This window comes from Cryptotermes secundus, unplaced genomic scaffold (assembly GCF_002891405.2).
Source record: "Cryptotermes secundus unplaced genomic scaffold, Csec_1.0 scaffold1715, whole genome shotgun sequence".
Taxonomy (NCBI): domain Eukaryota; kingdom Metazoa; phylum Arthropoda; class Insecta; order Blattodea; family Kalotermitidae; genus Cryptotermes; species Cryptotermes secundus.
In genome coordinates this window covers 50165-109062 of record NW_019731604.1, presented here as the reverse complement: position 1 = coordinate 109062, position 58898 = coordinate 50165, and the positions used below count along the sequence as shown (strand labels likewise).

General features: G+C 37.2%; 3 protein-coding genes across 10 annotated transcripts; 1 reads left to right on the top strand and 2 right to left on the bottom strand.

Moving 5' to 3' along the window:
* Positions 1 to 8659: 8659 nt before the first annotated feature.
* On the bottom strand, positions 8660 to 25770 carry LOC111867308. 3 transcript variants are annotated; one of them, XM_023857051.2, is made up of 6 exons: positions 25578 to 25770; positions 20487 to 20665; positions 17809 to 18099; positions 14949 to 15109; positions 13815 to 13972; positions 8660 to 9552 (listed from the first exon to the last, which is right to left on the bottom strand). In XM_023857051.2, the coding sequence occupies exons 1-6, from the start codon at positions 25600 to 25602 to the stop codon at positions 9113 to 9115; spliced, it is 1254 nt and encodes a 417-aa protein (XP_023712819.1). In that variant the 5' UTR covers positions 25603 to 25770; the 3' UTR covers positions 8660 to 9112. The 3 variants fall into 3 exon arrangements, with proteins under 3 accessions (XP_023712819.1, XP_023712817.1, XP_023712818.1); XM_023857049.2 differs by having other exon boundaries at positions 25566 to 25769; XM_023857050.2 differs by having other exon boundaries at positions 13827 to 13972; positions 25566 to 25768.
* A 150-nt stretch (positions 25771 to 25920) lies between these two features.
* Positions 25921 to 42084, top strand: LOC111867306 (diamine acetyltransferase 2). Of its 5 annotated transcripts, XM_023857043.2 has the most exons (7): positions 25921 to 26350; positions 28939 to 29209; positions 29709 to 29845; positions 32358 to 32409; positions 37857 to 37979; positions 39417 to 39604; positions 41333 to 42084. In XM_023857043.2, the coding sequence occupies exons 3-7, from the start codon at positions 29780 to 29782 to the stop codon at positions 41522 to 41524; spliced, it is 621 nt and encodes a 206-aa protein (XP_023712811.1). In that variant the 5' UTR covers positions 25921 to 26350; positions 28939 to 29209; positions 29709 to 29779; the 3' UTR covers positions 41525 to 42084. The 5 variants fall into 5 exon arrangements, with proteins under 5 accessions (XP_023712811.1, XP_023712812.1, XP_033608524.1 ...); XM_023857044.2 differs by lacking the exon at positions 28939 to 29209 and having other exon boundaries at positions 25921 to 26088; XM_033752633.1 differs by lacking the exons at positions 28939 to 29209; positions 32358 to 32409 and adding an exon at positions 32942 to 32993.
* Positions 42085 to 45129: 3045 nt separating this feature from the next.
* On the bottom strand, positions 45130 to 48708 carry LOC111867302. Of its 2 annotated transcripts, XM_023857032.2 has the most exons (3): positions 47481 to 48708; positions 46531 to 47383; positions 45130 to 45652 (listed from the first exon to the last, which is right to left on the bottom strand). In XM_023857032.2, the coding sequence occupies exon 1, from the start codon at positions 48691 to 48693 to the stop codon at positions 47482 to 47484; it is 1212 nt and encodes a 403-aa protein (XP_023712800.2). In that variant the 5' UTR covers positions 48694 to 48708; the 3' UTR covers positions 45130 to 45652; positions 46531 to 47383; position 47481. The 2 variants fall into 2 exon arrangements, with proteins under 2 accessions (XP_023712800.2, XP_033608526.1); XM_033752635.1 differs by having other exon boundaries at positions 46531 to 48708.
* Positions 48709 to 58898: the final 10190 nt, after the last annotated feature.

The following is a 58898-nucleotide window of genomic DNA, read 5'->3' as shown; positions in this document are numbered from 1 at the left end:
GCGTGCGTAGTTAAAAGGGCAAATTGTCACGTGTTGACTAGACACGAGGTATGAACTGATAACTGGAATTACTGAACGGTTAAAACTCATAACTACAAACAATTAAAACACTCTAATCTACACACTCTGCAGATCACAATAAAACAAAGTATTGTCACTCTATTATTCTACGACTGTCGGCATACAGCCAATTAATTCGTCTCGGCGCCAAGCCGATTGCGGTTGGCATAAGATTTTATCTTTTGCAAACTAAACATTTGCGTTCATAGTCATTATGCAACATCTTCTCTGACGAGGGGACGGGTTTAGGCTTCGCCTTTCTCACGTATGAGTTATAGCATAGGTTTGCATGGTAATGGGAATGCCTTTTCTTCCCAAAAAGTGGTCAGCCCGTTAAAAGTGATAATTTCGAATGAACCTCTCATGGAGCTTGAGATATGTCTCTGACAGAGCCACACACACATATATGTAAGTTCTGCTGCTGTTTACTAAGCTCAGCGCCGCCTTCAAATGTCACTGAGCTATATATGAACGCTAGTAGCAATTGTTGTCATTATGTTAAGAACAACTTTTAATGACCATTATTATTTTTTTTCTCACACAGCTTCTCTGAGCTCTCTCGTGATCTGTTGCACTACAGTGGCGATTTTAACATGTCGTTATTAGTCAGACTGAGTGCCTGTACTGACACCTGTTTTCTGAATTTCCTGTTGTGCAGATGCTGCTACAGGGAGTGCTGCACGATTCTTCCATCTGTCTGCGGTGCCTGTGATTGTTCGTATTGTATCTTGACGCAGTGCAGCTGCGCAGGACTGCTCTCGTGAGACGAACTTAGACAAGAACGTCCTCCCAGAGCCCATTATACTTCTCTCATTTCGCATGGCTGTAGCCTCAATATGACGCTGGATGAGGTTTCTCTCCTACTAGGGTGCAATTGCAGCAGCTCAGCATACATTCTGTACTTGTCCTTTCAGGATATTTCCTATGCATATGGCCACCACGACACCACAAACAGCGATGAGGTTGCAGTTGACCCAGAAATGGCCAAATTTTAGCATTTGTAGCACTGCGTAAGGCCAGTCTGAGCTCTGCATAACTCTACTTTGAAGATAACATGGTTAAGGCTATTCAGCTTGAATAACTCTTCAAAGTGTATGTTTCTTGTTAAGGTAACAAGGAACAGAGGGATGGGTTCTACATGGGTTTGTCCATTGGATGCTGTTCGAGTGGCTGTCATTTGCCCCATGTTGACGATGTTGAAGCCCAAGTCCTCAAGGCTGCTGTAAATGTCTTCCGCTGGTGTTGTCTGGAGAAAGGTGACGGATTATTGCCTTGATAGGCTTTTCGGAATTTGGTGAGAAGGTAAAATAGTGGAGATTATTTTTCTCCAGGTAGATTTTTATGGCTGAATAGTCCATAATTTCTTTTATTATGATACGGGTTCCATTTAATGTATTTCGGAACACGTACTCTCCTTTGATGCGTTCTTTTAAGTCGCTTTGGAGTCCAATGAGGTCTAATAGAAGTCATCACTATTTGTGGCGGCATGCCTGATTTTCTGGGAGCCTCCTGCTCTGGTAGTGTGTTCTCTGCTTCAGCAGTCTCCGTGTTCATGTCAGTAGTTCTGAGAGATGCGAAGAAGTTATGAGTTAACACTGCACTGGAGAAATCTTGGCAGCTGTGAGTGATGGGACTGGTTTAGTCGACTTCTACGCTGTCTGCGAGGAATTATTAGAGGCATGTCTCTTGCGTCTCATTACTTTCTTGTAGTCGTCCTGGGCTGTTGATTCCACTCGTCACTAGTCTTTGCTTGGTAGCGTCTTCTAACAGTGGAGACTGCTGGCTTAATTTTGGCCCCCATCAGGACCTATGTATTGGTTGCAGCAGAAACGTTTTTGCCGCTCCATTGCTTAGTAACAGCCTTTTCTTCTGGCTCCACTATTCCACCTTGCAGGCGTCGTGTTACAATATATTTATATAAACACACGAACTGGAGTGTTTGTTCTTATCTAGTCTCTGAGGTTTGCAGTATCTACCACCCATGTGTATGCAATCTCGAATTCCGCTTTTCTGTTTTTGAGCCTTGAAATTTAATAATGGGTTTCAGGCCCATATCTGGCCTAATGTTCCAGGTGGACACAGACCTAATTATGTAATGTTAAGACCATTTAATAGTCAATTTTCATAGTGTCATTTGCTAATCAAAACGTTGTTGGGACAGCAGAGAGCATTTAAAAAGGGGAGACCCCTCCTCTTTGTCACTGGCCCATCACAACATCCACTTGGTCCTACACGTATTTCCCTGCAGATGTTATGTCTATAGAGTTCTACACAATGAACTACTTTTTTTTTTTTTCAAATTGGAATGCACCCTCAATAATGTATATAAATTCTGTAGATGAAACTGTAACTCAACACAACATAAATTTCATACAGGCCACCACCAGAGATTATGAATTACACATTTTTATTTGGAAGAAGAAACTTTAGAGCATACTGAATTTTTCATACAACTCTAATGGCATACAGGTGCCTCATTTTACATGATAGTTTATAGATCTCAAAATAAATAAAAATGCTCATATGCTGTCACATTCTGAAAGCATCTTGTGTTGCATGGTGATTGCAGAGCTACATCTGACATCTCATAGGCCCTCCATTTTACCTACACAACTTACTGATCATGATTACCTTAATTTTCTTCAAACACACAGAAATGAGCTATTAGGAAATCTGTCCTTCAATACATGTCATCACACATGGTTTCAATATGATGGTGCTCCACAACATTACAGCCATGAAATGTGGCAACAGCTTGCACAAGAATTATCCTGGATGTTGGTCTTGGATATGAAGCTCTAGCCTGCGGGCCTGGACGCTTACCTGACTTGAATCCTCTTGGTTTTCTTTTCTTGGGATATTTGAAAACCAAGGCCTATGCCAGTAGTCAATACTTAACAGGAACTGTGGTGTCAAACTCAACAACTTAAATGAAATAAAGAATACATCGACTCTTTTAGCACTTGCAAGTTTCTTTTTCATACAGAGCTGAGTAGTTTGTTTGTCTGTAAATATGGATGCCATTTTGAGCGCTGCTTGTAAAAAAGAAAAGTTTATTTCTAAATCTTTTATGTCTTTTCTTCTTACATGTATTTGAAGGGGAGGCACAGTAGATCACTGTGGTCATGGTGCAAGGGCCAAGAAGGCCCACCCCTTATACATTCATTCATTCATTCATTCATTCATTAATTCTTCTTACATGTAACTTTAAAGTGTGACCATGGAAGTTGAAACTAGAATAGCTGTGAACTTTTTAAAAAAGGTCCTCAAAATACATAATAATATGTAATTTTTTTTACTAATTCTGATGTCCTGAAACCATCCTATAAAATATGGCATGTAATAATGAAACATCCATATAAATACTGTATTTTAATATGTCCAGCATTGTCAGTCATCTTGGGTATATGTAAAATACACTATATTTTTGAGGCTGTATTTTAGATATACATAAGATGATGGCCAATGTCCAACAGTATTAATATAATGAGCAGACCAGTGTACAATTTACAGAATCCTTATGTCATTGATACTATGACTATAAAGTGCATACATACAAGAATTCTTTAAAATACTGCAGTACTTTTTCTGTAGCAATATTAACTACCGCGCCTTATACACCTAATCAAGGATACAGGGATACATCAAAGAGACCCACCACAACATGATATTGTTGAATTTTTTAGTTATAGGTCTACAGTAAGTTAGAAATGATTGCCTGGTCATCCAGTCCACCATTTCAGTTTGTTTCTTTTGATTTAGACTACTGAACCTATAACCCTAATGCATGGTAGGTCAGATGTACATGAAAAGAGTTTGACATATTTCTTTGTAGCAAACACTAAGCTTTCTAACCTCTGGAGGCTGAAGAAATCTGAGTATAGGTACTGAAGCCACATGTATGGCATGCATCACATGCATCTATGGTGATATGGCACTACAGTAGTTATAATAATATATCTGAAGTTGGAGTGGTACTACCACAATGATCATAATCATAGCATGCCTTTGAGGTTATACAAAACTTTTCAGAGGTCACCTCTAACACAATATTTCTTTGTTACTGCATGGAATAAACTTTACCCTACAGATCATTTGATAAAGAATGATCCAAATGATATACTTCATATAAGAATATCTGTGCATGCTATATCATACAAACACATTAAAGCAGTCAACTAAAACAGATATTAATAGCCTGACTAGGCCAACAAGTCTTGTATGTTCTGTTTCCATCAGTTTTCTCAATCAATGCACTCCATAACTTATACTATGGTGGACAACTTGGAATTGTATGGTAGGCATCCACTGACACTATCTTTACATCTCAGTACTCTTAGAGGAATTATTTTTCTTTTATTTTTAGACCGTAAAACAAAATGGTGCATGTATACAACACCCTGACACTTGCCACTCCTCTCCCCACAACCACCTGAACAAGAATCCTAACTTATCTGACGACCACATTCTCTAGTGTACTTCATAATGCACAGCAGAAAAAATGCACTTCCAGAAATGTTACTGAAATATGAATTATTTTTATTATACAATTTATATAATAACTCAGATTTGTTAATAAACAGAAACGTCTAGAAATACTAGCACACAAAGTATCTGTTAATGCAACAAACAAAATATAATAAGAGAAACAACAGTTTATCCTTACATAAAATACTTCTGACAGCAGTATGAAAATATTCCTATGTACACATGCACAAAGCAACATACACATTAAGACTGACTGAAGATCAGAATGTATTTTGAATAAAGTATACTTTTCACACACTTTTCCTGTATATTTAATAAAACTATACACTAAACAAAATAAAAAATTAATGACAGAATTATGATATTGGAAATGGCGTGATCCATAATGTAACACACATAACTATCACTGACATTCTTCGAAGTTACTAAAAATGTGAATAATGAAATGCAAGCTAGTGGAAGTCTCCCGTAACAAACAGCATCAAAATCAGTAGAAGAATTTATGGGATACATGGAAAAATCAATTTATGGCCTTATGCACACTAGGTTTTAATATGAATTAAAACATAACTCTTTAATGAACCGTCACAACACAGCAAATAGTAAAATGTCAAAGTCAGCGTTCAGCTGTGGCTTTGCTACATGTTTCGGCCACTATCGGCCATCATCAGGCAAATACATATCAACAAAAATCTACCATTTAACTGCAACCATAAAATGGATATAACACTATTGATCGTACAATTTTTCAACATTCTATATAATAAAGAAACTCAGTTACATGACAACAAGCTCATTTACTTACAAAAAAACACTGCATCCAATACATTTACATAATGTGTTGTGCAATGCACTCTTATTAAATCAAAGGGAAGGAATCTGGAAGTTCTTACAGTGGTGACCATGAAGTGTATTATGTTCTGGTATGTGATGCCATGTACTCTGTTAAAACTTCACTGATGCTTTGGAGAAACATATTGCCTCCACCCTCACAACTGAAGAGCATGACATCCAAGCAAACAAACACTAAGCATAAACTGTTTGCTTCACCTACTCTTCAAACCTGAAAATGAAGGCATAAGTTCCTCCAAAATGTCAATAAACTTCTACCAGACTACATGGCATCACATTCGAGATGATAGTATGCTTCATAAATAAGAACAAAGGAGGGGTCAATTTTAGACTGCAGACCTTTACATCTTTTATTCTTCTTGTCTCTCTACAACAGTGTTACTGTAAACCTTTAGACAGTAGCTGATGGACTATGAAATGGCCTCCTGACTTCACATGCAGATCTCATGGACTTAAGTGACATAAATTTAATTGATCAGTTCAATGTCCTCTTTGCAACCAACAAGAAAATGTTGCTTCCCCCACCTAATCTGACAGGTTTGAACATTTCCAAGCAATCACAACATTAATGGCATGGTGAGAAATAAATAAATTTGAAAAGCAAGAATTCTGGAGTAGAAAGTACAAACAAAATATATCTATTGAATTTGATTTGTTTCATTTTGGTCCGTCACACTAACAGTTACAATTATAAAAGACAAGTCGGTCCAGTGTGACTATTTCAGTGATAGTTTATAATTCAGTTTATAATTGTAAAATATATCTACTATACAACATATCCTTAACTGCATTAAAGGTTCAATATTTTTAAACAATTTGGGAAATTTTTATTTTCATGTTTTCAATTTCTGATTAAATTTCCAAATTTCTTGATTTCTGCACAGAATTAACACATAATAGTGGCGTTTTGTTACCAGCCACATCCTGAAACCACACAGAATTCAATAAAATTCTGTACTGGGAGTCTACACCAACATCTGTCAGCACAATTTAATTTTGGTACAAACTGGTCAGTTACTGTTACTTTACATGACATTCAAATTCGATTTTTCAAAGAAAGAACTCTGGACAAAAAAGCTGAATAATCCATTGCCAACCATGGATTTAAAGCATATATTGCTGTTCATGTGTATCGTCTTGCCAAATGTGGTTTTTGGTTTCGTGCATCTGCAGTATTCAATTTCTGAGCAGAAAAATTCAGTGGTTTCTGCACCATGAGATCATTTGCTGGGTAAAATTTGGAAGGAGGCAGTAATTTATATCCATGGCTCACCTCATATTCCTTCTGAAATGCAATGCACTGTGCATAATTTTCAAAGTTCATAAGGTAAGGGTTAATCGTTATGCAACTTGGTAATATGAGCCAGCATCAAGTTCTGTAGATGCTGTTCCTTTACAGGGAACATCTTCAGGAAACTTCATAGGCCATTTAACGGAAGCGACCAGGACTCCTCACCAAAGGCATGTTGCTCTTGCATGACAACACATGTCCCCATACTGCCAACAAGACAAATGAGACGCTGCAAAATTTCAAGTGGGAAGTCCTTGAGCATCCTCCAGATAGCCCTGACCTTGCTCCAAGTGACTTCCACATGTTCGGCCCTCTTAAACTTCATCTTTCGGCTGAACATTTTCCTGACAATGAAGCTGTAGAAAGGGAAGTCCCTGCCTGGTTCTGACAGCAGCCCAAAGTATTTTATGCTGCTGGTTTCCAGGGGCTTGTGAAACGATTGGACAAGTGCCTCAATGTACAGGAAGATTATGTTGAGAAATAAAAGCATTTTTCAAATCAGTACACTTATTTTTTTAAGTTCTATATCCATTTGTAACTTACTTATTGACTTACCTAAGTATAGGGCTCCACTGTTATTAACCACACTAAAACAAATGGAAATACAGTAGAACTTGGTTATAACGTCATCAAAGGGACCTAAAAATAGTGTCGTTATAAACGAATGTCGTTGTAACCGAAATGGGCACTTCCACAGTAGCCTTATGTTAGTCACGTAAAAATCTACCAAAAACCGAGTTAAAATGTTGCATTTTTTTAGTGAAATACGTAGTTAAGTACAGACTAACGTAACATTAATGTGGAATTGCCCAAATGTGTAATATCAAAGACATATTACAGCGCTTTTCACTGACAATACACACCGCACTAATATTAAAGGTAGGCCTACTCACCAAATTACAGTAGATTACATCAATTGTTGTGCCTTACTGTACCTAGATACGAGTACAGTAATCAGTTATCTTCATCTGTTTCCTGTTACTTGCCCAATACACACTTTCTAAATTACGTTCAATGTACATATAAGAGAAATTCAGGAATGAAAATGACGTTACATACGAGGTTGATGCATTTGTGCATGTCGTAATAAGCAAGGTATAAAAACAGTTGCTTTATGAGGAATTAGTTCGTACCATTGAATATTTGACGCAATAGACAAGGTGTCGCAGAAACCGATGTTGCTATAACCAAGTTTTACTGATGTATAACGAGATTAAAATAAAGTTCAAAGTTATTTCATAATGGAGCACTACACTAAATATATCAGATTTGATTTCAATGTAGTCTAAACTCAAGACATTTTGTTCTATTTTCTAAATTGTGATCACTTCCTGAAACAACTCAAGCATTTTTCATTTGAACTGTCCTAGAGTGGTTGAAAATGAAGACTTTGGTGGCATGACCAATTATATTTTAATTAAACAGATATACTGGGTGTCCAGATGAAAGGGATCCAAAATAAAAAATTTATATCTCAGAAACTAATTGTCATACACATATCCACTTTATGTCATTGGAAAGGAAACTCTTTAAGTTTTTTTTTCATGCTTACGCACATGTGCCGCTGCATTTCTTTCACCATGTTAGGAATCATCTGGACAGGGAGATGGCTGGGAGATGGACCAAAAAAAAAATTGCAAGGAAAAGAAACTGATAGTTTCCCTTTGTAATGGTGTAACACATAAGTGTGTATAATAAATGCTTTCTCAGATATAATTATATTATTTTGGATACCTTTCATCCAGACACCCTGTATTTATATACAACATGTCATCAAATTTAGTAACTCTTTTAACATTAAATTTTATTAAAATGTGTTCAGCAGTTCTGCAGTCGTTTCACGTGTATAGGAAGTAAGATTGAGTGACTTTAACTGGCATTATGCAGGGTTACAAACAGGCCTCTAAAGAATGAAAGATTTTGTAAAAAACACATTTCTGTACCGAGCAGCATATAGTGAAGACCACAAACAGAGCAAGAACCTTTATTTGGTTTTGACATACAGTTCACTGAATAGTACATATCATGTTAATCTCTCTATGTCATTATAACTAAAGTGGCTAACACATTACATTCATATATGTTATCACTGCAATGAACACTGCCAATAAGCATTACTGCTTGCATCATGATAAACAATCATTTCAATGTAACCAGTATATTCTGTTTTTACAGTAAAATAAACAATTCTGTTCATCAAATCAAGTCCCAATGTTATGGCAACAATAACTGAAAATAAAACATGTAGCAAATAAAAAAACAATTATTCCATTCTGGTCTCTATATATATGTACTAAAATTTTGTTCAATTTTAAGATCCAGTACGATGAAACAATATGAGTATGCAAAATAATGAGTGCTCAGATTTACAATCAATTCTGTACAAAAATAGTAGTCCTGAAGATCAAAAGGTAAAACATTTCACAGCGCTAAACTAAAGCGCTCATTCAATGTGGTTGCAGTAAGAGAGGGGACTGGTTTAAATCCAGACAGACCAAAAGCAGTGTTAAATCCACTAGCATGATTTGTAATATCCATAGAATTTGGCGACAGTTGAAAAGTCTTCCCCTGTATAGCTGCAATCTCCTTTTGCAACTGCAGATTGAGAGCACTTCTTACATTAGTCATGGGCACATACTGTTCAACTGTCAGAGTCCTATTCTGTTTGGCACCCCTGATTACTGATCCTGCACGTTGGTTGCGGCCAACAGATGATGCTCTACTGTATCGACTGATAGTTGTTACAATAGAACCTTCAGGTGAGATATCAACAACACTTGAAGATCCATCTGCAGCTGCTATGCTCTGATGACCAAGATGGTTGTTGCTCTTTTTGTTGCTGCGTCTAGCAACTGAACCTCCTAAAAATAGAAAATCTGTTAGTAATCATATTCTTCAAGGGGTTGTAACATTTTAACAATTTTGTGAAGGATTTAACACAGAACCTAATGGAGAGAAATGAATAAGACTACAGAAATTTGCATGAGCAGCTCCATAAATAGTACACTTCACACATTACTAGTGCTTAACATTATTAGGGTTGTCATATCGAGGATAAGATGAAGAGGAATGTAGAATCAAAGACATTTATAGAGTGCTTAGAACATTTGATTGTAGAGCTGAAAGAAGAGACCACATCAGAGACCTAGGAAAAGATGAGAAGATAATATTAAAGTGGACCTTACAGGAATTCGGTGTGTTGATGTGGACTCAATTCATCTGGATCAGGATGAGGCCCAATAGTGGGGTCTTGTGGAAAGTTCAGGATCCAAAAGGCAAGTCATTTCTTGAGTCCGTGAAGATAAAGAGGATGGAGCATGAAGCTGACCACCTACATCCATTTGGTGCTAAGGTTAAGAATGGTGGAGCTATACCTCCATCTCCAAATATGTCTTCATGGCATGGTGTTCAATGAATTAAGCATGGGCATAAATTTACCTTTACCTTAATTAAAATAGGTATGACATCACTAGAAGATTTACTGAAACGGTACAACAGTAACATAAAACATGCCTAACATAATTTATGTTTACTTTCCTTACCTTTAATTCTTTAGTTAATCATAATTCTTGATGTAAGGTCTTTAATATTCTACGAGTATGTACCAGTGTCCTCTATTCCCATTCATCTATCTCTTTTCATGCACATGCCTTCATCGCTATGATATATGTGAGTCACTGACTGTCCTCTTTGAAGTAAAAAGACCCACAGGATGGAGGCAGGTGGCAGGACTGCATATCAAAGCTTCTCAACAAGCTTCCCTATGAATCAGTTCCACCCCTTCTTCCAGATTTGTCAACTGGAATTGCATTTCTTGTTGACATTGTTATTACTGTGCAATTTAGGCCACCGTTCTGTCTACTTTAAATCTACTGGATATAGCCCAAAGTATACTATGACACCAAGCATCTTACTAGCAACCTGTAAACAGTAATTGAAACATAACTTTCTTGGCCCAGCTATCAGCTGTCCTGACTTAGGTTCATGATTTTCCTGCCGTGACAAAAATGCAGGCATTACGCATTAACCATTCCCATCCACATCCACATCCTGCCAGATTTATTCATCATTAATGCTGAATATTAGCAATAATATAACTTACTTACTTACGGAGCTGAGCCCTTCTGGAGGAGCTGCCAATTCTGCAGCTACTCAAGAATTTCCCGGCATTTTATGGAACCCAAAGGTTCAGTACCTTGTTCACAAGAGCCCTCCACTGGTCCCTATCCTGAGCCAGATCAATCCCATCAATACCATCTCATTCTGTCCAATCAATACCATCCCATTCTGTCACTCTGAGATCCATTTTAATATTGTCCACCCACCTATGCCTTGGCCTTCCCAGTGGTCTTTTTCCTTCTGGCTTTCCCACCAATATCCTATACACATTTGTCTCCCCCATTCGTGTTACATGCTCTGCCCACCTCATCCTCCTTGACATGATCATTCTAATTATACTTGGAGGAGAGTACAAGTTATGAAGCTCCTCATTATGCAGTTTTCTCCAACCTCCTGTTACTTCATCTCTTTGGTCCAAATATTCTCCTCAAGACCCTGTTCTCAAACACCCTCAGTCTATGTTCCTCCCTTAATGTCAGAGACCAAGTTTCACACCCATACAGAACCACAGGCAAAATTATAATTTTGTATATTCTAATTTTTATGTTTCTGGACAGCAGATTAAAAGACAAAAGGTTCTTGACTGAATGGTAGCAAGCATTATCCGAGTTCAATTTCCTCTTAATTTCCTCCCAAATCAGGTTTTGATCTGTTATCGTTGTTCCCAAATATCTGAATTGTGCCACATTTTCAAAACATCTGTTTCCTATCTTTATATCATGATTTTGCCCTGCATTTTTGTGATGAGACAGCAATATATACTTAGTCTTCTCAGTGTTTACTTCTAGATCAACCTCTTTACTTGCGTAAATTAAAGTTTGTGTTTTTTTCTTTATAGTATCTACATTATCACCCAGAAGATTCACATCATTGGCATAGGCCAACAATAATATAACATATCGCACTTTAAATCAGTTCGCAAAATTCACCTACATCTTAGTCTTCCTAGTGGTCTCTTTCCTTCTAGCTTTCCCAGTAATATCCTATATGCATTCCTCTTCTGCCTCAGTCATGCTACATGCCCTGCCCACCTCATCCTCCTTGACTCTTTCATGTTCCTGATAAATTTTTGCCTTCATTATATTGATATACAAAGGTTGGATAAAAAGTAGTGGCAACACCTCTATAGTTCTGAAATGACTTTATTACCTGAGGTAAACACGCTTACATTCCTTTAATATAATCGCCCCCCATGTGTACCACCTTCTGCCGAATTTGTGGAAGGCGTCGTACACCATCAGTGCGTCCACTTCTGTTTATGTCCAGCAGTGACCGACCTACAGCATGAATAATCTCCTCTCTTGTGTTGTAACGTGACCCTCGCAGTGGTTCTTTCATTTTGGCAAAGAGATGAAAATCGCATGGACTCATATTGGGTGAGTATGGCGGACGATGCAGTATCTCCCATTGCCAGCAACGAAGGAGATCCTTGACAGTGTCAGCAGTATGAGCCCTTGCACTGTTACAAAGGATGATGGGGTTCATTGCCAACAAGTGTCATCGCTTTCTCCTGAGTGCTGGACGAAGATGATTACGCAGGAAATTGCAGTAGTAGGCAGTGTTTACTGTCTGTCGTTGAGGTACAGTGTGGTGCAGTATCACTCCATCAATGTCATATGCCACAATGAACATCGCCTTCACATTACTCTGTGTGGGGTGCACTTTCTTTGGACGAGGAGAGCCAGGATGCTTCCATTCATTTGATTGTCGCTTGAAGTGGGGTGCATATGAGTGAGCCCAAGTTTCGTCCAGAGTGACAATCCTTCCAATGAAGCCGTCACCTTCCCTCTGGTACTGGTACAACAAGTCCTGTGCAATTGCATAACGTTGCCATTCTTGCACCTTGGACACTGTATGGGGTACCCAACGCGCTGCAATTTTGCAGTATCCAAGAATATCGTGCAGAATGTGGAGCACAGTTTTGTGACATATGCCTACCTCAGCAGCTAACTCCTGCACAGCCCATTGATGATCGACATCCAGCAAAGAAGCAAGAAGCTGAATTGTGTGGTCATCAACATGGGGTCGTCCTGAATGAAGGTTGTCCTGAATGGCATCTCTCCCTTCACAGAACAATTTCACCCATCGTGCCACTGTGTGATATGGCAAAGCAGCATCACCACATAACAGTTTTGTGCACTAAGACCTGGTGCAACTTCAATTTTTATCCAGGAGCGTTGTTCTTGTTTCGTAAACATGTTGTTAGGCTTCTTGAACTGGGCTCCTGCACTTCAAGACGATGCACAATACAACTCAATGAAACACAACCAGAGCCACTCACTGCATTACTTCAACTGAACGTCTGCTATCAGCTAGAGATGGCGCTAGTGCTACCTGAAGCACATCTTTCATGTTACAGCAGTGTTGCCACTACTTTTAATCCAACCCTTGTATCAGCCTAAAACAAGCCGTTCTGGGAAGAACTAACCGCCTACTTTCCTTTTATATGGCACAGATTGCACAGAAAATGACGTGTCCAACAAGTCCTCTGTTGCCTGTGTATTCAATGCTGTGGTAACATTTTTACCAAGCCATTGCATAGCAATAATGGGGATTCACATACAGACACACAGACTGATGGGAGGGAGTATGAAGTACACCACTGAGGTGGGCTCAGGTGCCATGATATACATGCCATATTTCATGAATACTGGTTCAGGCATTCAAAAGTTGATAAGGTGGGGATACACAAGACAGCAAAGTGATCTCATAAGTCTATGCATATTTTTTTCAAAATAAGGAAAGCAAGCTAAAAAACAGGTTCTGTTACATATTCGAACAGACATTAGACATGCATCAGGCTATTGCCAAGGTCAAGAAAACACGGATTATTACATCCACTCCCCCATACGCCTTTGTGGCATACTACTTAATTAGTTGAGCGCAGGGGCAAATTTTGATTTATTAGACATGCAACTCTATGATATACAAAGCTGCTGTGGGACAGAGAAGCATTACTGGGATATTCAAAGTATACATAAAGATGGATAGACAATGTACTCACTTCCATATTTACCTTTGAAATTCCTGTTTCCACCAAACTTTTTGACTAAGTTGGAGCGCGGCGTGAAACCACGTTTTGTCGCCAGGTCATTGGGTATACAAACAGTCAGCATATCAGATGACCCAGCCACTGAGTTACTGTCCTCAAGCCAATTGGACCTGTAAGTAAAAACAAAACATCACACACATATGTGCTAGTATTAATTATGATTTACATGATCTGACACACAGTTAAATTACGATATCAGATAAAATAATGAAAACATAAATTTCATACACTGCTAATCAATCAAAATGCAATTAACCATTTAAGTATTCACATTCTCTATTGTATTATATACTTTGAAATACACATGCTAAAGAGTAAAGTGAGAGTAAAGTAAAAGAAAGTAGAGAGTAAAGAGGCCACAAATGCTGGCAACAGGGACTGAATATATTCTGAGCCATATTAATCCAGTTAACACAGTCACAACTGATTTTCTCAAAATTCCTTCAGTTCTCTCCATTTTTACTGTGGTCCCTGTCTTGTCTCTGCATATGTCCTTGTCTTATTCATATATGATATATATCCAGATCAGCACAATTTCTGTAATTTATCTCTCTTATGACCAAATATTACCTTCTCTTCACTCAGAGATACAAAGTATCATCCTAATGCAGGCAATTGGAAAGTGACATGATAGTGTCTGTCCAAAATTTCTGAAACTATAGAACAGATTTAGATCAAACTTGGTACTAAGAAGTCTACACTAGAAGTTTCATGGAGAATTTAATTTTAGTTTGTATTAGTCCATTATAACCCCTACTGTACATAATGCTCAGCTCACACTTCATATATTTCTCAAAATGGCTTACTGGGGGGGATATACCACTTTTGTTTGAAACACTTTTCAATATGGGGAATATTTAACATAAAAGGGAAAATCATTTTTGACTTTGTGCAGTGTGACTTTCCTTGTGTGATTAACTCTGCACAGTAAATTTCTGTAATGAATAAACAAGCATGAACACTAATGACGGATTTGAAACAGCAAAGATTAAATCTGAAAATTATGTATAATCTAGTCCAGTATACCTTTGCAATATTTTATTCTGGGAAGGAGAGATTTACACTGCTAAGATATATCTTACTTACTTCAGCGCTCTTGCATGGTTTAATTTTTGTTGTATATTCTGCTGTTTCTGAAGACGTATGATCTGATCAGATCGTAAAGAGTTCACTGTGCCTCGATTAGCTTGCAAACCTCTCCGCTGCTTCATTGGAAGTCCTCGCACACCTTTGGAAGCGGACGTAATCTGCAATATATAATTATACAATAATTACTGCATCCAAATAAAACTCAATCTGTCAGGCTCCCCAAAGCTGGAATTCCTATGATTTCTATTACTTGGGTCAAGGGCTCTAATCTTATTGTGAATTTAGGAGACATATAAATGATAAATTTATATCCAGCAATGTGTACTCCTTCAGACAGGCTCTTAAAGTGCTTCAGAGAGCCACTTAAAAAACTGCAGGTAAGAAAACTTGTATTAGTAGTAAATAAAATGGATGCCTTTGATAAGTTACTTCATAGCTCTGTTTTTAAGTTATTTCCTCATACTTCTACACTATGCAAAAGTATAGGTAAAAGATAAAGCTGTTCCTGTGTCTAAGCACCGAAACAGGAAGGTGCACAAATGTGGAGGCAAAACATGATGCATTCTTAACCCCAGGAAATCAGATGCAAGCACATGTGCTGTAGCAGCTTTCTCCTGGGGAAGATTCTCTGTATCATCACTTAGTGGGACCTCAGCCAGTTTGAACACTGTGATGAGAAGAAGAGTTTCTGCCTATCCAAGCACACACCTAAGTCATTCAGCCTGTAGCAAGTCATTTCGCTGACTGACCTACTTGAAAAACACAAAATTTTTGGAAATCAGAAGGATTTTGGGAGCATTTCTTCAGAGAGCTGCTTATCGAAAACTTGGTTACGAATGCAACAGAATGTATGGCTTTAACAAATTTAATGTAATTGGAATCTGTACTTGTGGAAATTATGCACATAAATAGATCACTAATTTCACAAATATATTTCTTGCTAGCCTCATGATAAAGACTGAACCACTGAGGAAAGAATGCACTATAAGTTTTTCCCTTAACCTTTTCTTGTAACAGTATAAGAAAATAATAAAGTGTATGTAAAGGGTTTGGCAGATGGATCTGACATTTATGAGAGCACTGTTCTGAAATTTGTGTAATAGTTAGGGGAGTAAAAAAGCTACAGAAATAACATATGAACAATTACTTCATTTACCAGATAATTATGTTTTAAAAATTTCACTCATCAAATGTTCTCCACAGCATCTCACTATTTCCTGTGATCTTTCATGAAAATTGTTCATCATACACTGTAACAAGTCTGGAATTCTGTTAATTTCTTCAATTTCTTACTGATCCTATTCTTTAGTTCCTGAAAGGAATGTAGCCTGGTTTGAAACATTCTTCTGTTAAGGTATACCAACAGAAAATAATCAGGAGTTGAGAGGTTTGGAGACTGAGGAGGCCACTGAATAGAGCCACAGCAAGAAATTCAGGGGCATGGAAAAACAAATACAAATCACTCCATCCAATGTGACATATAAGTTTTACTACATGATAACCTATCAACCCTTACATGTTTCAGTCCTTATGGACCATCTTCGGAGGGAACATCATTACAAGCTGGAAACTATTATCACAATAGGTGTTTTGATTTTAATACACACACTTGCCCTATAATGCACAGTACGCATAAAATCAAATGTTTCACAACCACAGCAACTTCCTGGTATTGTAAAGTTTTTTAAAAAAAGTTTTCTAGATGTTCTAACAACACAGCTAGTCATGAACAAACCCTGGACAACACTATGAGCCTCCTTATCAAGATAGACAGCGGCACAAATTCTGCTCCATACAAGAAGGACGATAGGAGTACGGACATGAACCTACGTGGTTTATAAAATTTTAACTATTGACAATAAGTTTTTAAACAACATCTAGAAAACTTTTTTTTAAAAAACTTGACAATACCAGGAAGCTGCTGTGATTGTGAAACGTTCAATTTTATGCATACTGTGCATTACAGGACAAGTGTATGTAATTAAATCAAAACACCTATTGTGATAGTAGTTTCCAGCTTGTAATGATGTTCCCTCCGAAGATGGTCCATAAGGACCGAAACATGTAAGGGCTGATAGGTTTTCATATAGTAAAACTTATATGTCACATTGGACGGAGTGATTCGTATTTGTAATTGTTAGTGTGACAGACCAGAATGAAACAAATCAAAAGCATGGAAAAACATTTCTCAATAATTACACTGTCTCTCTAGCAGCATGGGCAGTAGCACCCATAATCCTAAATCCTAAACCTTCATGCAAAATGAGATGAATACTTCAGTCTGGTAAGTTTAGTCTGCTGCATGTCTTGATGCAGAATGTCTTGGACTTTGCTGTTAGCTTATACAAGCATCTATTTGCTGGTCAGCTGTCCATATCTGACTAAATTACAATTCTTCAGGGTCAAAAGAGGCAAGCTACAGGTCCCCACCATTCTTCTTCCCCCTGCAGTGTTACCAAACTCATCATATTCCACTGCTGTATCCTGTATGTAACATTACACTTCAGAAATGTGAGTGCAACAAGAACAAAAAAGGAACACAAATATTTAGAATATATGTTCAATCATGTTAATGAATCCTTGAGCAACTTTACTGATGTACTGACTGACTGAACATGCCTGTTGATGGCATTCTGACGTCAAAACGTGTAGGGTTATCGATCATGTTATATTAAGTAAATAAGAACATCTCTTGTAATTTGACAGGCCCTTGATAAGTTGTTTAAATTTAAATTAGCAAATGTTAACTTCATATATTATAAAGAATTGACTAAAACTGTATCAGCAGGAGTGGCCAAACGAGTAGCAGAATGAAGTTAGCAAATGTAACTTCATGGATCATAAAAGACAAACTAACCTTGTATCCACCTTGAACAGAACCAGAATTCCAATACTGCAATGTTTGCTGTCTGTTCTTTTGTCTCCTACTGAGGATCTGTGTTGCCAGTCTGATTCTGTTACGAGCCAACTGCTGCCCACGATAGCGCAATCGTCCTCGAAAACTGCTGTAATGACGATTAGTGCCAGTACTTGCAGCATTTCGTACTTTACGGCCCAAACTTGCTGTACTTCCATACTGCTTGAGAAGTGAGCTCTGCCCATAAAATTTGCCCTGTTTCTGGGCCCAAAACTGGTTTCTGTTTGATGCCTAAAAGCAACAAGACAGCATCAGTATAATCTATAACCACATAGCACAATGTTATATATTTTTATGCATACCACCTCTCCATTTTATGAATGTTAAATTCATGAGTTTTCATGTCAATTCAACAGAAAATTATCACATTTTTTTGGTATGTATAATGAATTTTCACTACAACTACAACATGCCAAGCCATATATATGACATATTATGAGTACTGTTCACCAGTGAATCATTATCCACAGATGCTGAATATTGCCACACTGTTTCCTTTTCCTTTACACCATTTTTCAAAATTAATACTGTAGTGTAGTCTGTACAGCGACTGGCTATGGACTGGATGACTAAGGGGTCAGAGTTTGAGTCTCAGTAGGGTCAAGAATTTTCTCTTCTCCATATCATCCAGACTGGCCCTGGGGTTCACCTACCTCCTATCCAATGGGTATCAAGGGCTCTTTCCCTGGGGGTAAAGTGGCCAGGGCATGAAGCTGGCCACTCACCTAAAGCTAGCAATGAGGTCAAGAAAATGTTGATCTATACATCCACTCCCCCATATGCCTTTATGGTGTAGTACTTATTAAAAATAGGTACAACTTTACCTTTATTGTTCATAATGACTGAACATACAGGAAGACTGAAAAGTTGCGCACATCAAACTAAACGTTGTTATAAATTGTATTGCAGTTAATATAATTATATCCCCTACCGCTAGATGGTACTGTAGGAGTACTAACATCGAGTAGAAACGCCATCTGTTGTGTACCGATCATACGATGTCTGCAATATAGCTTTCTTTATTTCGTGACAGACATGTCATTTTCCCAAGAACAAGTTTTAATTGTGGAACATTATTTTGCCAGTCGTTTTTATGCACATGTCGCAGATGAGTTTTGTCAGGAATATCCGGATTCTGTAGTTCCTAACAATTCGACGATAATGAGAATAATCAATCAATTTTGGGAATGTGGATCAGTTTCAGATAGGAAGAGATCTGGGAGATTGGCCAGTTTAACTGAGGCTAAACTGCCTGACATGGAGAAAATGTTGCAGCTTTCCCCTTCAAAAAGCCTGAGGAGACTATCAGCGCAATCAGGGATTTCGTATGGAAGTGCTCAGAAAGCGATGAAGTTACACCTTTGTGCATATCATGTTCGCTGTGTGCAGGAACTGAAGGACCTGGATAAAGAAAAACGCTTAGTTTACTGTAGATGGTTTTGGACATTTGTTGGCAACCACTGAATTGAAGAGTTTGATTGGGTTTTCTTCACTGATGAAGCGTGGTTTCACCTTAGTGGCTATGTGAACAGTCAAAACAATAGGATGTGGTCATTTGAAAATCCACATGTGTTACATGAAAAACTCTTGCACTTTCAGAAAATTGGAGTGTGGTGTGCTGTATCACGTCATTGAACAGTGAGCCCAATTTTCTTTGAAACAACAGTGAAGAGTCCAGTGTACCAAGACATCATTACACAGTTTACTGCACTTCTTGAAGTTGATGAACGTGAGTGTTGGTTGCAGCAGGATGGTGCCACATGTCACACATCTAATGAAACCACACAGTTCTCGAGCAAGATTTTCAGTGACCGTTTCATTTCAAAAGGATTGTGGCCCCTGTGTTCGCCTGATTTGTCACCCACAAATTTTTTCCTTTGGGGAACATCAAAGGAATTGTCTATAAAAACTATCCACCTACACTGGATGACCTCAAGAGGAGCATTACGACAGCGATCAGTTTACAGGTGCTCCACAAGGTAGCCTCAAACATGGTAAAAAGAGCTCACGCATGCATTGATGAACAGAGAAGAAATTTCGAGCATATGTTGTAAAGACATAATTTGATTTTGCATTTCTAAGATATAAGGTTTCCCCCCAGGGAAAGAGCCCCTGATACCCACTGGAGAGGAGTATGCATGGGCCACACAGCTGGTCTGGACACTGCAGAGAAGAGAAAAATTTGTTGCCCTTACCAGGGATCAAACCCCAGCCATACAGCCCATAGTCCGATGCTATACCAGCTCAGCTATGATGTTTTGGGTATGGAAAACAAATGGGGCTGGGATTATTTCTCAAAAAATCAACACCTAATGAAAAAAATAACATTTCACTGCTACCAAGATGCACCATAGGTACTAGTTTTGCAGAAGTGTGTTACTGAGTCATCAAATATACAACCAAAATCCAAACTTCTCCCACATCTCAAGCAAATGCCAAAATTACATTCTGCTGAGAAGACGAAATAGTTTCACAACCTGGTTCTTGGTCCATCCATACATTATGCAGACCTGTTTCACAGGCTAAAGCCAATGGATTAACCAAAGTTTACTGCTGTTATAATACAGCACCTCATCACCTCATAAGTTACAGCATACCACAAACTAACAAGGACTTACCTCATTAAATTTTCCACCTTGTCCTTGAAATCTGCCTTTTATCAAAACAGTACTTCGGTTACTTTGGTAATTTCTGTTGCCCTTACCACCACGTCTACTTCGTGACTGTTGAGTACCTCTAGATGTGACACTTCCTGGGCCTGAAAAAGGTTTCTTCTTATTCAGCTTTATAATCTCATCTGAAATACAGACAGTATGACATTCAAATGACAAATTATACTATAAATATCAGGATTATAAATGTATATGAAAATCACTTAGTACCAATTATGCAACTTCCCCCCCAGCTCACATTATGTTTTGCCTAAGTCACCCACACTACTGTTCAGGTGCAACAATAGACTATAGGTGCACTCTGTGAAATGGAATTTTTGCTATCTAATCACTGAGCACACAGCCCTCGCTGAAGGCAAAAGATTCTGAACTGAATAACAAAAGCATTCTCTGAATTTAATCTGCTCTTAAATTCTTCACAGATATAATTTTTATTTGTTAGCCTTATTGCAAAGTATTTGAAGTTCATCACATTTTCAAAGGATTTATAGAAACCCTTATATTGATTCTAGCTTGCATTCTGATGAAAAGAAAACAACAAATATGTAATTTTCTTTATGTCTGCTTCAACACAAACTTCCTTATTATCATCAATTAGAGGTTCCGTGTTTTTCTTTATGATATTTATGTTATCACTTATAACAGGGGACTGAAAAAAGGCTATAGTGGTCCCTATTTATAAAGTGGGAGATCGGTCAGTGATGGGGAACTACAGACCGATCAGTTTAACATCAGTGGTTTGCAAACAAATGGAGCATGTAATAGCAGGGTATCTAAGACAAATTTGGGAAAAGAGTGAATGGCTATATGAGGGCCAACATGGCTTTAAGCCAGGGTTCTGATGCAAAAGTCAATTAGTCACAGTTTGTCAGGATATTGCTGATGCCCTGGATGAGGGGGTCAGGACAGACGCGATAATAATAGATTTTTCTAAGGCCTTCGATTTGGTCCCACACGATAGGATACTCACAAAAATAGTGGAAACCGGAGTGGACTTCAGGGTAGTTGTGTGGATACAGAAATTTCTTTCAGGGCGCTCACAGAGAGTCAGAGTAGACAGGCACCTATCTGAAGAAGCCAGAGTGATGTCTGGAGTGGTGCATGGGAGCGTTTTAGGACCGCTACTATTCTTCGCTTATGTTAACGATATTTGGAGGGACACTGACTCAAATATACAGTTATTCGCAGATGACTGCATAATATACAGGAAAATACTGGATAGTAGTGATGTGGGCAAGTTGCAGACAGATCTAAATAAATTAGGGTAATGGGCAGTAGTTGACGAAATGAAGATAAATCCAGATAAGAGTAAAGCGGTAAGTTTCACGAGAGCTAGGGTGAAGGATCGTCTGACGTATTATTTTGGGGACCAACTAATTCCGGAGGTAAAAGCTTTAAGTACCTAGGAATAATCATATGGAGCGATCTAAGATGGGCAGATCATGTAAATTATACCCTACAAAAATCATGGAAGGCTCTTCATTTAATAATGTGTATAGTGAAACAGGGCAATAATAACACAAAATATCTAGCCTATACGTCACTAGTGAGACCGATACTTGAATATGGTTTGGTATGTTGGGACCCATATAGAGAATGGGAAGTTAGCGCTTTAAATCGGGTACAAAGAAGAGCAGCTAAATTTGCCAATCCTACAGATGAATCTGGTTGGGAAACTCTGGCACAGCGTAGATTGATAGCCTGTTTGTTCACCCTCTACAAGGCATACAACAGGAGACCGGCTTGGAAAGTGATAGGGGATAGCCTGCTTAAACCATGCTACCTGAATAGGGATGATCATATTTGGAAAGTTAGAAGTAGGAAACAAAGAACTGATGTTGGCAAATATTCCTTTGTAAATAGGACCATAAAGGATTGGAACAGTTTACCTGCAGGCATACTAGTGTCTTTCCCCTGTAAACTAAACATTTTTAGAAAGAGGGTTAGGAAAGCTGTTGCAAGTACAGAGGCCTTAGGTGCAGTTTGAATGGAAGCAAGTGAAGTAATGTGAAGTGTCCTTGTTCGAGTGCAATGTTTGGATTTGCACTGTGTGTACCTTGTTTTTTGTATTGTATTTTGTTTTGTACTGTTTCCTCATGTTATACTCTCCTTGCCTGTATCAGTGTAAGTTCTGCTGCCACTGGGTGAACACCCAATTGCAGTAAAATAATAATAATAATTTTGGTAAACACATTCCCATGGCAACAAACACACTTGCAACAATAAAATAATTACTGGACATTTTCCAAGTGGTCCATGTCATATCAAAGGAAAATCTGTGTGTCTGTATGCATATTCTCCTCTATAGTTGCCAAGCAATGGCCCAGAAAACACGTTCCCGTGGCAACAAAGAATTGTCTGATGTGTCATATTCTATGCAATCCATGTCATATCAAAGGAAAGTACGCAATTAGTTCTTCCCAGAACTTCTTGTTTAAATACATTTTAGTTTAACTAGTTTTATGGATATACCGAATTCTGCCAGAATGTTGTACAATACTTCCTGCACACTGAACCACGGACTCCTTTAAGTCTATATGTGGTCTGCTGAAAAAGTTTCAGAACTAATTTTTTTTTATATTTTTTCCAGACATGCCTCCAAACTGAGTGAGCCTTATAATCTTCAAAGTACTCTCCTCCTGTAGTGACACACCGCTCCCATCGCTGTTGTCACTTCTGGAAACAGTGCTGGTAAGCCTATTTTAGGATTCCTCTTAGCTCTGTCTGCAAATTTTCTGCAATCTCTTGAATCATCTGAAATTGTCCTTTCAAAGTGGATTTCAGCTTGGGAAATAAGAAAAAGTCTGCCGGAACCAGGTTGGATTAGTAGGGTGGCTGAGGAAGCACAGTTGTGTTCATGTTGGCCCAAAAGTCTTGAATCAATAGAGATGCATGAGCTGGCGCATTGTCATGATGGAGGAACCAGGAGTTGTTTCTCCACAACTGAGGTATTTTTCTCCTGAAATTTTCTCTCAGATGTTTCAGCACTTTGAGATAATACGATTCAATGTTTGCTCCTGATGTAACAATTCATGATGCAGAACACCCTCAATGTGAGAAAAACTGTCAGCATGACTTTCACTTTTGACCTCACCTGTCGCACCTTTTTCGGTCTTGGCAAATGTTTTTCAACCCATTGTGAAGACTGCATTTTAGTTTCCACATCGTATCCATAAACCCACCTTCCATTGCTAGCGAGAGCCAAAGTTCCTGAGAGATGGCAACAGTGTCCAAAGTCATGGGACAAACTTTGAAACTACCTGACATATTTCTAATTTTGTTGTAAGAATGTCATGACATGAACCTATTGATACGTTGCACTCTTCTGATATTTTCTGCACTGTTAAACGACTATTAGAACACACAATTTTACGAATTTGCACAACATAATAGTCATCTCATGACAATGAGAGCCGTCCCAAACGCGGCTCATCATTTGTTGAATGCCGACCATCCTTAAATCGCTTAAACCATTATAACAACATGTATGTATAAGCATTTTTCATTATTTCATGTGTCTCCGTAAATGTTTTCCTTAGTTTGAAGCAAAATTTAATATCAATACACATCTCATGAATATCAGCCATCTTGAATATCGCAAGACACACTCTATAGGAGCATGAATAAATAGCTCTAGGGCAATGACTAATCACAGCAGAATGATGCAGCAAAAAGGATGATACTTAGGAAGCATGCCATTAGGCAGCACAACTTACCTGACAATGCTTAGACATCAAGTTGGCATGCTATATCAGGAGTTCTGAAACTTTTTGAACAGATCATGTACATACTGCCTGACATTCAGAGCTCTCAACCTCCCTGAGCGGGTTGCTTAGCCCAGTGAGGATCCTGTCCCATCATAAGCTCTAGTTGGTCAATTTCCTACTGAGGAAAATTTCCAGCTTCCTTTGAATGGTCAAGGAAGAACTAGGACAGAAGACACCAAGAATATACAGTATCTCCTATGTATATTATCAGACAGGCCAACTGACTGACACTGGGTTAAGGAGCACCATCAACACATCTTTCTGATCATCTGAATATGTGTGCCATGGCAGGGGATAGCAACAACTTGGTACATTGTATCCAGCTCTACAACACCAGTATCCTCCTCACCAAATCCAGGCATTACAATCATAATGTGACATAAAGCCTGAAGGCTGGAATAGTGGAGCCAGAGATGTCCACTGCTAGGTAAAGACTTGGTAAACAACTTTACATAGCAAAGAATACATACACAACAACAGCAGAGCCATTGGAAGGGATGCTTTCTATGCAGTTCATGCCATCTTGGAAGATACCAATCTGTGAAGAAATGGTCGGGCAGATTTAGAAGATGGAATGGGTCTACAGGATCCTGCCCATGCACTTGAAATTTGGGGTTTCAAGTTTCCACAGTGGTAACTTGGAGCCGGCATAGCGCAGTTGGTATATCAACTGGCTATGGGCTGGCTGCCAGAGGGGTCAGAGTTCAAGTCCCATCAGGGTCAATAATTTTCTCTTCTCTATGTCCTCCAGACGAGCTCTGGGACCCACCCAGCCTATCAAATGGGTACCAGGGCCTCTTCCTCCGGGGGTAAAGTGGTAGGAGCGTGAAGCTGACCACTCACCTTCGACTAGTGCCTTCATGGCATAGTGCTTAATTAGCTAAGCACAAGGACAACTATACACATACCTTACAGTGGTAATTACTAAGATTACTGTATCCTGGGATGGGACGCCGTGTAATTTATTTGATGTGTGCCGCCATTCCTTCGAAACTATCTTTTACCAGACTACACGGCGTCACATCACACAAGGCAGTCATTTTCATGCAGCTGAAGAGCAACATTTACCAAGTGGTTAAGGGCGACTGGCCGAAAAGATATACCACGTAACTGCAATTAAACTGCAACGTAAACAATGAACAAACTATATAAACCTGCATGCGGGAAAAATTACTGTTTTACAGCTGAAAACAGTTTCATCCAAATGCCCTACTAGCTACATTCGTTCAGTACCTGCGAAATATCATAATATACATACCTAGAGACATACCCAGCTTATCTTTCCCAGATGTCATGCTCAATTTTGTTATTAAATCGGTTACAATATCACTCCTACAAATACAACTTTCTCCGCCTGAGTACACGCATGTGTGACACCCAACTATGAAACAAAAACTCTCTTCAAAAATTACTTCGTTTACAACAATCAACACACAGCACGGATCACTAAATAAGGAACGCCTTACGTATGCAATCACGGATCCTATAATTCACGCAAAAATGTCAAATTGCATAATACGTGGTGAAATCTCTACGATGTTAGCGTCTTCTGCTAAAGAACATACGACGTTGACTATCTATGGGCATGCATATCAACAATACCAGATGAAAAAATGTCGGAGTATGCTAAGTTAATGTGCACGTTACATTTGAAATTAACTGGAGAGCGAAGAAGCAATTTTTTATATTTTTTGTTGTCATGCACGTAAAGGAAGGTTGATCTAATTTCTGCTTTCCTTGGAACTTGAAACAGGATTTTCCAGTGCAACTGGAAAGTACATGTAAAGCATTTCGCTGTCCTTTAAAAGTTTTTTTTGTTTTCAACTTGATCGACTAGTGTGAACTAGGCTTAGCCCGTGTTTCTCTGAAAGTATGGCGTCCGTGTAGGTACTTCTTGAGAGGTTCTTGAGCTGAGAGCTTGTGGTAGCTGCGGATAGCTACGATAATAATTGCCAGCGCTATTGTATTATAGCATCGTATCCGATCGTATCTATCGCTCAGTCGCCAGTGGTAGAGGAAAAGTAAAGCGCAATATCAAAATGTGTACGTTAATGACATTTAACTTTTATTATTTTCATTTATAAGGCACTGGAATATTTAAATAAAAATGGTCGTTTATGACATTTGAAGGTTTAAAATTTTTCACACTTATATATGTAGCTTAAAAGTGAGAATATTCGCAGCTGATGTAACTTCGACGGAGCAGAATCGAGTTCCGCTGCAGCATGAGAAAAGGCGACGGTTGTAGGGGTCGTGGGTTCATTCTGTATATTCTTTGGCTAGGTTGAGGGGGAAGGGGCATAGAGTCAGACGCGTCAGACGTGCTGGATAGTTGTCAAGGTTGTCATCCTAGTTGTCATGATGATCATGATCGTCATGATGTTGAAGCAGTTCCATTGGGGTGGGTTGGGCGGTTGGGCGTTGTTTCTGTCCTTGTATATAGCCGATTCATGATCTCGGATGCTGTAGTATCGAACCGAGTAAATTAATGTATGAAACGAATATGCACGGCAATAAATTACTTTTATATAGTTATTACTGCCCCACTGCTGTAAACCTATGTGGATTCGTTAGATAATGATCCGATTCATATTCGTTTTTCAGAAAAGTTGTACTTACTATGCAAAAGTAAATATTAAATCACTGCAACTATCCCAGACCCTAAACCAATTTGTCAGAAGTTTTACTTTTTTTCATTTTAATTCCTGGTACTTTGCCACAGGGTGAATAAGGGGCATTGCGGGAGTTTCAGGCCTCAGGCACCACCTTCATTCCTACCTAGGCTGCAGCTAATGGTAATTCTGAAATACAAAAAGGAAACAATTTAATGCATATAAGCCCTAGTGACTGATACACCCTTTCATGACACTCATGTAAATAAATATATACACACATACATGTGTGTGTGTGTGTGCTAGTATCTCACCACCCACTTTGGTCCCTTTATTGCATTGCCTTTAGCAGAGATCTTACAAATGAAGATTCTGCAGTAATGGTGGAGGGTGCCAGTCAATAGCCTTGTTAGGTGTCTCAATTACCAAACTGAAGATGACATTGATAACATTGCCAAAAACAGTAGCCATATGAATGTGGGATTTATTGGGCCACTGGAGCATTAAAACAAGCCTCAAATGAGAGTTAGGAATGTGAATATGCAGCTTAAATGTTACACATCTTATCATTATTCGTGTTCAGCTATTAATAGTAGTTGTAATATTCTGGTAATTGTTGATGTTGGTGCTGTTTTTTAAATTAAAGCCAGTAATGCATACAAGAGTTATAGGACAAGATTTTTGATATTTCCATTTACAATAAAAATATAAAAATCCATATAACTGCAAACTGAATAGCTTCACTATATATCATCAGAAAATTAAGGGGTTTGCAAGATGTGTTCATTGTATTATTTGTGCACAGAATTGTTCCACATCCTAGGTAAAGGAACCATGGAATGCATAACTGTCTGTCTTTCCATATACTTGGCACTCAAGTCTTATTGTTTAACCTTAATGAAGTGTCCAAATATATGTCAAGACAATTGGGGGAGGGGGGAGCTGGCACTTTGCAGATTTGAATTGACTATCTGTAAATCTGAGTCCAGTTTATTACAACTGATGTATATGGCAGATTGGCAGGTCATTGGACCCAACTTACTTACTTACTTATGGAGCTGAGCCCTTCTTGAGGAGAAGCCAAATCTGCAGCTACTCAAGAATTTCCCACCATTTTATGGAACCCAAAGGTTCATTACCATGTTCATAAGAGCCCTCCACCAGTCCCTATCCTGAGCCAGATCAATCCAATCCATACTATCCCATCCTGTCTCTCTAAGATCCATTTTAATATTATCCACCCACCTATGTCTTGCTCTTCTCTTCTGGCTTTCCCACCAATATCCTTGGACCCAAACATTCAAAGAAACTGCTGATTGTATTATATTATGGATTTGGGATTCCAAAAAATTAGGACAGACTACCAGATTCTTTTACCTGAAGTGCATTACTCTAATGTACTAGAACTAGTTAAAGTAAGGTCAAAGATTTCCAAATATGGAGAGCATTATGTGCTAGACTGTGTAGTCTGGTAGAAGTTTACTGATGATTTGGGGGAACATATTGCGACCATCATCAGGGTTAAGAGTAGGGCCAAGCAACTGTTAGTCGCTACTAACTGCTGCTTGCTTGGTTTACTCTTGAGTCCTGAAGATGGGGCAGTATGTTCCTCCAAATTGTTGGTAGACTTCTACTACTATCTAGCTTTGTGTCATTTGCAATAGTTAGTAATATGTTTTATGTACATTCAGGAAGTGCCTGATTGTGAAGATCATCTATCCCGATAAGGTTTTCGTGATTTTTCTTACCTGCTCCAGGCAAATGCTAAGATAATATAGGGTGTTCAATTCAAACCTCCCACATTTTATCAGATCTTAGAACAGAAAGTATGAATGGTAGGAAAATGAAGCTGTAGGAAATACATACAAGAACAACTAAAAAAAATTGTATTTGACACACTAATAAACTTTTACATATGCACCATTGGTAGTACGAACAGTATCCAATCTGTATTCAATTTGTTGCCACTGTCTTTCCAACATGCCCATTGGTACAGTAGAATTCATTTCACGGATGCAGGCTCGTAAATCTGGGAGTTCATTCACTGGAGGCATGAACACACGGTCCTTCATGTTACCCCAGAGGAAGAAATTGAGCGGAGTGAGGTCCGGTGAACGTGGTGGCCACCAAATTGGTCCACCATGTCCAATCCAGCAATCTTGGAAGGTGGCATTGAGGGACCTCCGGACATCCAGACCCCAATGTGCAGGGAGGCTCCATGTTGTTGGAAGATTATGTTAGGCTGCAGATCGGCTACCTGAGGTTAGAGGAACTCTTCTAACATGTCAAGGTATATGCAGCCAGATACTGTAGCTTCACTGAAGAAAAACAGAAATCAAATTCTTGAGTTTTTCTTTCATCTAGTGCTAATTATAATCCATAATTTGTCACAATATGTTCAAAATGATTAATTAAAANGTCAAGGTATATGCAGCCAGATACTGTAGCTTCACTGAAGAAAAACGGAAATCAAATTCTTGTTTTTCTTTCATCTAGTGCTAATTATAATCCATAATTTATCACAATTTGTTCAAAATGATTAATTAAACTGTGGTAGGTTTGAACGGAACACAGTATATTTTAAATATGCCATGAGTATTTCTCCCACTTCACTCCTAATTCTTGTTTCATAGTCACTGAACTATACTCCATTAGATTCTACATAAATTCAGCATTTGATACAGCCTTGCAGATTTGTCAAATAACGAACTGACAGCTCTTCTTCAGCTTCATCCTGAAATCATTTTTTGAGTTGGCTGTTCTAATTCTGGTTTTGTATTGCTTTTTAGGTTAAAAAAGTTAATGAATAATCATATTTATTGAAAACTTATTCATACAGAATAAACTAGTCTATTTAATAATGAATGGATTCACAATCAGAGAAGCCAGGCGTGAAGACTGCAAAGAAATTCAGAGACTGATACAGGCAAGTTTGTTCCAATTTTCATTGAGGACTAAGATATTACTTTGTAATAGAACCTGTTTTCTTTTAGTAATGATATGGATTTCATTTCGAATAACAGTTGTTGCATTCTGTATTTTCCAATTTAGTTATGACCAATGAAAATACTCATTCTTTGCCTAGGTTTCCCTTAAATTAAACCATACTGAAACAGTGAAATTGCTTTTTTCTAATGACAGCATTATGAATACATATTTATTCCCTTATTATTTACCACTAGTGGCTGCTTTATGAATTACATGGTTTCCAAGCACTGAAACACTGGAAAAATAGGACACTTTTGCACTTAACTGGCGTGACCACCTGTCATCCAGATGTAAGGAAATACAGGACACTGTACAAAAGAACTTCAAATGTAAGATAACCAGTCTTCCAATCTATGCAGGTATAATTAAGATGATGACTGTTTGTGGACAGCTGGGTCTTATATTTCTGTCCCTGTTTCAGAATTAGTTTTGGTGTTTAAGCAGCCTCTTGTAATATTAAAATGAGGAGCAAGTAATACAGCTCATAAACCTGGTGTCAGAACTTTCTGAGCTCTGTTTTAATGACATAGGCGCAGTCTTATACACTCTTCTGACAGCTGACATTACTGCCATTAGAATTAAATGGCATGAATGACCATTTGAATACACAGGCTTGGGAATCTGTCACTAAATTTTGACCATGCAAGAAGTCTACACTGAACTCTGTTGTCATTTGTCTGCCAAAATAAAAGTTATGTAATCATAGATAAATACTTCTTGGTCTGCTTATCAGCTTTTTATGCCAAAACTTGACCTCAGTATAGTGTGATAAATAATGAGCAATCATACAACTGTACATTATGAAATAGGGCTGGGATAGCAGGGTCATATGTGGCTACAAACTGGACAACTGAGGTTTGATTCCTGAGACAAGTAAGATTTCTATTTTTGCTCTTTCCATGGGAGTAAAATGGCTGTAATGTGATGCTGCTGACCACTCACCTCCATCTAGTGTCAAAGTTAAGAATGTGTGGTGCTATACCTCCACTCCCCCATACATATTCATGATGTGCTGTTTAATGGAGCATAGAGCCAAATTTACCAATTTATTTACATTATTAAATATCAGCATCTAATAATAACTGATAACACCCATGATGTGTATGTATTGACCGTCTTCTAGTGCACACAGTCTCACTTGTCACTTCACTACATGTTTTGGCATCACTGTGCCATCCTCAGGTGTGTTATTTATGTTGAACTATTGCACTGCTCGCCATCATGTGTCATATATGAAATAATTTAAAATGTATATTTGTCATGTACTATAATAAAATTTATATATTAAAATTTGTTAAGATTTATCACCTTATACGTCATATTTCAAACTCTCGTATTATATCATTCTTCCACTATGGGAGTTGTTCTTCCTATATTTTGTGCATACTGTGTCTTGTGATGTGTCCTTCTTTTGTGGCTGCGTGTGTTGTAATCTTGGACGCAAATCAGTGCAACAGGACGCTAAAATACAATGAGCATTACAACGCACGCAGCCACAAAAGGACACATCACAAGACAGTATATACAAAATATAGGAAGAACGACTCCTATAGTGGAAGAATGATATAATACGCGAGTTTGAAATACGATATATAAGATGATAAATCTTAACAAATTTTAATATAGTACATGACGAATATACATTTTAAATCATTTTATATATGACACATGATGGCGAGCAATAGTTTAACTTAAATAACACACCTGAGGATGGCACAGTGATGCCAAAACATGTAGTGAAGTGACAAGTGAGATTGCGCACTAGAAGACGGTCAATACATACACATCATGGACGCGAATCAGTGCAACAGGACGCTAAAATACAACATAACTGAAAATGTGCTGGATAGTGAAATAAGGTCCTTTTCCTCTGCAAATTCTTGGAACTGTCTTTAAACTTTATATAATATGGAAGGTATATTCTGAGCTAGCTTTATAGAACCCAAGCAATACTATACTAAGGCCAAAGAAAGAATCCCACAGATCCAGTCTCCTCAACATCTCTGAGCTGTTACATATCTGTTTATTCCCCTCCAGTCATATAGCCATTCTGCTGGTTACATTCTTCTGTCTTCTAGAATCTAGCTATTCTGCTTATACAGATGTTGATGGTGATAACTACTTGATATCCTTTGCTAGCAACAAATACTTTTGGCTTGTTCATACTGGCCCTGGAAGGATGAAAGGGAATACAACATCAGGCAGAAAGATGGAAGTCCCAATTACACTCATCCCCTGCAACTTCTTTCTCTCTACCCTCCGTATATTGCACACCTTATAACAGCAGCTTTCAAACAATATGTTAAATAATTTTAAGCGTACATTTTCTTAAATTTCACATTGAACTTATCTTTCTGTTGTTTTTATACATTCTCACTTAACTTAATTTATTTTCTTGTTTTTTTATTTTGTGTTAATTGTTTCCCCTTTGCTTTATGTGTTGTTTCCAGGAACTAGCAGATTTTGAAAAGATGCCAGATGGACCTAAAATAGATGCATATGGTCAGTATCATTTAAGAGTATTAAACATACATTTGACTGCGAAGCATGTAAAAATGAAAGCCTCAAATCTTACATGTAAAAATGAAAGTTGTAAATTTTCGTAACAGAATGTTTGTTTTATAATATGATGGGAAAAATGGCTTCGTTACATATTATTATTATTAAATTTACAAGTTTCTCCGACCTCTAGAATAACTGACACTTTAAAATGCATAATTAACTGCAAATTAAATGGATTCCTACATGATTGAAAACCTTCAAAATCTGAAGCTGAAGACTTTCTTCAGTAGCTATTAACACTATAAACCTTTAAGGTGAAATCTTTAAGAACCCTATACCAGTGGCAACTGATTTTAATGTCTGTCCAACACATGATTGGTTTTAATGTATATCTAAATCTGGGGGAGCAAGAGAAACTACATTTTGTTACAGAAATTCACCATTATGCATAATTTCTGTGCATTTATTTGTTGTGATCATTTTCATTGTCTATCTAAAAAAAGTCCACTGTGTTACACTGACATTGTTTCAGGAACTGGCACATTATTCACAATGCCCAGAAGACACAGTAGTTGAAACTGACAGTAAGTATTATAGTGTGGGCATTCTCGTAAGTTCTTGATACTCAGAGTGACCATTGTTTTGGTTTTAGCTTGCCATAAAGAAGCAGCAGGGAGGTTTGAGTTTCACAAGTCATAAAAAATCTGCCATTTCCATTGTTTCTGATGACAGTACTGCTAGTTATAACATCATCATATAAATAACCTATATACATGTATCAAATCCAGTTTGATGTATATATGCATTCACAGAGAATAGAGTTCCTGACAAATGGCATTAATTTTGAAACAGCTGCATCACTCAGTAACACATATACATACTTTCACATGTTTTATAATTATACAAGCCTGTGTGTATGCATGTGCAAGTGCTTGTTTCTTGCACTCACAGAGTATGCAGACCCTAGGAAAAATATTGAAAAACTGTAGTATGTGCTATGAATGATATGTTTCATTCTTATTCTCCTGTATAAGCATGTTTTGAGTGGTATTTATTAAACTCTTTTTAACATAGAGGACATGGAGGAAAGAAGGAGGGGAGGAATCATAATAAGACAAAGAGAAGGGGTAGGAGTATGTGGAGGGAACAAGATAAAGCTGAAACAGTTTATATAACAAATGATGTGATGCCCGATTTAATTTTTAATGGTGATTACACCAAGTTATCGTACTAATTATCACCACGATTAAGAGCTGGTTTCTAGACTGTTGAAGTGTTTACAGTTTGTATATTTTTGCTTATGCGGATGCTGTTTGGCCTGTTGCAACCCAGAAATTCATTTTCAGATAATGAATCTTTAATGCACGCAGTTTGATTCTGTGGACGTGACATCAGCCCACTGCACAATCTTTGTCATTTCAAGATAACAAAAAAATGTGAAAAAATGTCCACCCCTAAATGAAATAAAAACATATGATGGCAGTAGACCATGCATACCTTGATCTAGACAGGCAATAGAATCGGTAGGATTTTCTTTTCTTTGAAATTGTATGTTGTATGAATTATTGTACCAAATTGGATGCTTACCAGAATATTAAAGGAACATATTCAGTATTATTCTGGTTTTAGCAGGGTTAATGAATCTTTAATGCACGCAGTTTGATTCTGTGGACGTGACATCAGCCCACTGCACAATCTTTGTCATTTCAAGATAACAAAAAAATGTGAAAAAATGTCCACCCCTAAATGAAATAAAAACATATGATGGCAGTAGACCATGCATACCTTGATCTAGACAGGCAATAGAATCGGTAGGATTTTCTTTTCTTTGAAATTGTATGTTGTATGAATTATTGTACCAAATTGGATGCTTACCAGAATATTAAAGGAACATATTCAGTATTATTCTGGTTTTAGCAGGGTTAATGAATCTTTAATGCACGCAGTTTGATTCTGTGGACGTGACATCAGCCCACTGCACAATCTTTGTCATTTCAAGATAACAAAAAAATGTGAAAAAATGTCCACCCCTAAATGAAATAAAAACATATGATGGCAGTAGACCATGCATACCTTGATCTAGACAGGCAATAGAATCGGTAGGATTTTCTTTTCTTTGAAATTGTATGTTGTATGAATTATTGTACCAAATTGGATGCTTACCAGAATATTAAAGGAACATATTCAGTATTATTCTGGTTTTAGCAGGGTTAATGAATCTTTAATGCACGCAGTTTGATTCTGTGGACGTGACATCAGCCCACTGCACAATCTTTGTCATTTCAAGATAACAAAAAAATGTGAAAAAATGTCCACCCCTAAATGAAATAAAAACATATGATGGCAGTAGACCATGCATACCTTGATCTAGACAGGCAATAGAATCGGTAGGATTTTCTTTTCTTTGAAATTGTATGTTGTATGAATTATTGTACCAAATTGGATGCTTACCAGAATATTAAAGGAACATATTCAATATTATTCTGGTTTTAGCAGGGTTAAGGCATTTGAGAGAATATTAATGAAATATGTTAAAATAAATTGATTGATAAGAAATATTAAAGAGCTATCATATTCATGCTTTGATATAGAAAAAATATCTCTCTCTTGATAATACTTCCATTGAATTGTATTTTATTTTACTGATTTACAAATGAGTTCAGGTATGTGTTTTATTTCTTGGCCTGAAAACCAGCAATCCTAACTGTTTTCTTTTGTGGTTGTTCACAATAGTACCTCAAATTAGGCCACAACTGCTTCCTTCCACATCCTTTCCAGTGCATTGTTCACTAATCATCGAACTGTCTGATACTATAAATACTGAGCAATTGACAGATTCGTTAAATAAACCATAAATATATCAAACGTGTGTCTTCTTTGAAAATACAAAAGGTGTAGAATTGTCCAGGAATGTTCCAAAAACATTGATTCCTTTAAACAGTTGGCTGCTTTTACATTTTTTTAAACAGGAATACAGAAATGCTTGAATAATTTTCCCATGCTAATATGTTTGACGACAGATCAGCAGATAGGCTTATTGATTTATGGCATCAACACAATTCTGCATAAAACAAAAATATTTGATGTTGCTATAGATTGTGCCAGAATGAGTACAGGCACAATTTTATATACGATGGGGGTACCCAAAAGAAACTGAACTAATTTTTTTGTGGGCAGAGCTTTTGTAGTACTGCGTTTTGCCGCTATGAGCACATAGAGCTAACATTCCTGAGTCGATAAGCCGACTACTGTTGCTTCAGAAGGTAAGGACTAGTTTCGGCAGAGTTTATAGTGACAACTGTTTTGTGTGATCGTCATTTTTGCAATCGCTGATTTTCGTGAACAGCGTGCGGCGGTGAAATTCTGCTTTTTGCTTGGGAAAAGTGGAACAGAAACTCTTGAAATGTTAAAAACGGTGTACAAGGATGATGCTATGGGGAAAACTCAAGTGTTTGAATGGTTTTCCCGTTTCAAAAATGGTGAAATGTCAATTGATGACAAACCTCGTTCTGGTCGTCCTTGCATGGCCCGAACACATGAAAATGTTGAAAANAAAAATTGTCACCGGTGACGAAACCTGGTGCTATGCTTACGATCCTGAATCAAAGCAACAATCAAGCCAGTGGAAGACTTCAAGTTTGCCTCACCCCAAGAAAGCTCGTCAGGTGAAATCAAACATGAAAACAATGCTGATTTGTTTTTTTGATGTGAGAGGAGTCGTCCATTCAGAGTTTGTTCCACAGGGTCAGACAGTTAACTTTCTACTTGGAAGTTTTGAAAAGATTGCGCAACAGTTTGCGGCAGAAGCGGCCAGATTTGTGGCAGTCGGGTGACTGGTTTTTCCATCATGACAATGCCCCTGCTCACACAGCCCAATCTGTACGACAATTATTGACCAAAAATGGTATGACCCCTGTTCGTCACCCTCCATACGCACCCAACCTTGCCCCGTGCGACTTTTTTTTTGTTTCCTCGAATGAAAAGAGACATGAAAGGAAAGCGTTTTGCTGATGTTGCTGAAGTGAAGGAAAAAACGACGGAGGCGCTGTCAAGCATCTCAAAGATGAATTTAGACAATGTTTTGAAAAATGGAGTAAAAGACTAGACAAGTGTATTAGTGTAAGTGGAGAGTACGTTGAAGGGGATTGAAGGTTTGTGCTTAAAATTTGAATAAGTAAGTTTAAAAAAATAAGTTCGGTTTCTTTTGGGTACCCCCTCGTATTTTAAGCCTTCCAACCTACACACTCAGAACTTATTTAGAATATTGCATCTTTTTCGTTTGGAGTTACTTGTCCTTTCAGAAGTTAAGTGAAATACATGTGCTGTGCCATCTCTCAGCAGTAAAAGTGAAAATTTTCTGATTTTGCACATTAGAAATTACATGTTACAAACAACATTTCTTTATAAGTTTTGAGGTTTTCATGGCGATGACTATGAAGAAAGTCGTCTTCTGGGTTTTGACGCCGTGTATTCTTCGTTTTGGCCGACGTTTCAGAGGAACGTATCGCGCCTTTCACTTCCTAATCATTACAGCTACTGCTTTCTGCATTCACAAGCCATTCACCTGCTCTGAAGATGGAGGTGATATGTTCCTCTGAAACGTCGGCCAAAACGAAGAATACACGGCACCAAAACCCAGAAGACGACTTTCTTGACATTTCTTTATGTTGTTGTTTCTTTGTTGGCCCTTGTTTATCATAGGTCCATCATTTATCATTATCATTTATTATTATATTGTCATATTATTTCTGTATTATTATATGCTTATTATTATTTAGTATTAGTATTAATATTAATCTTTGACTTGTCCCATATCATGTATAATGATCCATGGCTGAAATAAAATTGAATTGAATAAAGGGGCGCCTGTTCATGTATGGTAAAGTCTGATTAAATGCCTTGTGATAAAAATGACAGGAAATTAAAAACTGTTCACATGGTTACAGGACACACTTTACAAGCCTTCGTGCATTTCCTGACTAAGTATAATATCCAAATTTCCTTGCCAGGTTGGAAGATCGGTCCTGCTGGCTCTTCAACAAGCAGTTACTTTGAATAATAAATTCACCCAAGACACTAAATTTATTAAATTTTCTTTTGACAGTGAAATCATCTAATGTTAATGCTCTCTTAGATTTTCTGTGGCTTGCATAGGAATTAATTCTGTTTTGTTTTAAAACTATTTAGAATGTTAGTCTCCTAATATAGTCTACCATCTGCTTTAACACTCCAAAACTGCATTTTTACCAATGGAGTGTTTTTGTGTGTTGTGAATAACCACTGATTATTTCTTTAAACAAGCATTAACCTCTTTATCTTTGTAATGGAAATACCATGTTTTCCATGAGGTAGGGACTGAATCTATAAATGCTATTTAGATGCATTTCCAGCTTCAAAGAGTTAAATTAATGGATTTGTGCATGTGACACACACGTGCTGTATTGCAGTTTTGGAAGAAGACGGATTTAATTGTGAGCATCCATACTTCCACTGTTTTGTTGCTGAACCATCTTCCAAAGATGGTGGTGATGCAATTGTTCCAGATAATGGTGGAGAGTTGTCTGATACAGGTAAGAAAAAAAGATTATTATCATTGTGCTTAAGTGGAAAATAAAATCAGAATAAATGATTAACCTTACTGATATGTACCTATTCAATCTTTCATAGCCTTTATTATACTAACATTCCCCTCCAATACACATGTGCAAAAAGAATAGTTTGTCACTTTGATTATGGTCTACAGTTTCCATTCCTGTTATTCCCAATGGTTTGTCCTGTGTGCAAATGCTTGAAAGATTTCTCTGTCACATTTCTTACAGCATATAGTAATATGTTTCTTGACTGCTTCTGGGTGATATGCTTCCATGCCTTGTATGTATGTGCATGCTGCAAGCTGACTTCCTTCCATTGCCCAATGTATATTAACATCTGGTGGTTTCAAAGAATCTCCCTGTCCTCATAATGTATCTGTTCTACATATATATTGTATTCTGTTGAAATCAATGGGAACATTTCATTGCTGAAAAACAGATGAAATATGTATGCATATTGGAGAGCTGTCTTCAGTAAAATGTAAATTTAATTTGCTCATTGCAGGCCAGTAAATAAAGGTTTCCTTAATTTTTTCCTCTCGCTCCCACTTTGGAGGATAGGGCCGATTTCTTAGTTTTACTGATCATTTTTTTTTACAGAGGGTAGGGCTCCTTGGTTGGCTGATCAGCTCATCACAAGGCCTCTATCTATACATAGGACAACACAAACACAGAATAAACGCATACACACACCAGACATCCATGCCTTGTGTGGGATTCAAACTCACAATCCCGGTTTCCGGCGAGCAAGGACAGTATATGCCTTAAGACTGCTCAGCTACCATGACCAGCTTCTTTCATTTAATTTCGTAAAATTTGTTATGTACCACTACTTGCCCTCTTTTGTCCTAACTGCAGTTTTGCTTCAACACAGGTTATTTTATCTTCTCTCGTGCATCTGGTGATTAAATATTTCAAATCTTCATTGATTTCCTCTTCTCATGTAGTAAAGAAATAAAAGTAACATATTTGTTCATTTACATTCTTCTGTCCATATGACAGTTTAGAAGACCAAATTCTTTTGGGTAAATTTTGAGCACACTTGGGACTATGTTGGAAACTCAAGAGTTGTTCATTTTTGTCTGAACACAAGATGGAAGGGGGGGATCATAAATTTTCCCTTTACCATTTTCTCTAACTTAACATTTAGAAAGTGTGAAATGAAAACAGCATCCAAAGAATGCTCTGGGATTTGAACTCATCCATTTTCAGATATGTTTTTATGTTTCTGGGCTGTAAGTCATAGAGTTTTCGAAGATATGAAAGACTGACTGACACTTATGAATTATTACATACATTTAGATAGGAAATTTTATATGTATTTTTATATAAATAGTAAGTAATAATGTTTTATAAAAATGTGTATTTTTATTTCGAAGTGACCATAAAGCATAACCCCATTTTATGTCTTCATAGGAGCATGTGGAGGTTCAAAGGAAAGAGAAGGTGATAATTTGAATGGAAATACATTGTTAGGATATGCACTCTATTTTTATACTTACTCGACTTGGAAAGGGAAGGCGCTGTACTTGGAGGATCTTTATGTAACCCCTGGGTGTCGAGGGCAGGGCCTGGGATCAGCTTTATTTAACAGAGTAGCTAAGGTAGGAAGCTGTAAGTATTATGTTTTCAGTGCATGACAATATTAAATATTTGTTCATGTTGAAAATTATAAATGTGCCTGTGGTGGAAAGTTCAAGGTCATATGATGCCATTTCATATAGTGGAAGTCAGTACTATCATAATTACGAGGGGCAGTCAAAAAATTCCCAGAATGGTGGTATAGCACTCTAATGGTAGGACATATGGCAACACTTACCTAATCACCTTCAAAGTAGGACCCTTGTGCGCACACACAGTTGCTCCATCGATCCTGCCATTGTTGGAAGCAGTGGTGGAAGGCTTCTTTTGGAATCTTCTGGAGCTCAGCCTTCGCATTTGATTTGATATCCTCCATGGTTGTGAAATGTGTCCCATTGAGGCCCATTTTCAGAGTAGGGAACAGCCAAAAGTCACTTGGAGTGAGATCTGGAGAGTACGGTGGTTGAGTGAAGACGGGAATGTTTTTCTTGGCGAGGAATTGCTGCACAATAAGCGACGTGTGGCTCGGTGCGTTATCGTGATGCAGAAACCACTGTCCCTGCCACTTGTCACGCCACTTCCTCCAAACCGCACTGCGCAACCTCTGCAAAACTTGCACATAGAAATGGCCAGTAACAGTCTGTCCAGGTGGTGCACCAAACCGTCGATGTCAAAGAATGCAATGAGCATCACTTTGTCTTTGGATCTAACGAGGCGTGATTTTTTGGCCAGGGAGATGATGTTGTGTGCCACTCTGATGACTGCATCTTTGTCTCTGGGTCATAGGCAAACACCAATGACTCATCACCAGTGACGATCTTTTTGAGAGACATTGGGTCCTGCGTACTTTTGTCAAACAGATCGCCAGCAACCATCATGCGACATTCCATCTGATCTGTGGTCAGCTGCCTTGGAACAAACTTCACACTGATGCGTCTCATCTTCAAATCATTGGACAAAATGGCATGAATGGATCCATGAGAGATACCAACTTCTTGCTCCAACTCCGCAGTGGTCATTCTTCGATCACATCGGATCAGTTGTCACACTTTTCCAATCATTTCTTCGGTTCTGGATGTTGAAGGTCTCCCGCTGCACTGGTCATCCTCTAGCATCTCCTGCCCATTCTTAAACTGGGAAAACCAGTCGTAAACTGCAAATTTCTTTAGTGTAGTATCACTGTAAACTTGCTGCAGGGCCGATTGCATCTCTGAAGCAGATTTTCCCAATTTTCCCATGAACTTGATGTTCACATGCTGTTCGAACTGCAACATTGCACTGAATGACCAACACTCACATCTAATTCAAACGAAACAGTAACGACACTGCACACTGAAACCTGTCCAGATCTGTTGCGCCTGTGAGCAGACATGCTGAGCTCCCCACCACAACAGTGTGTGCACTATCTTAATGCTCGTTCTCCATCTGCAGGGGAATTCCAGAAACTTTTTGACTGCCCTACATATATGCAGAAGTGGGTCACTGAGTTGTAGAATCCTTCATGTAAAATATCCACTTGCCTTTCCATAAGCATACAGTTACATGCACAGAAATGTGCATGTCTCATTTTTCACAATGTTTAGTGTTTCACAGAAATAATTTCAAGTTTTGGTATGTAAATCCCCCCACATGCAAGCTGCTATGTTAGCAGAATCACAGGTGGGCAGCATAGACAGGTTGCAGTGTATATTTTATATTTGATTTTACAGAGCATGCAGTTACACTTCAGTTGACTTGCTTGTTTATTTCAGAGGGCTTTTGAGTCCCATTGCTGTCGATTAGATTTTTCTGTCCTCAATTGGAATCCAGCTCAAGACTTCTATAAGGCAAAAGGTGCAATTAACATTACAGAAGAGGAAGGCTGGCATCACTACAGACTTGATCGTGAAGCTTTGGTAAAGCTAGCACTAGAAGTAAATAAGGCTGATATCACTAATGAGTAGAATTCTTATCAAGTTATCAGTTATATATATATATAGAAGTAGGGCTTGTTTCATGATACATACTAATTAGGTTCTGACTACTCTGTGGAAATGCAATTTCATCTTTTTTATATAGCTATTAATATCAGTCCTTATCAGGGTTTTTTTTAAAGGTACAGAACGCTATGCTGTCCTGGCATCTCTATCATAAAAATAAGATATATGCCAATAAAGATTATATAGTAATGGAGGTTAACATGATGCTAAACTTTTTATATAGTTATTACCGCTCCTTACTTAAAATAAATCTGGTGATACTTTGCATCAAAAAAAAAAAAATCAGAATATCAACCCTATTCTATATATTTGCCTTGCATTTTTCTCTATAGAAAAAGAGAAGGCTGGTTTTTCTTACCCTTGTACAGTATCCTAACAAAATCAATTTAAAACATTGGATGGTTTGGCACATCTGGTTTACATTAAGGAGAGATCTGGTTCAAATCCTTATTTTTTCTCAGTCCCTCCAAGTGAATGACACACCTCATTCATCATTCATAATCATACCATAAGATCCCTCCTCAACATCCTGTTCTCAAACACCCTCAGTCTATGTTCTTTCCTTAATGTCAGAGACCAAATTTCATGCCCATACATAACCACAGGCAAAATTATAGTTTTGCATATTCTAATTTGTATGTTTTTAGACAGCAGACGAGAAGACAAAAGGTTCTGGGCTAAATGGTAACAAGCATTACCTGAGTTCAGTCTCCTCTTAATTTCCTCCTGGATCGGTTTTGATTTGTTATTGTTGTCCCCAAATATCTGAACTGTGCCACATTTTCAAAACATCTGTTACCTGTCTTTATGTCATGATTTTGCCCTGCATTCTGGTGATGAGACAGCAACATATACTAGTTTTCTCTGTTTACTTCTATACCAACCTCCTTATTAGTGTCAATTAAAGTTTGTGTGTTTTTCTTTATGGTATCTATATTATCATCCAGTAGATTCACTTCATCAGCACAGACAAGCAGCTGATGTGCCAATTTAATTCCAGCCCCACCTGGTTTTCCTGGACCTTCCTAATGGTATTTTCTAAAGTAAAGTTGAAAAGTAGTGGCAATAAAGCATCTCCTTGCTTTAGACCATTCTGAGTTGGAAAATTATCAAACAGATGTTTACCTATACAGCCTTTACTATACATTTCATTTAAACACACTTTAATCAGCCTAACTAGTTTCATGGGTACCCCAAACTCTATGAGAATATTATAAAATATTTCACTTCTAACTGAATCCTAGGCTTGTTTAAGTCTACAAATAGCAGATCTACTGCCTCATTGTACTCCAATTTATTTTCCAGTATTTGAAGAATTTAAAAGATCTGATCAGCAGTTGATCTGTTACATCAAAACCCACATTGATTATCCCCAATAATTTCATTTATATATGGACTTAACCTTGAGAGAAGAATACTGGATACAATTTTGTATGAAATTGATAGCAGTGATATCCCAGGATTTATCCAAAGAATGTGTCCAGGTCTGAGGTACTTTGTGACATTTCATAACAAGCTTATTTTTATGGCGAGGAGTTGTTAGCCCCATGTCCAACTTCCAAGCTGGAGGACCACCCCTTGACGGCTGTCCACGACTGCTTATTCATTATATTAGCAGCTACCCTCCATATCTGGAGGCCGTCTTCTCCATCATTAACCTCAGGACACCATGCCGTGTTGACAAGGGACCCTCCTAACACAGGCAATATATGATGGGATATTACATATTTTCAAATAAGCCACAACTGTCTTCATATTTAGCTTATCATTTCTCACCACTCATGAACCTTACAGTTGAGAAACATCATTAGAAACACAAATAATAACTGAAGATTCTAATATTACTTTAAAATTTTAACTTCTAAGATTTGTACTGTTTTAAGTAGAAGTACTGTGAATACAAACAACTTACCACAATTTACAAGTTACCTAATCACTTTTTATATAAGAGATCTATACAAAGTACTTATTTGACAAATAGTCCATAATGGTTTTGTAATTTCATATTTCAAACCATAATTATTTACACTGTGTTAAGTTGGCCCCTTGCTGCAATGGCATGGTGTATCCTCAGACTTCAGAAGGGGACTGCATCCAGATATGGAATGTAACCATGAATATGGTGAATAAACAATTTCTGGTTGCTGACAATTATAACACCGAGCCTGGGGGTTGGGCAGGAGCTAACAATCTCTCACCATAAAATATTTTACACTGTGATATGTTTCACAGAGCCTTGGGCTCATGCTAAATTTCAAAGGTGGGCTCTTATGAACATAGAAATAACCTTTGATTACCACAAAAGGCAAGGAATTTCTTGCTTTGCTGAGCTACTATCATCTTTTCAAGAAGGCATCTTTTCCATGGAGTTCGATAATTAGTATTTACCATCATTTTTTAAATAATTGAATTCACCTTCCTATTGCCATATTTCCAGGAATGTAGATCCTATGATGGCAGATAATGTAAATTATATTCTGTCATAGGCTCACATACTTAAATTTCACATTTGATTATAGAATCAGGTAAATTTGGCTTCAACACAACACAGGATTTGTAAAGAATATGAAGCATAAAATAATTCCATGTATGTTGTACAGGGTTTTGTTCCTGCACTATTAAACTAGTGAATTTTACATTGGGGTATAATTACATTTCACAGATTTCCAGTACCTTGTGTTTTCATTTTGATGTAAGGTAATTCAAATCTGTATATTTAACTCCTAAGAATGTTGTAACAACAGTGCTTGGACACAGATGTAATTTTACCTCTCTGTGATGTTTAACTTGCTCATTATTTCAATGTTACTTCACTTATATTTTATCGTGCATGTTTTTTCTCATGTAGTGCCATATTTTAAAGCAGAAGACATACAATAAATGCTGTACTTTAAACTTAACTTCTGTGTAACATAATAAAGCACTGTGTAATAATAAATGTTGGTATACTTTGTTTGGCAGCAGAATTACTTAGAAATTTCATGCCTGAATTACCAAAAGGACAAATACAAATATGTGTTTCAAAATAAGATGTGATAACCCAGTCATTAATTAGACTGACTAGGGCTGGGTTACAAATTCAAGTATTGGCACTGGAAATGGTCTCTTCTGCATGTACCAATGTGGTGTGCATGCTATGGGAGATCTTTCTCCCCAAAACTGAAAGAAATGCTCTTGGAATGTAAAGCATGTAGTAGCGAAATACGAGTTTTATGTTTAAGTTCATGACATGGGTAGCTTTACAAGNTGGCCGTTTTCCCGTATTGTCCGATCGAGGCTACATAGGGAGCAGCGAAGGCTATTCACAGTTAGTTCTAGTGTGGCTACCAGCGAGCTGTACTAAGTTGTACTACTGAGTTGTACTGTGACAGCCGCCGAGTCGAGACGTAGAGTCAGCCAGTCAGTTGTATTCTGGCATTTGGAGTGTACTAATTGTGATACTGCAGGTAGCAGTAATCGTCAGATTGTAATTTGGGTGATTGTGAGAGCGAATGTGAAATAAAATTCGCTACATCGAATACATCGAGAATTTATTTGTCGCGATATAAGCCCGATACGCGACAATATATATATATATGAGAATATAAGGAACATCATTTTTGACTCTACAGTGTGATACGTGTACAATAATTAGCTTTGCAAAAATAGATTTAATTCTGAAATAAATGAATATCAAGGGTAATGAGGTTATTAAAATTGTGAAGAACGAATTAAAAAATATTTCTCTTCCATTTGAATATACCTTTGTGATCATTAATATATATTGCAAAATGGCTGTTCAGAGACCATATAGCTCTGCCCATTTGTACATGTCTCTGGAACTGTTTTAGCATGTCTGTCTGTTCTACTCCATCAATAAATAGTGTCACAGCTGAAATGGGTAGGCCTACATATAGAGTTTAATTGTAAACCTTTCTTCCACTGGCTGCCATGTACATCAGTAGGTACATAAGATTTGCAGTTCTTACAGCTCTGCTTGCAGTCTGCTTCATACTGATTCCTTGCTTGGTTTATTCTTCAAACCTCGACATGGAGGCAACATGTTCCTCTGAAATGTCAGTTGACTTTCAATGGCCTATATGGCGTTCTATCCTGGAAGATAGAATACTTCATTAATAGGTATGATTAACAAAAGAATCCACTATTGTCATGCCATATTAACTGAGATAGATGGCTACAGGATGGACATCAAGGGTTTGATCCCCATCAGGGCAAAGATTTTTCTTTTTGCTATGATGTCCAGACCAGATCCATTCAGTCAATATTAGGATATTTCTCTGGGGTCAAAATCTGCCAGGAAATTAAGCCAACTATTCATTTATTTGTAAATCATCATTGAGGTCTAGTATGCTTGAAATTTTGCACTCGCATCTTTCTTGCCATAGTGCTTAAAGATCCAAGAATAGTTTAAAATATTATGCATCACAAGGATTAGACTGACACAAAGATACAAAGTATGTTTCCTAGGATTCTGTGGTCAGGTTGATGTAGTGTTAATGCTCTAGACTTGAATTTGGGGTGTACTCTCTTTGAATTGTGGCTATGTTTCTGGTTATACTGACTTATTTCACGTGATTTTCCTCAGTGTCCCTAGGCTAATTTCATGATTCTACCTTCAGATAAGTCACTGCAGCCTTCAAAATTCTTATCTACCCAGCATTCGTGAACAGATTCTCATATCATTTCATGTTACATAACCAGTGAATATATTGAATGTCACTGGTGAATGGTCAGACCTAATCCTATTTCATATTCAGCCAGCTGCAGACCTGAACCTTGACCCAGAAGCCACCTGTTCTGAGGCTTTTAGGTTTTTTTTCCTCAACTTTACCACATGAATTCTGGAATAGTGCCCTAATCCTTTCATTTCCAAGTCATCAGGAAAGAGTGAGTTTCTGTGGAGTAGTGGTCTTGTCAACAGTACAGGAATGACGATGACATGGGAAAAATAAGCTTATTTATGTTCTCACATGCTTCTTTAGTCTTCTGCATAATTGTGCATCAGGGTTTAACGACTTCTTTCCACATCTCTTCAGATTCATCATTCACAATAACATCATTCCACACTAACAACTTATGCACCTGAAAAAATTTCACGAAAGAATTCAAGAGCAAATGACCATTGTAGTTCAAACAACGTTATTAAACTCCAAAATAATAAAAAAATTATGGTCCAGATGAAGAGATCTGTCTTCAAGGATACAACACTATCTAGTCCATTGAAAGTAAATGTTTTGGAGGAACATCTCCATCTTCAGGGTTGGAAAATATGCCAAGCAAGAAACCAGCATGAAACCAGGTGGTTAGCAGAGCTCTTTGCTTATTCTTCAACAGTGAAGATGAAGGTAATACGTTTCTCCAAGACATTGGTTCACTTTCAATGGACCACCTGGTACATACCCCAGAAAATAGAAATCTTCATAAGCACTGCTGTGAGAACCCCTTCTCATGCATTTGGAATGCTTTGAAGGATACATTAATGTCATAACTAGGGCTTGGATTTCTATGTCCTAAAAACTTTGAAAATATGCATGCATTTATGCCCTAAAAATGGCAAAATATGACCTAAAATATGACAGAATGGCCCACAAAAAATAAGTAAATATTTAACAAAAATTCCTAAGAATGGCAATTTATTAAGAAGTTTACAAAGTTATTTTGTCCTGAATAAATATCTTTAAGCTCTGAAGCATCGATCACAGCACATTGCTGACCCCATAAAGAGAAAAGCTGAATGGCGTTTTATTGAAAAGTGTACAAAGTTATTTTTTCTGAATAAATGTCTTTAAGCCGTGAAGCATCCATCACAACACAATGCTGACCCTGTAAAGAGAAAACATGAACGAAAGTATTGTTTATTTTAGCGTGAAAAGTAAAGTAAAGTGTGCTAATAGTTGCAGGTAAATAATTTGTACGGTACCTTAATCTTCCTTTTCAGTAGAGTTGCACTGAATGACAACATGCATTTTCAAATTCTCGAACTTGAAGGACCTCCGATTGTCACTAACAATGGCCTTGTATTTGGAGAAACTCCTTTCTACGTCGCAAGATGTCACAGGGGCATACTTAAAACAAGTCAAATCACTTGCGTCAAGTTCTAATTCACTGTTGTCAAATTCAACTTCTTTGCCACAAAGAATGTCAGAAATTGTACACAGTGTTGAATATCCAGGATTTCGTTGGAGCACATTTTGTAATTTTGCACTAATTTTCACAGCAACTTCGCCCTGTGCTTGATGTAGTTCACTTTCAACTTTCTTAACAATTTGTAATGCATTGCACAGTTGCATGCCCACAGCTTCAAGTCTAATGATGGATTTTGATATCACACTGAAATTTGATTTCATGTACGCTAGATTTCTTGACGTGGTTGATGAAAACAAATTTTGTACAGTTCGAATTGAAGATGAATCATCTCTGTCAAACTTCATGAAGATATTTTCAATCACACTGTAGTGTGTGCAATAATAATCTGCAGCATCGAGCCAAGTCCCCCATCGTGTTAGAATAGGCTTAGGGGGAAGGGGTAGTGATGGAGCCTCTTCTTTAAACTTCTGCAATCGAAGTGGAGCCTTAACAAAAATTTTCTTCCCATTTGCTATTAATTTATCTACATCAAAGTAGCTCTCTCGCACCTCTTCTGCTACCCTATGCAGAGCATGTGCGAGACACGTTGCATGAATCATTTTGGGATACAGTACCTGAAGTCCCTTTGCTGCCTTTACCATATATGGAGCGGCATCCGTTAAGAAGAGGAGCACATTCTCTCGTTCTACCTTATTTGGCCACAGCAAATTCATCGCATTGTCGAAAACAACAGCAATGGAAGAATTATTCACTTTTTCCAACACCTCACATGCCAATAGGAATATATCTCGAGGCTGGTCATCTTTCAGTATACCAACAACAACATTCGCTACAAATCTACCACTTATGTCGGTAGTTTCGTCGATAGACACCCATATTTTATTATTTCCGACACAGTTTCTTATTTTATTGATGGTAACATCGTAGCAGGAAGTGAGATTGTTCTTTCTTAATGTGGATTCGGTCGGAATGGAATGAGTTGTATATTTTTCGAGGAAGTTTCGGAAACTAGGTGTATCTACTTTATGTAATGGATTATAATCCATTTTCAAAGGATATTTCTACTGTGATGGTTTTATCAAATAATTATTTGATAAAACCATCACAGTAGAAAGATCCTTTGAAAACTGGGAGGCATTTCCTGATTTCGGTGAACTGGAGGATGACTTTTCAAACAACAATCGCTGTCTACTTTCCATGGTAATTTCTCTGTTTACACAGCTTCTATGTTTAGCTGTATTGCAGTGTTGTTGCACCGTAAAACGTTTGTCTGCCGTAACTTTCACTTCACACATTTTGCAAAATAAAATTTCTCCGTCAGTACTAAAATATTTGTCACCAAACTCTTTAATAAAACCACGCAACTTCATGCTATTAGAGCACTTGACTTTAGGCATCTTGAAACTATACTGAACAATTGAAGTTATGAATACAGTACTGTATTGGATGGGTTTCAGGGAGAGGGTAGAAATTTACCGCTTTGTGGATGGAAAAATTTTTCACCAATATGCAAGAAACAAACTGGACTTCAGGTATCACTGCAGTGGAGGAGAAAAAGAGACACAGACAGACAGACAGACAGACAGAGGCAGAGGTGGCAATTTCTCTTTTCAAAGTGGTTGATTCTACGCCAGGTCAAGAACCATTACCCTTCACACTGTACAGTATTCCTTCAAATCCCATTACACAAGGCCAAATATTTCTAAGAAATTAAGTTCCAAATAACATCGTTGCCAATACTTGCAAATATATTTCTGAGCAATAAGTGAAACTCGCCTAAAATATGATTTTATATCACTTCGGGCCCAAATATGATCTAAAGCTAAAATATGGTTCAAATATGCATTTATATGACCAATAAAAACTGTATATTCATGTTCACAAGAGTCAGAAATGCGTTTATATTTAATTATACATGTGAAAAGATGCCAGGATAAAAATATCACATCATAGAAATCCGGGCCTTAGTCATAACATACATTTTAAAAACAAATTACTTGGAAAGTCAATAATGCAGTGAAGATGTTCTGAACAGTCTTGACAGACTGCAAAATAAGTGTACACCCCATTCTATACAGACATTCTGCACAGATTCATTTTCCATTTGGGTTTCAAATCATATCTAATACAAGGTGCTACAATTTAATTCCTGGAATGACCCTATGAAAGCAAAATTTGCTTACCTGTGTACTGGCAACTACAGTCGCCTTTGAAATACTATCCTTGTGAAGCTATGCACTTCATGATAGAATGATGCCATGGCCGGAAACAGTCTTGAAAATCATTCTCCAGAATACCTTGCAGTAATGTTGTCATGTTGTGATGGATGTCAGGAATGTCAGCAAATCTTTGTCCATTCAGGGCATTTTTTAATTTTGGAAAGAGCTAAAAATTGCAGGGGGTTAAGTCAGGTAAATAAGTTGGATGGTCCATTTTGTAATGAATTTCTTAGCCAGGAACTCATGAACTCTTAATGCATCATGCACAGGGGTACTGTCATGGTGGAGAATCCACTTGGCAGACCAGAGTTCGGGTCTTTTCCTCCGAACAGATTCCAATAACCTTGTCAACACTTCCAAATAACACTGTTGATTCACCACTTGTCCTTGTGCAGTGAATTCATAGTGAATAATCTCCTTGTGATCAAAGAAACACGCCACCATGTTCTTAAACTGCGAGAGAGACATGCGTGCTTTTATTCGGCTGAGCTGAATTCTGTGTTTTTCACTGTGTGCTCTCTTTGTTTCCGGGTCATATTGAGAACACCACGTTTCATCACTGGTAATGACCCTATCAAACATTTCTGCATTGTGTAAAAGATCAAATGAAATGTAAAGCCAACACTGTTTCTGGTCATCTGTCAAGATTCAAGGCATCATCTTTGTGGAAAATTTTCTCATTCCCAAATCCTCCATAATAATCTACTGCATAGTTTCCCTATTCAATTCTTCTGCTATTAGTCTCACACATAATCTTCGATCTGAGTGCACCAAGGTTCGTATTCTGTCCACATTTGCGTTTTCAGCAGCCCACTTCCTTGAACTGCCTCTGCCATTCAGAAACACTTGATTTCTTCACAGCATATTCACCACAAGCCACTGTTAATATGGCTAACGTTTCACTAGCACTTTTACCAATCTTCACACAAAACTTGATGCTTATCCTCGGCTCCAGGTTCTTGTCACTCATTTTTCCGCTAACAGTATACCACAGACACGTACTGTTTCTTCAGCTGCTTGGGAACAAATGACTCATTTGGTCCATGGGTCATGTAAACGCAAGTTGGGACATGTCCAAACGTGCTTGGGTACACGAGTTTGCCCGACTCAACATTCTAGCAGCACTCTGCGGCCATTCTGGGAATTAAATTGTCACACCTTGCATATTCCTGTTTATTTCCCAGTAGAGTGTACTATTAAGGTGACTAAGCGCACGAGGCATATACAGCAGTTGGACAAATAATGGAAACATTGGACCACCTCTAGCTTTCAATAGAGCCTCCTTGGAATTGACTTGTACAAGATATGAAAAGTCTCTCGTGGAATTTTTTGCCATTCCTCTTGAAGAACATCTTCAAGTTGCTTTAGAGACGTTGGAGGTGGGAATTTGTACCTCACTCACCACTTACAAAAGTGGTTCAGTGATGTTCAAATCTGGTTATTGTGCTGGCCAGAGAAAATGTTGAAGTTCACCTTAATACTCTTCAACCATAACTGCACAGTTCTACTCATAGTTGTGTGAATGGGGACACTGTCATTTGAAAAAACTGCATTGTTATTCATAAATAACATCTTGATCATGGGATATACATTACCCAACCTGTCCATGTACTCCACTGCAGTAATTCAGCCATGAAGGCTAATAATGGGACCAACAAAATACTGTACCATGTTATTGCTGCCCAAACCATCACTGTTGGAATCGGGCAATCCAGACTGTAGGCTTGCTTGGGTGTTCTCCAAACATTAACTTTTCCTAATATAGAGAGAACAGCATGAAGAATGAATTTATGAGTGGAAATTCTTTCTTCCATAAAATTTCAGAAGGGATATGACTCTGGCTGTAACAGGATGGACTTCCTTGTCATGGACCAGAGTGTTGCTGGAGAATTCTACAAGAAGAAGGGTGCAGTTGACATTACATATAATGGAGGTTGGCATCACTATAAATTATGCAAAGTCAATGAAAAGTCTTTCTCTTGAGATACGGCATTGTGGAACAGACAAATGAAGATACACTACATTTGACTACTCAAAGTACTTAAAATGAGAATCTAATTAGAAGTCATGATTATTGTCAGTATTTTATTTGTAGATGAGAGACTGACAATGCAATAAAACTACTTTCTCTTGTAGTTGACCCTCTTCTACTATTTGTGCTTAGCGGTTGAAATGTTTCTGTGCATTTAATCTAGGGTATTAGACATTTGACAGGACTCCTAAAAGGGGGGGATCTACCTCTATTCACATTAATTTGTTACTTTAGACCTTTAGTATGATAGGTTCTCTGTCCCTTCCTGAAAATTTGCATAAATCATGAATTAATAGGGAAGTATTTAGGTGTATAAATGTAGCAAAGCCAATGGAAATGAGGCAAAATTCAAGTACCTGGGAATTACAGTAACAAATTAACATAGTATTCCCAAAATTAAAATCAAACTAAATTAAGGAAAGGCTGTCTACCATTCAGTTCACAATGTTTCATATTTTGTGTTCAGTATAAAACCCTGCACAAAACTTCACTACTAACAAATTTATACATACATGGAACTTTGTCTCTTACTCTAAGGGACTGAAGTGTCTGGAAACAAGGTGCTGAAGAGAATATTGGACTTCAGAAAGAGAAATAACAGGAACATGAAAGGAATTATATAATTTGTATTCTTAGGTCAGTGATGTAGATTTGATTAAATAAAGGAAAACAGATGGATATGGCATGTAGCATGCATGGGAACATCAGAGCAAAGACAGCAAGAAACTAACATCTAATTTCCATATAGTGCTGAGGTTAATTGCTTTATCTCATATGTCTTCACCCTTATTTACCTATTTATGAACAATATTTAAACACAAAATAATTTGTTCTAATTATCCATGTATTTGTGTGTATGTTTCAAAATTGTATTGTAACATTATGAGAAATTTGAATTTTGACACATTTATGATGAGTATAAAGCTACTGTAATTATAAACACAAAGGTATTTATGCTGAGGCAATAGAATAACTAATTCTTTAGCCTTGTGTATAAAATAATATAAGTCTAATCCGTCTCAAAGGGAAAAATATAATTTAAAAGCATAGTGCAACACTGTTTTGGAGCAGTTACAGTTTGTCTAGTCACACAATCTTGATGTTGACTGGTCTAGTTCACCACTTTTCACTCACAAACTTACAACATTGCATCTTGCCATACTGGTTCATGAACACATGGATGCATATTGTTACATGTTTTGCTGTTCAGATTGTTAATTGGTTTATTTAACAACCTACAAGTCATAACTACAAATACTGATAACACTGTTACGGGTTTACACACTCTACAAACCCTACACAATAGTCTCTTCACTCTATCTTCAGTATAACACACGTTCCATTCTTCCCGCGACTGCTGCTGTTTCAACTGATGTCTTTTTCACGTTCACAATTCACTTGCTACAAGTGAACCCGGTGACTGCTACATTTTAACTGACTGCTTAGGCATTCCAGTTCTCTTATAAACCTTCAGCCGGACAGCGGAAAACGCACTTTGCTTTCCTGTTGCGTATTCGCTGTGTTTACAGGTGTTGCAGGGCAACGCTGCTGAGAGTTGCTTATTGCCGTGTGGCAACCAGCATGTTTCGGCTTGGAGAAACACCGCTTTCCTTACTGTTGTGTAACCTCGTTTCCACTGTTGCATAACTTGGCAACCGACCGTTTATCAAGGGTCTGTCTTCATGGTAACTCATTCCATCTCCTGTTGCCCAGCAACGGTTAGACATGTCACAATATGAACACTCAATGCAGCTTATATGCTCACAGTCACTCAACAATGGTGTCCCTCAGCCTGCCTGTCTAGCATGTCTTATTATTTCCTTGAATTCCCTCTGAACAGCCTTTATATCCTCTATTTCGCTTTTTAGTTCTTTCTGGCAGGCCACAAGTTAGTCTTGGCAGGAGCTTATGTCCTTTTACAATTTTTCCTGCCAGACATTTATGTCTTTGAAGTCTGTCTTGGCCAGCACTTATCTCCTTTTCATGTTCTCGCAGCCTGTCTTGGCTGGCACTGAACATATTTAATTGCTCTTAAACTGTTTGCATTGCTGGATTCATCTTGCAATCATAAGCAATTGAAAAATGTCAAAACATGCCAGGACAATGGTGAATTTAAACTAATTATAAGAACTTTTGTTGTAACTGACTGTACTGTGATAATAAATATCTTTTATTAATTTTTCATTCTAATTCTCTCTCCTACTCTCAACAAAAATTCTAATCCCATCAAATATCAAGGTTACTTCCTGTAAATGACCATCTACACTTTATCATATTTTAAAAATATTTTTAATGATAGTTTAAGAACAATGTTTAAACATTGTTGTGATAAGCCTAAATGGCCATTTACAAGAAGTAACCTTGATAATACATACAATGGACAAGAATTAAATCAAGATCATGACCAATAAGCTTAGGGAAAAGCTATCAAGTACTCCAGTTCCTTCTGAGTACTGTCAAGTACAGATATGATAATGTATGCAATGTTGACTTTGCAGTTTTGAAATTGTATTTATTAACACTGTTCCAATAGAGGACTGAATTTTCAATAAATCATGAGACTAAAGAAATTACAAATCTGATACAGCTTATACAACAATGAAACTCATTTTGATGTGTATTAGCAATATCCACAAATGGATACAACTTATCAACATTAAAATAATACTTCACAAATATTTTTCCATATTTATGAAAAATTACCCTTTGTGAGTCTCTTGCTTATATGAGGCATAAAGTAAAAGTTAAGCAGTCCTACATATATATACCATCAATTCACTAATGAACATATGTCTCGTATCCATAAGAATTTGATAAAACCAAAATAAAATTGCTAGATCAACAAAATAGACCAAAAATGTCCCTCTCTCTTTTCAATTCAGCAAATGTTCTATACAAAGTTGCATGCTTACCAGGATATGAAGTATCTTTCATTAAAGTCTACATATAAAGAGTTTTACTTTTCCAGCAAGAAGATATTATTTCTGGTAACCACAGAATCTATTCTTTTGATCACATCTTATACTGAAGTATGAATGCTGAATCTTTACACAGTAATGACAAATGCATCTGACATGACTAATTTCAAGAAAAATAAATTTATCTTAAGGGCACAACCAAATATAAACACTTTTCTATGCCTGAGAGTGCAAATACCGTGTATCAACTTCATAATTTTGTTTTACATGATCTCTAGTATTCTGCTGACATGCTATTACAATCTGAAACCTCTTCAAAATCTGAACCTAAAATATATGATGCAATGCTAAGAGCACATTTAGATCAAAATGGCCAATCAGAATATTAATCATATACCAATAAACTGTGCTCTTAATAATAGCCACAGACATTTCTTTATGTTAAATGAACAGCTAATAGAGAACAAAATAACAGCTTGCTGGAAAAAAAAAATGTGTCTTGTATCAAAGAAAGTTTTCATCAATCTTCTCCATGAACAAACACTTCATGAGCATAATTAAGAATTAATTATCACATACAGTAAGGTATATGAGGTAACAAACTATTCTTGAAAATATGGTTATTTTGTTACTTTAAAGGTCACTTCTGCAAGCAGTACTATAGATCTATTGGTCAGTATTTGAGAACATAAATAGCAAATGAAAGGAAACTAATAGTCTGTTTTTACAAAACATATACAACACAACACAACACGTTTTTAAATGTGTAAACTTTAAAATATAAATCAATTTCTTCCGTTTAAGGCTCAAACCATGACTAACAGTATCCTTATAGTTCATACGTTGCACATGCATTTATTTTAAACTGAACATGTCATTTAAGCAACAGAAATTTGTTGTACATCAGAAATAGTATTCACATATTTAATATGAAAGCTACTGCAATATTCCCCATAGTATTTCAGAGCAAAGTTAAAGTCCTGTCAGGCATATGCATGGGTATGCACGAATAATGCCATATATATAAATATTTTAAACTATTCATGTTTATTTTTCAATTTAAGTAGGGTTATACAAATTATATAAGTCAAAGTATATTTTATCTTTTTTCAGTTATGTTTTAATTTTATTGGCAGCCATAAAATCAGTAATTTTGTACAGAATATCACTGTTCAATGGCACTTATTTTACTAACCCATATTAAGATGACAGTATATGAAAAATTTAATCAAAATAAAAATGCTATATCTATTGTCCATGAGGTACAATTTATTTAATTTATTCCAGTTTTTCCTTCTGAAACACTTTTTTACTTAGACAAGCTATGTCATATGAAACTGGATGGGTGATCTGGAATCAGTACACATTTGATACTGTTATGAGAGTCATATTTATCCAAACATATTTCACTGTAATTTTAAAATGTTTAAATCCACACCTACTCTCACCTGTGGCACCCTTCTTTCGGAATCTTAAAAATCACACTGTTTCTGTATTTGTAATGCCAACTGTTTGGTAGCTCATATTCTCTCCTAATGAAGTTGCTGTACAGCTTCAAGTTTCAACAATTCTCCATGGTAAAATAACTAAAAGAAAATTGTTCTATATAAAGAAAAACTGGAAAGATAAAACAAATACAATTATATAGCTGAGGAGGCAGCAGAGTACACAGATATATGACTGTAAAATATGGTATCATCATCACCATCAGTAATCTGTCAAGACGACAGGTCCACAGTCTCTTCCAAAACAATTCCTCCACTTAATGCGATCTAGAGCTTTCTCCTTCAAATGACAGTATCCTCTTCTGTCCCCAAGGTCATCCAGCATCTTCTTACGTCTTCTTCCTCGTCTTCTTGTCACTTCTATCCGCCCATCTATCTTTCCTTTGATAACTTCTTTTAGAAGGCAGTTTCTGCGTAAAACATGACCAATCCAATTAGCCTTCCGTTTTCTTATTTCGTGTAGGATATTCCTCTGCTCACTGACTCTAATTAACACTTCCTCATTTCTCACATAATCGGTCCAACTGATCTTCTCCATCCTTCTCCACCACATTTCAAAACTTTCCAGATGTTTCTGATCTACTGCCCTAAGTGTCCATGTTTCAGCCTCATACAGAGCTATGCTCCAAATGTAGCATTTCACTAGTTTCTTCCTCAAATTTAAGTCAAATTTGCTGGTAAAAAGATTCTTTTCTTCTTGCTAAATGCAGATGGTATCATATCTCACAGAAAAATACCATAATGTGAAGAAAATGCATGATACTAACACCTACAATACGGGCACACATAAGCCCTTCATCTGCTCCATACTTCAAAGTGACCTAATTTTATATTTCACAAAACTGTTTCATAGTTGAGCCATCTGGATATAGGCTAGTCACAGAAAATGCAATTTCAATATCATATCCCTAATGCAACATATCACAACTTCAAAAAACAAACTGTTTTTAAAAATGGGATACATCTTATTATTATATAATAACTACTGTTAGTTGTTTTTTTAAATAAATGACACAGATAGGTAAAATTCCACTTAGGATGTAGTCAGACTCTGATCAATTTTCTGGAGAAAAGTATTCAAATAATTAGCTTATTGAGGGAAAGACTGAACGTTGACCACCTTTGATGAGAAGTGTCATCTAGCATATCCCCAATTCTTACACGTTCATTTAATACTGCCAGATGTCAGCTGACAGTACATTCATATAAGCCTAAGAGGTGTCAAATTTTGCACAAAATATCCCATTTCCTCCTTCTGCAACTTCATGTATGGATTGTAATCCTTTACCACCTAAACTTTAATTTAGTAACTCTCCAGTTAGGACATGATTTTATACATTATTGATATACAAACACAATTCTTCCACAAAATGCAGAAACCAAATTCAAGCTGAGAATGAATATTTAATATTCAATTAAAACTGGCAGATCTGCTGTCTATTAAAGTGTAGATTACAAACCAAGCAATATTTCACTACACTATTTCTTTCTATACATGCTGGCATAGGGTGATAAGGCTGTCTACTCTTCCTGTGAACCTTGTTTCTTATAGGATGAGCATGTATGTTAATTTACTTCCTATCAGTAAGTTTTCAGATTACCACAATATTCATGTCACTCAACATGAAGAACACAAAAGGCCTACTGAAATTACACAGATATTTAAGAGACCTTTTTAAGTTACAGACATGATGAATGGCAGACTTCTGAGACAGGAGCAAAATTGTGCCATTTAACATTCTTAACTTCTGTAACAGACAAATGTTAAATGCTACCATACATGCAAAATAACCATCACTGTGGTGGTACAATCATCCTGTATAATTTCTGATGGTAACACTTGAGCTATTACAATTACACATATCCAGTTTTTCATAGTAATGAATCATAAACAATGCTAGAGTTGTACTCAGATACATTCTACCCATGTTGTTTAAATACATGGTGACCATACAAACCTTTAGGGCCAGTCTAATTTCATCATGGATAATCATAGTGTTACAATCAAATGTATACAACTTACTATTTTGAGAATATTACCAACAACTCAAAATATTCGGCCTGGAGACTGGCTGGTCTGATTCAGGACTTTAGTGCCTCTTCCTAAATCCCTCCAGAAGAATGCTAGGACAGTAACCCAAATTTAATTACAACCGCTTCCTTCCATATCCTTTCCAGTTAATTATTCACTCTACCATTTGACACAATCTGGGATATTAAAGCTATAATTAAATAAACAATTAATAAGATGAAACAATAACGCAGAGTAGTTTTTATGCTTTGCCTTCTTAACAATATGTAGTACATGAGACTGACATTAGCGCAATAATAGAATAAAGATACTTGGGTAATTTATTTTAGCTATTGCATGTAATTTATAGTTTAGCTTTTGTTGCCTAATTATACTCATCCACTGTTTTATCATATTTAAAGGACTTATTATGTTATTTTTCTATGGTTTTTTATACTATTAGTCATTTGATGNGATGTTAAATAAATCAATCAATCAATCAATCTTTTTCATATCCCCAGTTTTCTCTGTTTCTCCACTTATAGTCTGGCTGCTTGGTGACCATA

Coding starts and splice junctions, on each gene's coding strand:
- LOC111867308 (XM_023857049.2), bottom strand. CDS start 25,602: ATGACATCTGGGAAAGATAAGCTGGGTATGTCTCTAG. Junction 20,666..25,565: donor TAAGCTGGGTATGTCTCTAG/GTATGTATATTA, acceptor TCTGTATTTCAG/ATGAGATTATAAAGCTGAAT. Junction 9,553..13,814: donor TTTCAAAGGTAAATATGGAA/GTGAGTACATTG, acceptor TTCTATTTTTAG/GAGGTTCAGTTGCTAGACGC.
- LOC111867306 (XM_023857044.2), top strand. CDS start 29,780: ATGAATGGATTCACAATCAGAGAAGCCAGGCGTGAAGACTGCAAAGAA. Junction 37,980..39,416: donor TGGAGAGTTGTCTGATACAG/GTAAGAAAAAAA, acceptor ATGTCTTCATAG/GAGCATGTGGAGGTTCAAAG. Junction 39,605..41,332: donor TATTTAACAGAGTAGCTAAG/GTAGGAAGCTGT, acceptor TGTTTATTTCAG/AGGGCTTTTGAGTCCCATTG.
- LOC111867302 (XM_033752635.1), bottom strand. CDS start 48,693: ATGGATTATAATCCATTACATAAAGTAGATACACCTAGTTTCCGAAAC.